The 64,044-nt window shown below is 31.6% G+C and overlaps 2 protein-coding genes across 3 annotated transcripts; both read left to right on the forward strand.

Annotated features, from left to right (window-relative positions):
* Positions 1-26,356: 26,356 nt before the first annotated feature.
* Positions 26,357-28,309, forward strand: LOC134722387 (zinc finger protein 83-like). Its single transcript, XM_063586006.1, has one exon. It carries the CDS (start codon positions 26,384-26,386, stop codon positions 28,307-28,309), a length of 1,926 nt encoding a protein of 641 aa, XP_063442076.1. The 5' UTR covers positions 26,357-26,383.
* A 2,760-nt stretch (positions 28,310-31,069) lies between these two features.
* Positions 31,070-49,504, forward strand: LOC134720903 (uncharacterized). Of its 2 annotated transcripts, XM_063583464.1 has the most exons (13): positions 31,070-31,224; positions 33,364-33,537; positions 34,132-34,230; positions 34,735-35,185; positions 36,796-36,873; positions 38,349-38,483; positions 40,576-40,694; positions 41,423-41,579; positions 44,489-44,635; positions 45,540-45,660; positions 46,240-46,352; positions 48,337-48,478; positions 49,143-49,504. In XM_063583464.1, exons 1-12 carry the CDS (start codon positions 31,172-31,174, stop codon positions 48,475-48,477), a joined length of 1,788 nt encoding a protein of 595 aa, XP_063439534.1. In that variant the 5' UTR covers positions 31,070-31,171; the 3' UTR covers position 48,478; positions 49,143-49,504. The 2 variants fall into 2 exon arrangements, with proteins under 2 accessions (XP_063439534.1, XP_063439535.1); XM_063583465.1 differs by lacking the exon at positions 38,349-38,483 and having other exon boundaries at positions 31,072-31,224; positions 49,143-49,503.
* The last annotated feature ends 14,540 nt before the right edge of the window (positions 49,505-64,044 follow it).

Raw genomic sequence — 64,044 nt, forward strand, 5'->3', positions numbered from 1 at the left:
ATGTATTGTGATCCTATTTCTTATTCTCCGATCTTTTTGATTCTTGTCAGGATCGATTCTTTTTGGCGTTAAAGCCGTTATTTTACCTAATTTCATTTGACTCGCTGGCTGTATATTAAGCTGGAATAAAAAAAAATGTCCGACGTTTTTCGTTAACTCAACGACTAAGAGTAGATATAGCAGAAAATGAAAAAAAGAGTAAGACAATAATAATAACTAACAAAAGTACAAATATTTGCCTCATGTGAGTTCAAATATTGCTGATTCAATAAAATCTTCTCTACACAGTCGTTTTTCAAACGGTAGTCATTTTGTCCAAGTTGATATTTCATTTTTCAAAGCAAATAATGCGTTGTTTTTTTTTATAATTGATCAAAACAAAAGTTTGATACACGAGGAGTAAAAAATGCCAAGTTATCAACTACATATTTGGGTCTTAAAGGAATACAATGCTTCTATACATTACTAAACGGTAGCCAATTTGTCCAAACATCTAAAAACGTCTAAGATCCTAAAGACGCTAATTTCCGACGTTACATGTGCCTTAGTTTCAATGTTCATGATAATTAAAAAAAAATCGTTTATGAAATTTGGAAAAAGAGGTTGATGATTGCTGCCGGAAAAAAAAGTGTATGTTGCTATAGACTCCGCCCGAGAACATAGGTTCGACACAGGTTAAATTTTGCATTTTTTATTAATCGAAAAACTATAAAGCTTTTAACGAGTTATTTAAAAAAATTGAAATTGGGAAAAAATCCCATTACATGAACTTCGTCCAACTTTTGCAAAGACAAATTTGAGACACCAAGACAGTCCTCTAAATTTAAAAAGCGAAAGGAAATTTATGTTACGGAAGTACTCCGATTATTTTAATTCGTCACTTCAGTAAGGTGCAATCACCAGTATTAAAAGACTTGATACAAGTTAACGGAATGTTTTACTTCGCGATTTGTCCTGCTATTCATGGTATAACTGTCGTGATGAAAGCAATTCCTGTACTAGCGTAAGCCGGAACTTTTCGTCCTAATATAAACTTGTGCATGAAATGGAGGTAATTGAAAGACAAATCCCAAACAGCGACGAAAACCGTTTCATCGAATTAATAAAAACCCAGGATTATATTTGCCGTTTTCGCGGACGATCCAGGAGTTGATTACTATATTTTAAAATGTATATATCTGAGGTCAAGATGACTAACTAGGGAAATAATTCTCAAGCTAAGGTTCAAGTAATTGAAGGGTTGTATTTCGACAACATATGTGCCAGGGAAATACAATTCTATTCAAATTTAACCAAGGGTAAAAATGTTCGATTTATTTTCAGTGTCAGATATATTTGTATTAGGGTTGAATTAAGATATAGAAAATTTACAATGACAGATGATATCACACTGGATGCTATACACCTTGAAAGTTAAACATCCTATGATAAATTTTGTTTATGGAAAACCGTATACATGTACTTCCGTCCCATCTTTCCTTCCTGCATTAATTGCGACAGTACTGCATTTTTAGTTCAATAAACTTAAAGCGTAAACATTATCAAATCGATTTCCACAACTCGAGGTCATTTTCGATAAAATGACATCACAAAACGAGCAGAACCAGAATTAACCAACAATGTCAAACCCTCTTCGACACCGCATTTTAAGTGTAACGTGTTGTAGGAACATGGTGCCCAACGTTTAAAAGTAAATTAGAGCAATCAATACTTCAATTTACCTTAATTACGAAAAGCCATGTAGTTTGCGCATATTAAAAGGGAGATGGAATGCTTAGCTTGCAGTAGAGGTTAACTATAACCTTGTGCTTTACTATAATCTTGCCTGGTTGTATAGCCCATCACTACATTTCATGTTTGAAATTACATGGAATCTATAAAATATATAAGTTTCTCACTGAAGGTATCCAGAGAGGGTAATCAAAAATTTTGCGACGATGCAAATATCATACTTTACAATATAAATAAAAATCTTTAACCAATGAATTAAAATAGCAAAAACTTTGTAATTAACAAATATATACTTATTAAGCTTCATGTAAATTCTTTAACAAAAAATACATTAAATAAGAAATTTGGAGTTTAACCAAGGGAGCTAATAATTAAATAATAACACTGTCCGCCACACAGCACTTCGAGGACTCTCCCTCCGGTATCTTTCCTCCCTCTTTTATAGCTGACAGTGCGGGGGATTTTCTAATTATTGGGGGCATTATGAAGACCTATAGTTGTTAATTTTTGTGTCATTTAGTTTTTTGCCAATCATAACACATATTCTTTTATATATAGCGATGTCATTATTACGACAACGCTATGTCGTTAAAACGACATAGTGATGTCGTTATTACGACATGATATGTCGAAATTACGACAAAGCTATATCGTTTTAACGACATGCGATGTCGTAATAACGACATGCGATGTCGTAATAACGACATAGCGATGTCGTTATAACGACATGTTATGTCGAAATTACGACATGCTATGTCGTAATTACGACATAAAAATTTTTTTTTGAATGGCCCTTATCGGCTTCCGTAGTATTTAACATGACTTGTTTAAAAAATGTACCCTTTCGTTTTTCATTCTTTTGCGATGACAACATTAGTTTGATTTTTACTTATGTGTTTTAAATTCCCTTTTGTTGTCGCTCCCCTAGCTTTTAAATTCTGTACAATATATAGCTTCAAGCAACATTTCTAGATACTAAATTGAAGATTGCCGAGATTACTAAGAGATATAGGATGTGGTGTGAGTGCCAATGAGACAACTCTCCATCCAAATAACAATTTAAAAAAGTAAACCATTATAGGTTAATGTACGGCCTTCAACACGGAGCCTTGGCTCACACCGAACAACAAGCTATAACAGGGCCCCAAAATTACTAGTGTAAAATCTTTCAACCGAGAAAACCAACGGTCTAATTTATATAAAAAACAACGAGAAACGAGAAACACGTATAAATAACATAAACAAACGACAACTACTGTACATCAGATTTCTGGTTAAGGACAGGTGCAAACATTTGCAGCGGGATTAAACGTTTTAATGGTACCAAACCTTCTCTCTTTTTCTGAAACAATAGCATAACATCACAACATAGAAAAACACACGATAAAATATCAATTGGCAGGCTTAACTCAATCAAAAAACGTAAATAAATACACTATGAACGAATAAATTTGATCTGCGATATCTGAATGCAAATGCACAGTTAATAAAATAATAGGGACAAACATTCACAGGAACAGTCAAAATTTAGTCACATGTTAAATGTTAACTGATAATGTGACCAAAGAAAAATACCAAAACGCAAGGAACAGTTGAAAGAAAACACAACAAAGAAAATTAAAAACACAAAGCAGCACTTACCGAACCAAACAAAGGTGATTAAAGCGTACATAAAAAAGATCATTATAAATGGTCATAGTTCAACACAAAAGTGCTACATTCTAACCCTGTTGATATTCTCACGGACAAAAGTTACACTAGCATTGACCTAATGATTTTTAATGTATTATTTAAAATATAAGTATCATATACGAAATAAGGTATGTCAAACTAATCACTGTCTCAGACAGTTTGATCATGCCACTTCTCATTAGCTGTTTTTCAAAATACAATGTGATGATGAACACTTTAATTTCAGCTGGAAACTAATAACTTCGATGATCTAAACAAGCAACTTTTACCTATATAGGTTGTTTTGTAAAAATGCTTTGTCAATTGTTTTCCTGATTTAATAAAATAATTCGAAATTCCAATGTCAAGGTCAACCATTGCTTGAGGTTAAGTCTCATAGATTTATTAATTTTAATAAATCTAGCAGTAATTCTTAAAAGTTCACATTTTTTACACGCTACATTATTCAGACAGAGTGATGAATCCATCAACAATCTGCCCCACATTTGAAAACAATAATTTATAATGTTCCGAAGGGCATTATCTTGATTGTAATTATGAATCACATCCTTCTTATCATAATAAATCACAAAGTATATGCAGAGCCAGCGAAAGAAGAAGGACCTATTTCACTCACAATGTCAAAACATAAAAGTAGTTAAATAATACTGGAAAAAAACATCTTAAAGAGTCTATATGGTAGTATTCAATATTTTAGTTTGAAATTTTCTTAGATTTAAAAATGCTATTCAGCGCATATATGTTGATGTTTAATTAATTTTTAAAAATATCAACTTTATAGGTTTTTGTCAAATGGTCCTATGAAAAATTTATTTTATCCGAAAGACTATTAAAAAAAGGTGGGTTTAATTCAAGCCGAAGTTTTGTTTCAGCTAACAGTGTCATTAAATATATCTCTTTACAATGTAGTTTGAGGCTATCCCTATTTGCTTTTAATCTGGTTAACTGTACATTAAAACACATACTGTTGTTATACTTTGAATTCAACTAAAGACAGAAACACGATACAGTGTCATTAAATATATCTCTTAACAATGCAGTTTGAGGCTATCCCTATTTGCTTTTAATCTGGTTAACTGTACATTAAAACACATACTGTTGTAATACTTTGAATTCAACTAAAGAAAGAAACACGATTTAAAACGGATCTTGTGTGAAATATATTCAGGAGATATTCGCACAACATTTTTCAAGGTAGATCACATTGCAATAGAATTGTGTCCTTGTAAAGATCAAATTCAACTCATGTTTTAAAAAAAATATACGAGTCAAATATTATAAAGACATTTTAACGATCGGTGGTCTGTGCTTCGAAATTTTATCTGAATTGAAAGTGTAAAGAATTTTCCATTTTGCCAGTAGTTAGTTCAAACATACACATCGCAATAGTTAAGAGATTCAAACAATGAAAACCGTAATACCAGTCAGTATTTAACATGACTTGTTTAAAAGATGTACCCTTTCGTTTTTCATTCTTTTGCCATGACAACATTAGTTTGATTTTTACTTATGTGTTTTAAATTCCCTTTTGGTGTCGCTCCCCTAGCTTTTAAATTCTGTACAATATATAGCTTCATGCAACATTTCTAGATACTAAATTGAAGATTGCAGAGATTACAAATAGATATAGGATGTGGTGTGAGTTCCAATGAGACAACTCTCCATCCAAATAACAATTTAAAAAAGTAAACCATTATAGGTTAATGTACGGCCTTCAACACGGAGCCTTGGCTCACACCGAACAACAAGCTATAAAAGGGCCCAAAAATTACTAGTGTAAAATCATTCAAACGAGAAAACCAACGGTCTAATTTATATAAAAAAAAACGAGAAACGAGAAACACGTATAAATAACATAAACAAACGACAACTACTGTACTTCAGATTTCTGGTTCAGGACAGGTGCAAACATTTGCAGCGGGATTAAACGTTTTAATGGTACCAAACCTTCTCTCTTTTTCTGAAACAATAGCATAACATCACAACATAGAAAAAAACACGATAAAATATCAATTGGCAGGCTTAACTCAATCAAAAAACGTAAATACATACACTATGAACGAATAAATTTGATATGCGATATCTGAATGCAAATGCACAGTTAATAAAATATTACGGACAGACATTCACAGGTACAGTCAAAATTAAGTCACATGTTAAATGTTAACTGATAATGTGACCAAAAAAAAATACCAAAACACAAGGAACAGTTGAAAGAAAACACAACAAAGAAAATTAAAAACACAAAGCAGCACTTACCGAACCAAACAAAGGTGATTAAAGCGTACATAAAAAAGATCATTATAAATGGTCATAGTTCAACACAAAAGTGCTACATTCTAACCCTGTTGATATTCTCACGGACAAAAGTTACACTAGCATTGACCTAATGATTTTTAATGTATTATTTAAAATATAAGTATCATATACGAAATAAGGTATGTCAAACTAATCACTGTCTCAGACAGTTTGATCATGCCACTTCTCATTAGCTGTTTTTCAAAATACAATGTGATGATAAACACTTTAATTTCAGCTGGAAACTAATAACTTCGATGATCTAAACAAGCAACTTTTACCTATATAGGTTGGTTTGTAAAAATGCTTTGTCAATTGTTTTCCTGATTTAATAAAATAATTCGAAATTCCAATGTCAAGGTCAACCATTGCTTGAGGTTAAGTCTCATAGATTTATTAATTTTAATAAATCTAGCAGTAATTCTTAAAAGTTCACATTTTTTACACGCTACATTATTTAGACAGAGTGATGAATCCATCAACAATCTGCCCCACATTTGAAAACAATAATTTATAATGTTCCGAAGGGCATTATCTTGATTGTAATTATGAATCACATCCTTCTTATCATAATAAATCACAAAGTATATGCAGAGCCAGCGAAAGAAGAAGGACCTATTTCTCTCACAATGTCAAAACATAAAAGTAGTTAAATAATACTGGAAAAAAACATCTTAAAGAGTCTATATGGTAGTATTCAATATTTTAGTTTGAAATTTTCTTAGATTTAAAAATGCTATTCAGCGCATATATGTTGATGTTTAATTAATTTTTAAAAATATCAACTTTATAGGTTTTTGTCAAATGGTCCTATGAAAAATTTATTTTATCCGAAAGACTATTAAACAGGGGGTTTAATTCAAGCCGAAGTTTTGTTTCAGCTAACAGTGTCATTAAATATATCTCTTAACAATGCAGTTTGAGGCTATCCCTATTTGCTTTTAATCTGGTTAACTGTACATTAAAACACATACTGTTGTTATACTTTGAATTCAACTAAAGAGAGAAACACGATACAGTGTCATTAAATATATCTCTTAACAATGCAGTTTGAGGCTATCCCTATTTGCTTTTAATCTGGTTAACTGTACATTAAAACACATACTGTTGTTATACTTTGAATTCAACTAAAGAAAGAAACACGATTTAAAACGGATCTTGTGTGAAATATATTCAGGAGATATTCGCACAACATTTTTCAAGGTAGATCACATTGCAATAGAATTGTGTCCTTGTAAAGATCAAATTCAACTCATGTTTTAAAAAAAATATACGAGTCAAATATTATAAAGACATTTTAACGATCGGTGGTCTGTGCTTCGAAATTTTATCTGAATTGAAAGTGTAAAGAATTTTCCATTTTGCCAGTAGTTAGTTCAAACATACACATCGCAATAGTTAAGAGATTCAAACAATGAAAACCGTAATACCAGTCAGTATTTAACATGACTTGTTTAAAAGATGTACCCTTTCGTTTTTCATTCTTTTGCCATGACAACATTAGTTTGATTTTTACTTATGTGTTTTAAATTCCCTTTTGGTGTCGCTCCCCTAGCTTTTAAATTCTGTACAATATATAGCTTCATGCAACATTTCTAGATACTAAATTGAAGATTGCAGAGATTACAAATAGATATAGGATGTGGTGTGAGTTCCAATGAGACAACTCTCCATCCAAATAACAATTTAAAAAAGTAAACCATTATAGGTTAATGTACGGCCTTCAACACGGAGCCTTGGCTCACACCGAACAACAAGCTATAAAAGGGCCCAAAAATTACTAGTGTAAAATCATTCAAACGAGAAAACCAACGGTCTAATTTATATAAAAAAAACGAGAAACGAAAAACACGTATAAATAACATAAACAAACGACAACTACTGTACTTCAGATTTCTGGTTCAGGACAGGTGCAAACATTTGCAGCGGGATTAAACGTTTTAATGGTACCAAACCTTCTCTCTTTTCCTGAAACAATAGCATAACATCACAACATAGAAAAAAACACGATAAAATATCAATTGGCAGGCTTAACTCAATCAAAAAACGTAAATACATACACTATGAACGAATAAATTTGATATGCGATATCTGAATGCAAATGCACAGTTAATAAAATATTACGGACAGACATTCACAGGTACAGTCAAAATTAAGTCACATGTTAAATGTTAACTGATAATGTGACCAAAAAAAAATACCAAAACACAAGGAACAATTGAAAGAAAGCACAACAAAGAAAATTAAAAACATAAAGTAGCACTTACCGAACCAAGCAAAGGTGATTAAAGCGTACATAAAAACAGAACAGTATAAATGGTCATAGTTCAAATCAACACAAAAGTGCTACCTTCTAACCCTGGTGATATTCTCACAGACAAAAGTTACACTACCATTGACCCAATGATTTTTAATGTATTATTTAAAATATAAGTATCATATACGAAATAAGGTATGTCAAACTAATCACTGTCTCAGACAGATCATGCCACTTCTCGTTAGCTGTTTTTCAAAATACAATATTATGATAAACACTTTAATTTCAGCTGGAAACTAATAACTTCGATGATCTAAACACGCAACCTTTACCTATATAGGTTGATTTGTAAAAATGCTTTGTCAATTGTTTTCCTGATTTAATATTAATTCGAAATTCCAATGTCAAGGTCAACCATTGCTTGAGGATACGTCTCATAGATTTATTAATTTTAATAAATCTAGCAATAATTCTTAAAAGTTCACATTTTTTACACGCTACATTATTTAGACAGAGTGATGAATCCATCAACAATCTGCCCCACATTTGAAAACAATAATTTATAATGTTCCGAAGGGCATTATCTTGATTGTAATTATGAATCACATCCTTCTTATCATAATAAATCACAAAGTATATGCAGAGCCAGCGAAAGAAGAAGGACCTATTTCACTCACAATGTCAAAACATAAAAGTAGTTAAATCATACTGGAAAAAAATATCTTAAAGAGTCTATATGGTAGTATTCAATATTTTAGTTTGAAATTTTCTTAGATTTAAAAATGCTATTCAGCGCATATATGTTGATGTTTAATTGATTTTAAAAATATCAACTTTATAGGTTTTTGTCAAATGGTCCTACGAAAAATTTATTTTATCCGAAAGACTATTAAACAGGGGGTTTAATTCAAGCCGAAGTTTTGTTTCAGCTAACAGTGTCATTAAATATATCTCTTATGCAGTTTGAGGCTATCCCTATTTGCTTTTAATCTGGTTAACTGTACATTAAAACACATACTGCTGGTATACTATGAATTCAACTAAAGACAGAAACACGATTTAAAAACGGATCTTGTGTGAAATATATTCAGGAGATATTAGCACAATATTTTTCAAGGTAGATCACATTGCAATAGAATTGTGTCCTTATAAAGATCAAGTTCAACTCATGTTTTAAGAAAAAATACGAGTCAAATATTATAAAGACATTTTAACGATCGATGGTCTCTGTGTATCGACATTTTATCTGAATTAAAACTGTAAAGAATTTACCATTTTGCCAGTAGTTAGTTCAAACATACACGTCGCAATAGTTAAGAGATTCAAACAATGAAAACCCTAATACCAGCCAGTATTTAACATGACTTGTTTAAAAAATGTACCCTTTCGTTTTTCATTCTTTTGCCATGACAACATTAGTTTGATTTTTACTTATGTGTTTTAAATTCCCTTTTGGTGTCGCTCCCCTAGCTTTTAAATTCTGTACAATATATAGCTTCATGCAACATTTCTAGATACTAAATTGAAGATTGCAGAGGTAACATAACAACATAGAAAAACACGCGATAAAATATCAATTGGCAGGCTTAACTTAATCAAAAAATGTAAATTAATACACTATGAACGAATAAATTTGATGTCTGAATGCAAATGCACAGTTAATAAAATATTACGGACAAACATTCAAGGCCAGAAAGCAAACAGACAAGTCCAAACAAAGCCATGACAAGACACCACTGTGAAATGTATAACCTTCGAAAATAATCACTTTTAAAAAAACGGTTTTAATAATACAGGTAAATCTGGAAATTTAAACAAATGTAGTAAGGAGAAGTGAAAATTAGAAGATATTCCAAATAATTAAAACTGGTCTATAGACAAGATCCATATTAATATAAAAGAACAAAAAAGCATTGTAACAGTATCAACAGGTCGAATTAACAAGAAAATACGATTTGGGAGTACTCTCAGTTACTGACAGCTAGTTAAAATCCAAAAACAATTAATAATAAAAAAAATCATACATCAGAGACTAAATTCAACTAATACACATCCCAGGGATTTAGTATGTTAACGTCATGAACAGTCAGAGAAGATATGACTTATGCGATGCCAAAATTAAATGCATCGACAGGTAGTAGGATAGTGAGGAGCGACTTCTATAGAGATAAAAAAAAAAAATAACGTGTCTGTGTCTCTATACATCCCGCTTCAAAAGAATATACCATTTAGTTATTATTTTAATTTGCTAATGACAAAATCGATATTAGTGACAATGTAAACTGTATTCAGAGATCTAATTAAAATTATATTGGTACGATAAGAATGTACGTTTAAATATGCGGAATGTATGGCTATGTCAATAACGAACAAGTTTGTCAATTTTTTACATTAAAGATATCTATACACGGATGATCTCACACCGGTGATACTATTTTCAGTTAAATACTCTACACCTTCAAGTTTTCCCTTCTATAACTACTTCAGTTACAAACTTATGTTGAGGATTTAGACTAATGAACATGAGTTTTTGTAGTAACCTAGAAATTTTAACATAAATTCTAATAATAAAATAGATGAACTTAATATTATTAATATGATAGGTTCTTCTTTTTTTCAAATATCCAAAATTGTGTTTTGAACAATTCAACATTTTATAAACAGTAAATTTACAGAAAATGTTCATTTCAATTATGGTTCATTTCAATTATAGTTCTATTCAATTATAGTTCTTGTTAACATACAAGCGTTGCTCTCTAGGGCATAACAGTGGTAACGATCCGGCGGTTGTAAAGACGAAAAATGAGACCATAATGTTACAGAATTTGGTATCCCAGACTTATTATTGGCGTAAATTCCATGCCAAATCCAAGAATGTCTCAAGACAGTTTGATCAAACAACTTCTCACTGCTTCATTTGAAATTGCCTCGACCAAGTCAGGAATATGACAGTTGTTGTCCAATCGTTTGATGTGTTTTGTCATTTGATTTTGCCATTTGATAATGGACTTTACGATTGAATTTTCTTCGGAGTTTAGTATGTTTGTGATGCTACTTTTTACTGGGTTTTTTTCTAATTAACTGCAGCAAAGCCGATAATGACTTCGTTCATTTGACTAAATAGGTTCATTTTTAATAACGATATGTCAATTGCTTTCATGATTTAGAAATTCCAATGTCAAGTTCAGCTAATTCTTCAGGAAAAGTCTAATAGATTTATAAATAATTAATAATTCTCCTCATGATTCTTTAGGTTACATACATATATTAGCACACCACAAGTCATTATAAAAGTAATAATCAGACAAACTAATGGATCAAACTACCTCACAACTTTCTATGTTTCCAAAGGGCATTATGTATACATCAAATTTATCTTATCATCAATAAATCATGCAAAGCAAACGATAGACGAAAGGCCTATTTCCCCCTGTATTTTTTTTCACTCAGATGGTCTAGCTCAAAAAGTCACCATGTTGTTACATATTTGTTTTTCTTTAATTATTGTTTGCCAAAATTAGGTCGCTAGTTTTTTTCCTTTGAATTATGTTTTAGATTTGTCATTTCGGGCCCTTTTATAACTGACTATGCGATATGGACTTTGCTCATTGTTGATGGCTTTACGATGAACTATAGTTGCAAGTTTCTGTTTCATTTGGTCTCGTTTGAAGAGTTGTCTCATTGGCAATCATACCACATCTTATTTCATATATATATATATATACACAGGAAATTGAATATAAAAGAGTATATGTGTTATTATTAAACAAAAAGATACTTTGAAAAATGTCTCAAATAACAAATTGCTGATAAGTGCTAAACGTTGATGTTGACGACAGTTTGAAAACTGCAAATTATATAGGCTTTGTCAAATGTTCCTACAAAGAGGTTGCTAACCAAAATGAAACAATTTGCACTGGAAAAATCAATTATACCTAACGTTGTTTATAATACTATTTGGTTTCGGTTAAAGATGTGTTGTCTATTTTGTGAGAAATACTCAATATTTCTCAAATATGTCAACAATGTGCTTGTGTGATATCCTCGTAGATTTTTCATTTGATTGAAATGTAGAAAAAGTCATCATACTGCTAGAAACTTTAGAGAAAGGGATGTGATTCGATGAATTTAAATGATAATAAATGGCGTTTTGGTTCCTGCACAGTCTGAAATAAATTTGGAAGAAATTGGCTTTTGAATAATAAAATTGTGTCCCTGTAGCAGGGAAATCGACCATCTTCTTGAAATAATTACAAATGTAAAAATACTACAAATCAATATCAAGGATATTTTATTTCGAAAGCTTGAGGAATGTGATGGGTAAGAACATTTATCAATTTGTTAGAATAAAACAAACGCATCGCAACGTTAGCATATTTATCAATTCAAATCATTATAAACATAAAATAAGTCGATGTTTAGTAAAAGAGAGACGAAAGATACCAAAGGGACAGTCAAACTCATAAATCTAAAATAAACTGACAACGCCATGGCTAAAAATGAAAAAGACAATCAGACAAACAATAGTACACATGACACAACATAGAAAACTAAAGAATAAACAACATGATTCCCACCAAAAACTAGGGGTGATCTAATGTGCTCCGGTAGGGTAAGCAGATCCTGCTCCACATGTGGCACCCGTAGGATATGTTAAGAGATGTACCCTCAAAAATAATTTATTTCATAACTTTTATTGTTTTCATTCAAAATTACGAGATACTAAAGGATGGTTTATAAGATTATGCAGGCCATTTTGTTACTGTATGTGTAACCTTTTCTTTATCTGTACGTTGTGCTGTTCATATAAATAGTTACTTTGTTAGTCTTGTATTATTTTGATTTTATAATTTGAAATTAGTATGGCGTTCATTATCACTGAACTAGTATATTTTTGTTTAGAGGCCAGCTGTACGTTTTGCTGTTCATATAAATAGTTACTTTGTTAGTCTTGTATTATTTTGATTTTATAATTTGAAATTAGTATGGCGTTCATTATCACTGAACTAGTATATTTTTGTTTAGGGGCCAGCTGAAGCTCCGGCTGCGGGAATATTTCGTTACATTGAAAACCTGTTGGTGACCTTCTGCTGTTGTTTTTTCTATGGTTGTTGTCTCTTTGATACATTCCCCATTTCCATTCTCAATTTTACTTTCATTTTCTATTGTTTACAGGATTGCATTGCACTTCATAAGACAATATGTGCTATTGTAAAAACTGACAATTTAAAAGTACTGAAGAGACAAGACGGCTGTACTTTGAGTGGTGTGAACAAAATTATCTGACATCTGTATAGTTCCTTACAAGTAACATATATTTCAGTAGTGTCATATAAAATTGTGCATGACATCACTCTTGTCATTTTGATAAAATAAAATATAAGGTCTAGCCTTTGATTCCTATACTGCTTCACTGGCAATTCCTTATGAGTGCATATATAGCAATTCGCAGCAGGTGAATAAAGGAATGTCAACTCATCTATTAACAGAATGTACGTTTGGATATGCGGAACGTATAGCTGTGCTAAACAACAACCAAAGATGACAAATTGGAGGTTATAAAAGTTCTGATTATAAAATCCAACTACAAACAATATCTTCATCAGTATATAACAAAAAAAACCATTATAATTCACACGCATAGAGTGCAAAGGAATATCGTAAAATCATATAAAATCAACATTGACCACGAATCTGGCATAACAAATATAAAATTGGTTTCTTTGATGACTGTTTTATATAGCACAATTGAGTTTTCTACAATTTTTGAGTACATTTCAGAAAGAAAAGGGGAAACAAGACAAAGATTTTTGAACTATTCCTGTCTTAAAGCTTTGTTTGTTTGATGTACAATTGAACCGATTGAAAAATTACTGTATGGACTTTTCTTCCTACAACAAGATACTAGAAGAATAATACACCGATGCTGATTTTGGTTGTGTTTTTTCTTTTTTTCTTTTCTACTTTTTTTATTTAGACAAAGCATTGTTTGTTCTTCCGTAACTTTTTATTACCCCTTAGATATTTTCTGAATTCATTGTGGTACATCAACTGGGAAAAAAGTAAAATCACAAAAATACTGAACTTAAAGGAAAATCAATTTGGAAAGTTCATAATCACATGGCAAAATCAAATAACAAAACGCATCAAAAAGGAATGGACAAGAACTGTAATATTCCTGACTCGGTACAGGCATTTTCAAATGTAGAAATTGGTGGATTTAACCTGGTTTGATAGCGCTAACCCTCTCATTTTGATGACAGTCTCATCAAATTTCGTTATATTTACAATGATGCGTGAACTAAACAGACACAATGAATACAATAGTCAAAATATGGGTACAGCAGTCATCATCGTGTAACAATTTTAAAAAGAACAATTTAACAGAACACAACTGACAGTTGAATGCTTCTACTTACTGTGATTAAATATGATATTGCTAATAAAGCTGACAATTTAAAAGTACTGCAGCTACAAGACGGTTGCACTTTGAGTGATGTGAACAAACTTATCTGACATTTATATAGTCTAGTATATATGTCCTCCTCCGTGTATAACAAAAATAACAATTATAATTCACACGTATAGAGAGTGCAAAGGAATATCGTAAAATACACTATGAGCACGCATCTGGAATAAAGAATATAAACTTGGTTTCTTTGATGAGTGGTTTATATTTTAAAGTACATATCAGAAAGAAAGAAAACGGGCAACAAGAGAAAGAATTTTGAACCAATTCCCATCATAAAGCTGTTTGAAGTACAGTTAAACCGATTGGAAAATTGGACTGTTATTCCTACAACAGGATACTAGAAGAATAATACAGTCGATTCCACTTAATTGCATACCGCTTAATAGCATAATTCGGTCAATTGCATAGTTTTCTCCTGCACAAAACCATTTCCCATTCATCAAATGTTAAATTGTCCGGTTATATGCATAGCTCTACAAGTGGCCTTTCGGTTTATTGCATAGAAATTTATTGCCATCTAGGTATGCTGAGTTAAAACTGACGAGATTTTTGACCGGAAACGGCAATTAAGTATAATTTGCTTGAATGCATCCTTATTTTCGTTATTATTACATATTTACATTTGTGTTATTCAAATAAAGTTTTAAAACAGTTTCTTACACCTCTGTTGACGTTATGTTTTGTTGGAGTTTTGTTTTTGTCTTTTGTCCTTTTTTTTATTTCGACAGAGCATTGTGTGTTCTTCCATATTTTTGTAGACGACACGCGCGTCTGGCGTAAAAAATTACAAGCCTGGTACCTTTGAAAACTTGCTTTATTTCCTAAGATGTTTTCTGAACTCATTGTTTTACATCACTGGGTAACTGGCAGTTGAATTATTCTACTTACTATGATCAAATGGGAATTATTTATAGTCTTTAACATTTCATTCAACATATGCTTTATTGTCAGGTAATATAAACTTTAAAATGTAACTCTGAGCGAAACTTGAATGTTACTATCTTTTGCCTTGTAGAAAGAAAAAGGCGTCAAAATATGCCTTGAATAGCAATTAATTCAGTGTTTTAATCACTTCGCATTATCCTGAGGACTGGGTATATTTATCATAAAATTATTTTCTTTTCCTCGCTTGTTACGACTGTCGGAGTGCGAGATCTGTGCATGCAGTAGCGGTGCAGCTATGCTTGTGACGGTGACGGCATAAACTTAGACGATATAAGACATGAACTCCATTTCGTGTAGACTAAAAAAAATGATATTATTATTCAAGGGACATAAGTTCTGATTTTGACAAACATTATATATGATGTATATATGTGTATCAAACATTAATAGAAGTTTTAGATAGTTATACGACCTTATACGTCATTAGCACCCAGATTGGTTCAAATAAACTCCAAATATCGCTTACGTATTATTGTTTGGTTAGACAAAAGTTAACCTCATTGGGTCTGTTTGCATAAACCTTTAATTTGAATCTTTGTTATGAAATGGACATGTTCTGTCAGTAACCAAATGACCATCGACAGTCTTCCGACGTCATATCGATGATGAGTTAGTATCATTAGATGACATATTGTCCTAAAATATATACGTAAATAAACTAATGCTGATACTTTATTATATCTTATTACGATTTGCTGCATTTTTAATGTTTTTAAAGAGCTTTCATAAGTGTAGTAAATATTTTAATATGTAATATTATAATAAAGAGTGTGGGTCAATTAACTGTCACTAGACGTTCTGTCAATAGTAATAAAATATGGGCAATGTGACGAAGATACACTAAACAACCCTTATGATGTCATGAGATATTTTTGTATTCTTTATTCGGATATGATTGTAAGTATCTTTACTCCATAATCCACAGTTCATTATGTAGTTAGTTAACTGTCTCGTACAAATCCGTTTTTATACCTCAGGCATAGTTTTCCTAAGCTGTATTTTGCAAAACTTTTAGGAATTTTGGTACTCAATGCTCTTCAACTTCGTACTTTATTTGGCCTTTTTAACTTTTTTGGATTCGAGCATCACTGATGAGTTTTTTGTAGATTGTTTTTTTTTTATATACTAAATTTAGTCCTGGTATCTATGATGAGTTTATTTACATTAAATAATCTTCACATGTTTTAGTGCTAGATTCTCATGGGTATACAATGTCTTTAGATTACGATAAACAATCAATTCCCCCAAAGGCGACTCTGATGATGATGATAGCCTTTTTCGAGATACAGACTTTAAAAGGTTGATTTTTTTTTCAATGAAACCTTGCTCAAATTCCAGGTCACATATTCGGACAGTATTTTTAGTTCAAAGCAATAAATGTTCCTGTGGCATTTTTTGTCGCAATTTGTTCTTATATACCTTGCCTTTCAATTTTGCACTTAAATCACATTAAAAGGACATCTCAGTTCCGTTAGGGCCAAGGAAAATATACTATTTTGCCTTTTGGTATAAGTGAGCATGAAGTCTCTAATCATAAAAAATGATAACGGTTGCATATATCAACCACTCAGAATAGTCTTAATTTTGAAAATATAATCATGGTTTATTGTAATTTTTAATCACGTAGTAGTAGTATCCGTTTTGATGTTTTATTTTTAGCATCCCAGCTGTTATTATTGTTCATTAATAAGCTGGTTAACCATGCTATTTGTGGTAGACTGATACTTGGCTTTAAACGTCTGAATGAATGGTGACTAAATAATTTATACCCTCAGATTAAGTAGTCTTAAATATAGGCACAACCCCGATATCATTAGTAGCATTATGGCTTTCAAAGCTTTGCTTAAATAACACTTACTGTCATGTGCGTGCGCATCGCAGCAGTTATTTGTTTGTTTTAGGTAGACTCACTATTTACATCACACTGCTAAAAAGGAAGCAATAAGTATAGTCTTTATGGGCCAGCTGAAGGACGCCTCCGGGTGCGGGAATTTCTCGCGACATTGAAGACATGTTGGTGACCTTCTGCTGTTGTTTTTTTCTATGGTCGGGTTGTTGTCTCTTTGACACATTACCCATTTCCATTCTCAATCTTATTGCTATTTCATCTAAGATGTATGCGAATTATCCGAAAGAGAAATTAATGAAATTGCATGAAAAAATAGGGATAAGGAAAAAATATAAATAACGAGATGGAGTATAAATGTCAATGAGACAACTATCCATCCAAGTCGTAATGTATAAAAAGTAAACAATTATAGGTCACAGTACAACCTCTAAGCGCCCACCGAACCGCAACTTATAAAAGGCCCCAAAATGACTAGTGTAAAACAACTCAAACAGGAAAAACAACTGTCTAACCTAAATGAAAAACTAGAAACAGGAAACACTTATGAGCCATACCAACAAACCACAACTACTGAACAACAGACTTTGTTTCACTTAACCGTATTCCCTTTTACCCTTGGGAACGTTTTGTGTTTATAAGATGGACAGTTGTAATTAATCGAAGTGGTTTAAACAGCTACGTAATCGAAAGATGTTTCGTTTAGATCATCAAGAGTAAGCAAAAAACAACAACATGCAAAACAAAGTTGTAGTGTGAGTCTTGACCTTGATTTGGAAATCATTCTTATTGAAAATCATGCATATGAGTTACCTTGATGTATAAGGGAAAATGACCAGTCATTTACTGGAAATTTGTGGCAGTAAAAGTAACACTTATTATGGAGATACAGGGGCGGATCCAGACATTTTAGAAAGTGGGGTTCCAAACCTAGGACAAAGGGGAGGTTCCAACTGTCCCCATTCAGATGCATTGGTCGGCAAAAAAAAGGGGGTTCCAACCCCCGGACCCCCTGGATTCGCCAATGAGATATCACGGTTATCAGTTGGCTCTCAAATCGTTTTTAGACCACACCAAATCAGGTAAAATCAATCGAGTAATACTTGATTAAAACTACAGAACAATTACAGCAATAAACTAATAACATATATACTGGATTATCTTGAATACAGCCAATAAAACGTTAAAAAAGTAAGATCACAAAAATACCAAACTCTGAGAAAATTCAAAACGAAAAGTCTGTAATCATATGGCAAAAAAAAGAACACATCAAACGAATGAATAACAACTGTAAAAAAAAAAAAAAAAAAAAAAAAATTGAAGATGATTTCAATATAATACATTGCATCCTGCGATAATGTACTTATTTGTATGCATGTCAATTGCATAATTTTATGCACAACGGGATAAATTTTGCTTAAAAATGTGCCATTTCAACTATTTTCTTAAAAGTAAAAAAAAATAATAATATTATGGGTACGGTTGCACCCATTTTTAATATCCAAACCTAAAATATCTGACCGGTATCTAGATTTCAGAAGAGAAGTACATTCTAAGTATTTCTTGTTGAATTTGACTATACAGAATTGATATCCAGATCTTGATAATGTGTTATCATGACTTTGAGAACCATCGTACTAATATTCCTAAAAAATATATATGACTAAGACTTTCTTACAAAAAAAGTTTCAGGAAAAAATATCTAATTCTTTTTCTCTGGTTCTGGACAGGTTCTTCCGTGCAGAATGACTTAATTGCCCTAAACAACTGTTTCATAGAAAACTGGTTAACCAAAAGTACACTGACAATTCTATATAATTGCTTGGATAAAATGTGAATTATTTATAAGAATAATCATTTAATCCTATACATGCTTAAATGTCAGAACAAGAAAACTGCAAATTCAGCTCTGAATAAAAATCTTAAATCTTACTATCGATTGCATGTAGAATATCTGGAACAACTTTATGACTCAAATGAAAATATTTGATTTAGGAATTATATTTTTTGGTCCATATTTATTCTTTGATCCATATTTATCCTTCAAAGTAGCCAATTTCTAATCTTGTGGAAAAAATATGTGTGGAGAAAATGTCTTTATATATATGAGACCCCAACTATTTGTCTTTAAATAAAAGGGCCAGCATTAAGGTGACGGGAACTCAACAAAAAAATCTTCAGGTTCATGATTTAATCCACAATTATTTTTTTCCAGTATTTTCCATTCAATTGATATAGTTTGTTTCGAGTGGAGTTCCACCATGTATACATATAGGTTGTATGCACTCATGCACTAAATGATTTACAGTAAGCTTGTGAGCTTTTTTTTTATTGCTGTACTGACGTTACGCGCGATGTTCGTACCTCATTGGAAAATCGGTGTAGTTGGCAAGATGCAAGTCCAAAACGTATAATTTTGTGATATCATATTCATTGCTATTGTTAGTATTTTTAAAAAAAAAGTTTTTTTCAAATAAAAACGAAAAAAATAATTTGTGAAACTGTGTTTTATTCTGCATGCGACAAGCTTCATTTTAAAAAAACGGCTATTTTTATGCATATTTCGTTCACTTGTATTGTAACCACTACACTATGATTTTCGTCTAAACTATCTAATATTTTGAAAGAGAATTTTTTCCATTATTTAACAGAAAGGTTTCTGCAGTCTTTTTCGCATTTTTTAGGACGTTTTGATGACTTCATAGAAAAAAAGCGTTCCATGCTACAAGGGCAATTCTGTCCCACGAGGAAAACTTTGGATTCCAGATTTGAGAATCAAAAAATGTTAATTTGCTTAATTTTATGAATTTTAAGACAAATATTCTGAAAAATGATATATGGTAATTTATGAGCGATTTTTCAAAGGCTTACAAGGTTGTCGTACCGCCATTTTTTTACGTAAAACAAACTTAACTCAAATTTACGTCAATTGTTTGATTATCAGTGTTGTATAAGGGTAGAATTTTATGATTCTTTAAAATGTTATATTCAACAATTTTTCAAAAATCTAAAATACATTGATTTTATAGTAGTTAAAAAGCACCGTCGATTTTGCGGATCACTACAAGAATATCGCACTTGCTTAAAAACAACGTTTCAGTCGAAGTTTTAGTTTGAACGCTACGAAATACTCGCGATGTTGTACGCCTACATGTACGAACATCGCACGTAACGTCACGGTATATCACTTTTTCCATTATGATCTTGTAGTAAAAGTTATGTCAGTTGTCTAAAGTTAGAAAAAGTTGATAAAATTTTAAACCGAAATGATCAAATAACTACAACAAACATCAAATTCTTAAAATAAAGAATTTAAGAGTTTATGCCTTAACCATGATTATTTGCATTGGAGTTATTTTTCAGTTTAGATTTTTCTGGCAAACGGGAGATAATCCAACTTGAAACTTTCTCCGTCGTCCGCATTTTATGTCAGTCTATCACTTGGTGCAATATTACTTAGTTTTCTTTCAACGTTTTTTTTCAGATTTGTTTTTCTTTATTAATTGTGCTGAACCAATATAAGACTTCATTTGCGCTTTCGACGTTTTTTTTTTATCAGATATGTTGTTTAAAGCAAACGATTTGGACCTACGATGTCTTATATTATAGGGCTAGGTGTTACTCTACTCACTCTTCAAGAGTACCCGAGATCACCTCCTCCCATGATGTTTTTTTTTCCATTTTTTGTAATGGCGTTATCAATTTAAGTTTCTCTTCGTCCAATGAGTTTTGAAATTTCCCTTTGAATCCTCCGCCACTTTTTTTACCAATATGTAATTCTTTCGATATATGCCATACTTTTTTTACTTATGGTACATAAGAAAAGTATTGCGTTTAATTCTGCAGTGAGGACTTAGCCGTACGGTTTACCATATATTTTTAGGGTATTCCATCTATGGAAATACCGAAAGTAAACTTGAAGTCAATATGAACACTAGGACAGAAAATAAACGAAGGATTATTCAGAATAACTGGATTGTAAATCATATTCATTTACAAGTCAGACAAAATTCAGAAATATGCATACATTTATATCAAATTAAAAGTAAAAAACAAACTTTCAGTAAAATATAAGATATAGATGAAGACGAACTCTGTTGTATATTGGAGAATATGTTTTCCCAAAGTAGAAATTAATTTTCGTCTATATTTTTTTTTATTTTACAAGTCACCTTTTCGGTTAACATAATTGCAATCGTTTCAACAATTTTCCCGATTTCAAGCACTTTTTCCTTTTCTAGAATGTAATTTTGTCATCTTTACCGTTCAATGGGCGATAAATCAAATATTTAAAATTACCTTTGCTCAAGTTGAACGCTTCAAAATCGTGACTACAGATTGTGTACATGTATTTCTCTATCAGTATGATTAAAATGAAGATGTAGGGATACAATTCATATGGCAGCAACCCAACAACACAATAGAACAAATAACTTTAAGAGGTACTAGATACGAGGTCTTGAACAGGTCTATACAGCATATCAATCCCCATTTGTCAAAAACAAAATCCTGAAAAAAGTTTTATCAAACTATCACTGACTGCATGCATGTAATCAAAATAGTATTCGTCAAATACCAAAACAAAGACACCATAATATATTATATATGGTAAAAATGTCGTAAATAAACAAACAGAAAAGACTATCAAATATCTGCAATTTTTAAAATACTTCAAACTCGAAATATCAATAAAAATTGAGATATGACATAGAGAATAATACATGGCAAAATCCGTATCATATGTCGTATCATCCCGAGACATCAATATCAGCCCAAGGGCCTTTAGGCCCGAGGGATGATATTGGTCGAGGGTGATACGGCATGTGATACGGATTTTGCCATGTATTATACGCTTTATCATATGTTTCAACAGAAGAGTATTATATGAACTGTTTTCTGATTCATAACACTGGGTTACCTTCAGATCTACTTTTGTCTTGTGTTTCAATGGCCTTAAAAAAGAACTGCTCAATTACTAATTCGAAGCACCTTGGTTACCTTACAATTTACGTGCTGTTGTTTTAAAAATATTTTGTTTATTTTTGTATTTTTTATAGTTGCATTTAGTGTGCCAAAAAATAAGAATTTATTTTGACGTTCTTGACGTCACATACAATATGAAAACGACGTTCGTGACGTCACATACCAAACAATGACGTCATAAAAAAAAATTGAGGAAAATTTTTCATAAGCAAAAAAAAACCAAAACTGACTTTATGTAAAAAAAAAAAAAAAAAAAAAAAAAAAGTAGGGGTGTGATAAAGGGTAGGGGTGCGATAAAGGGTATGCGATAAAGGGTAGGGGTGTGATAAAGGGTATGCGATAAAGGGTGCGCATCAAAGTTGCGCGATATGGATTAAACAGCAGGCTATTTATCACATATGCAAAACTACTGTATTTACTACTAAACATATGATAAATAGGTTTAAATGTGTTTTGAATTTATTTCAATGTTAATCATCACTTTCTTCATCTGTTATTAAAAACTTTACGATTTATTTCTCATTACCGTTTTGTTTTTATAAAGCGACGTAAAACCAATACTAACCGTGTATGAAATAAGCCCCGCCTCCCTACTTACCTAAAATGAAATATACACGGTCTCCACGAAGGCACTTTTAACCAATCACATTCCTAGAAATGTATAGGAGATAAGTTAAATATAAATATTTGCCAGTGAATATTGAATAATCACAAACTAAATTTGAACATAGATGTATGAAGGGTAGTCAAATCCGGTTTATAAATAGTGTAATTCTTTAACATGGAACCCGATAGAAATGTATGTATACCTTTTCTATCCGACTTCGCATCCTAAGTTAGTCAGTCGTCGCCCGTTAAGTACTATATATACCATGTAAAGTTACTATATTACTTTCTCCACCGAATGTATATGGTCAAACCGAATCGAACTCGGTATGAATAAATAAGGTATGCTATACATGTATACCCCCAAACGAAGAAAATTCTACAGTAACTGTTGATTGATTTACAATAAGGTCATCAAAGTCTGCTCTAATTAGTCGATTTTATCTATCAAACTACGCAGCAAAATCATTTGAACAAAATGATAACTGTTTGGGAGACCCTTTTACAGGGATTTTATTTTTGTGTTTGATTATTTGGTACATAGTGTTTTAATTTTCTTTCAACGTGAAACAACGCAAATAATAATAGTTTTGTATGAAAATAATGTAGATATTCACACTGTGGTATCATTTAGCGGCGGATACAGCCATTTTAAACAAGGGACTCCCTTTTAGGATAAAGGGGATCCAACACATGTCCCCATTAAAAAATGAGGGGTTTCAATCCCAGACCCCTCCCACTTGATCCGCAACTGTCATTTGATTAATAATTTTAAAATGCACCTGTAAGAGTAATGTTGTCCATTTTAGACCGACCTCATTTTAACGATCAAGTCACGTCTTTAAGTGTGGGGATATGAATATTGCTACTAGCAGCGAATATGCTTATCTAGGCCTTGTTTTAAATGAGTCTCTAGACTTTAGTATTACTGCAAAAGCAGTTGCTAGGTCAGCAAACAGAGCTCTAGGTCTGGTTATAGCTAAGTGTAAAGCTATTGGTGGCATGTCATATGACGTCTATAAAAAACTATTTGATGCACTTGTAAGTCCTATTGTTGAATATGGTGCCGCGATTTGGGGCTGCAAGAATTTCTCATTTATTAATGCGATTCAAATGAGAGCGTGTAGGTTCTTCCTTGGTGTTGGTAAATATACACCTAATCCAGCTATTTTGGGAGACATGGGGTGGATTCCAATTTACCATACTCAATGGAAAGTAATTTCCAGACACTGGCACAGATTAGTAAATATGGAGCCAGATCGTATTAATAGGAAAATATTTATATGGGCAGATGAGGTCGGTCTGAAACATAAAATTGTGAAAAATTGGAATTTCATTGTTAAAAAACAATTCACGGAACTTGAATTGGTTGACTTTTGTGATATAAACACTAATTTTAATAAAAATATGTTTATTGATACAGTGATGTCAAGAATGATTGATAATTATATTGAAGAGTGGAAGTGTATTGTTAGTTCATCCTCTTCCAGACGGGGAAATGGGCGTAATAAACTAAGAACCTATAATATTTTTAAGAAGGAGTATGTTGTTGAAAACTACTGCAATCTGGTTATGCCTTTTTGTGAAAGAAGCGCCTTTGCAAAATTTAGATGTGGGGTGGCTCCTATTAGACTGGAAACGGGGAGGTATGAAAATTTGCCGCTGGAAGAGAGATGTTGTTTTAATTGTTTTAATATTGTCGAAGATGAATATCATGTTATTTTACATTGTCCTGTTTATAATGATCTTAGACAAGTTCTTTTTACTGAGTCTCTTAAAATTGATGAACATTTTAATAGTTTTACAGATTATCAGAAAATGGTATTTTTATTTTCGAATCAAGATAATATAAGATTATGTGCCAAAACCTGTAATTTTATTCTTAAACGACGCCGAGAAGTTTTATATTGTAAATAATAATGAAATACTTTTGTTGTATAATTTTACCATTCAGGTTTAATATTTATTATGTACATAAACATATTCTTTTAAGTGATTATCGTCTCTCATAAATCTGTACAGATTGGCTTATGTATACAAAATGTATCTTTTATAAATGTATTGTGTAATTTTATACATAAGGTGAGACGTAAATAAAATATTGAATTGAATTGAATTGTAATATAGTCTTTAACAAACTAATTTGAGAGGTGTCAGCTAATCAAAAACTATCACCCGGCATTGATAGACGAAATAGTATGGCGACTTTTGTTAAAACTTAATTTCATTCATATCTCGACTAGTATCCCTCCCAATAATATCCACTACGGTCTTTTGTTTATATTGGTATTTATATAATAATCAAAACTATTACAAACCAGGTCTGCTTTTATAAATAAAAAATCTTAAACATCTAAGTATGCATATAATAACAGTTTTAGTCAAAAGATCTTTTTTATGAAACGCAGGCGACTTTCATTTAGAGTTCAATGATAATTTAACTCTTAATATTTTATTATTTTTCTATAGTTATTTAATATGCTTATTACAAAAATATCAACATTGAAAGAATTGTGACAGGAGACCTGAATATGAATACCCGTAAAAATGTTTAAGAGCAATCCATATTATTAATCAATTGATCTCGATTTTATATATCAATTTCTTTAACTATAGCACAATCAGCAAGACTTTTGTACCATGAAATCTTGCATGCCAGTCTAATACGTCAGTTCGGTACGAGAAGCTTTTTCTAAAAATAGCAGCCGTATGAAAGTTGAAGATTCTAGAATCAATACATAGGAATTATCAGCAGGAATAAAATTGGTTTCCACAATGCTACGGCCGGTATTGTGATATCCCAGATTAGTTCAGCATCTACTATTGAAATTAAGGTAATTTTGTTTGTTTATCATTCCGTCTTGCTTGCATGTAAAACTTGATTCTCTTCGCTTTCAATGTTTTGGATTTTCATTTCCAATTACATTTTAATCCTATAATGAGCATAACGTGCATGATGTATTATCCAAGTCTGAATCTACAACTTAACGTTTTTAAGATAAGATCTGTTTTTTTTTATTTGTATCAGCATGATCAGTGCAGTTGAAGATATGCGTATGTGTTATTGTAATGTTGCTACTGGGTGTGTATCGTAAATGAAGAATATATTACACGTCGATCAATGATCTACAGATTAACAGTTCTACACACATAGTAATATTGATTGAAGTGTGTGCAGCATTGTTACAAGAATCTCCAGGAATCGATTATCTAATACACCATTGGTAATCATCGGGGATCTTAATGAGCACACATTATCTTAAGTGGTGATTTTAATACAGATGTCTGAACGTCTGACAATCAATAAATAGCAGTCTGGAATTGTAAAGTATCATTGTTGATATAATACGTAACAAATGTATGTGATCATAGAAGAATCGTTATTTACTAAAACATAAGAACTATTTGGAAAAGTGGCTTCTTTGAGTTGACATGATTCATAGATATGAAAAGATTATTATTTTGTTAGAAAATTTGTTGTGTTATTTAAAACCAAAATCTTTTGTCTTTCAGGGATAGTCTAAACTGACAAACAAGAATACAAGAAAACAAAATGGAGATTAAATCAGAAACGAATATTGTTTGTGATGAACTTGCACAAAACGATTTACAACGTGCTCTTAACTCTATTAAGGTTGAACGAAATCATAATCGTTCTGAAAACGTGCCGGAATATCAGAGAGAGTCGTCTATCGTCGGTAGAAATGTTGTCGCTGACAACGAACAGGAAACAATTAGTACTCATACAAATGAAAATCTGTCGTCCACTATATATACAAACTCGGAAAAAGACATTAAAATCGAGGAAAGTATGTTTACCAAGGAAACAAAGGAATTAAATTTTAAACCGAGCGCCGAAACTGCAAAAAATGCTACTTTGACAGACGAAAGTTACGACATAAAACCAATCGTTCAAAAACCTCCCTCCTGTGAACAGAAAACAAGTAGCACTCATACAATAGAAAATATGCCATCCATTACAAATGCAGAAAAAGACACTAAAAACGAGGAAAGTAATTTTACCATGATGGAAACAAAGGAATTAAATTGTTTTGAACCGAGTGTCAAAATTGCAAAAAATACTACTTTGATAGATGATAGATGCACCATAAAACCAAACGTTCGAAAACCTTACTCCGGTAAAGAGGTCAAAAAGCCTCGTATGCTAGAAAACAAAAATATGGCGTCTCATTCAAAAGCTGGTCCTGATAATGATGAAACCAAAGACAGGAAGACCAATGGTAAAGCAAAACATGCATCGCATGACACGGATACGACTGGACAAGCAGCAGACGACAGCAAATGTACAATGTGTTACAAAAGTATCCAGTGTAAACATACTACAACTGATAGCAAAGATAACACTAAGAAATTCCAGTGTGATGTATGTGGCAACTGGTTTAAACATACCTACACACTGAGAAAACACAAGTGTAATCACGAAGGAGAATATTCCTGTAGTGTATGCAACAAACGGTACGGTCTACCAAGCTATTTAAAAAGACATATGCGTAACCATACTGACGAGAAAACGTTTTATAAATGTCGTTATTGTGATAAGTCGCTGTGCAGTACATCCAGTCTGGCTGCGCACGAGAGACTGCATACGTTGGACAAACCATTCGAGTGCGACGTCTGTCATAAACGGTTTACTCAGTCTAGTAACCTTACAACTCATAAAAAAGTTCATTCAGAGTATAGACCATATGTTTGTGAACTTTGTTCTAAACCTTTTAGGCACAAACAGTCATTATTGGTACATTTGCGTTCCCATACACACGAGCGACCGTACACGTGTGTCACATGTGGACAAACTTTTACTCAAAACACACACATGCGTACTCATGAGCGACTTCACTCTGGTGTGAAGCCTTACAAATGTGACATGTGTGATAAGACATTCTCACGGAAGCATCACTTAGGGTATCATCTAGAAACTCATTCTGGAAAGACATATAAATGTTCTATCTGTGAGAAATCTTTTACGGCGGAGAGAGCTGTTATACAACATGAGCGCATACACACTGGTGACACGCCATATAAATGTGACGTCTGTGGGAAGGAGTTTAAATATCATGGCTACCTAAGCGTTCATAAGAGAATACATACAGGAGATATGCCATTCAGATGTAAAATCTGTCCAAAGGAATTTATTGTAGCTAGTTCCTTGCAACAACACTTAAAACACAACCATAGAAACAAGAAAAAACGTACTGTTTCAATACATGCGCCTCTATCTGATGATCAAAATGATTCATCTACTAAATCAAATACGGAAAGTTGCACCAACATTTCAGAAGTACAGAACACTATCGATAATGTACAAATCGATTCAGTCAAACCAACATGTGATTCTTCAAAAAAGAAACCAGTAACTTCCTCTATTGTCAGACCGAATGGTAAGAAAAGAAAGGTGAATAAAAACCTAGATGCTAGTAACAAGAACCTGTCAAAAAAGCGGCGCAGTAAAAGAACTTAGTTAACTTGGTTGTATACTAGCATCAACGCTATTGCTAGAAAACTAGAAAATTATATACTAGTATATCATATCTGTTAGAATGTTTTGAGCTATGATCATGATTTTGTTCATATTAAATTTGACAGTCATGACTGCTTTCTCTTTTAGTATGTTTTTGGTTTTTAAGTGGCGTCGACCTCTTTATTTGGTATATTAAAGTGGGAATAAATTCGACCGCCTAATAAGATAGTTATTTTGTCTTCTTGTTATAGTAGCCACCTCGATGATGACGAGAAAGCGTGCTCACCACACATATATTCTTATTTATCTGTCTGTCGTAGGCAATAGCAGGTATTACACTGTACGTATGTAGTGTTGCAATTGGTTACAGTCGGCCTTAATGCTAAAAACTCTTAGCCTGTCGTTGGTTTTCTCTTTTGTATTGTTCAAATGCGCTTGTCCCATGCAGTGCCTTTTATAACTTAGCATACTTTATCATGCATGTTTATTGGGTTTGCTCAATATTGAATGATGCACGGTGACTTTTTGAAAGAACTGTTTGGTTGTTTTCAATTTTGTCCTATGACTATCATATCGATGGATAGTTGTCTCATTGGCAATCATACCACATCTTCTTTTTTTATATCATTAGTATTAGTTAAACCTCGAAGAATTTCGTGTGTAGTGAAAATTATTCTGTATACCAACGACCATAGAATGGATTGCAAACTAAGTCTGTACGTGTTTTTCTTGCTTTAATTTATGGTTCTTACTAACTTGATAAACATTCATGTTAGCTATTTAAGAAACTCACAATTTTATTTCCTTATTCTCTTCTCATTAGTGTAAAGGACAGGCGAAATATACCAAAGGGACAATCAAACTCATAGATCGAAAATAAACTGACAACGCCATTTCTAAAAAGAAAAAGACAAACAGCCAAATAATAGTATACAAGACACAACATAGAAAACTAAAGACTAAGTGACACGAACCCCACTAAAAACTGGGGGTGATCTCAGATGCTCCGGAAGGGTTATCAACTCTGCTCCAGATGTGGCACCCGTCGTGTTGCTTATGTTATTAGTTCCATAGTTCATAAAATATTTTTAAATGCAGAAAGAAATGGAGTTCATATAGTTACATCTGTTACATTCAAAAACATAAACAAGTATATATATATACAGTTAAACGTACAAAGTCATGGAAGTTCTTAGATTGCATGTGTACGGACTATATATGTGAAATTTATTTAACTAGAAAAAGAACCATTTTTTTTAAATATATATTTAAAAGGAATGTGAACAGATAGCTTTTATGAAATTCGATCAGAAAAGAAATCGGATGCTGTTATGAAAGCCTGACGTTTGTCACCTGTCAAACTTTTTTTGTTAAAACGGTTGCTATGTTCTTCCAGTCAAATTTTTGAGATAATAGGGAGTCCTCAAATTATGTCCGTTTTATTTTTTTGCGTTTATGGTACCCTTGTATTGCTGATTTACTGCATTTTACGCTTATAATGGGTAACTTGAAATTTTTTGTCTCGTTAGACTTATTAGTAGATCTGATGTTGGTGAACATTTTTGTTCTTCACAACTCCATCTAACTATTATGGTTTCTGAAGGAAAAAAAGATAAGTAAAACTCGTCTTTAAAGGATAATAACTCATGTTTAGGATAAATCCTCAATTTCAGAAAGGCGGACCACACATGTATACTATACTTACAGTTTTCCCTTTGATTATAGTTTCTGAACTATATGCCGCAAACATAAGGTAAAACGTGGCTTTGAAGTGAGATAACTCATACAAAGGGTCAATTGACAACTTAACTGAACCATTTTGACTCATCTGACAGGTATATCTTTAATTTTATTTGCTAAATATAATTAATTATATTAATAATATCTTATCTGCTATCATGCTTTCTGCATAAAAAAATGCCCAAAAGATAGTAAAAGTTGTCAATTGACAATTTCGACAATATGACTTTTTGAAACACCGTCAGTGGGCACTGATGATTGCGGAATGGGTCCAAATTTTTTTTTAGTTAATTTTCTGTAAAGTTGAGATTGTTAGTTATATGATGTGTTTTTGCTATTATCTGTACGATTTTGAAATTATAACAGTTGATCCTCTCAATAATGATCTGTCCTGTATTTGAAAAATTTATATTTGAATATTAATGAGGCGTGCAGATTTCAAGTTGAGCATTTTTTAATTGGAAAATATAACATCCCGATCAAATTTTTGTTTACAATCATACTTTAATTAAATACATGCCCTATCTAACATAGATTATTTTTTTCAGGCAAATACTCGTACGCTCCCGAAAAAATACAAATCGATTTTGAATGAATCACACACTCGCGGGTCAAATACTACGTATTTACACTTTTGGTATTTAGCTGAATCTTGCCTCCGAATGACCTTAGATCTACTCCGAATCACCTTTTGACGTCAAGCAACAATCGCTTTTATATTGTGACGTCAAATATTTAAAATTATGATGTCAAAGTTTACGGGAACCTGTGGGATTTTACGTAATGGCGGACACATTTTTGCATACAGCAAATGGCTTTTGAAAAATATTAAGGATTGCATAAAGTATTTTAAAATCTACACTTTACTTCTTAATATCACTGATATAGCAAATAATCAACTGCAAGTAATAGTTCAAGTTTAAACTATTTTGTTTCTAAACATGCTTCTTGACGCTTCGTGTCGCTTCTTGTCCTTAAAAATTTAACTTGTCTCTAATTAGTGACACCGTCAACTGGTATCGTATGTCGGTAACCAGTTTTAATATCCGGTTTGCAACTAATCAACAGGTGTAAACAACACGAAGAATTTGTGATAAAACTCCAAGAAAATGCACCCAAAACATGTCTTTGTCGGCCCAGAATAGAAAAGTTGTTTGGGAGGAGCACAAAGACAGGTTGATAAAACTTTTCTGTAGATCTTTTATCTGCTTGATCCGAAGTTATAATTGATAGTGTAGCAGTGGGGGACGGGGACAAATTCGTCCCAGTTTTGGGCCTTCTTCTACATGAGGGGTCCCATATAGGCTATACCCTACTGCTTTTAGTCCAATCATTAAAAGTTCTGAATTTGCACACAGTTACGACAAAAACAACTTGTCATTCTAAATAAGCATACACATGTAAACTTGAAATGCCTAGATGAACTGGAAAAATCTTTCCAAATTACCATACAAATTCTAAATTCACTGCTGGTAAAACACTGGTATCATACTAAATAGGAACTTCAACTGCGCAAATACAAACTTGAAATCAAGACATCAGAAAACACATAAAGACATTTGCCTGCATATAACAGTATGGCTGAAGAGGGATAGGACTTTTATCTGGACTCCGGGATCGGGTGTTTTTAAGCTAGGGGTTGCCCCTTTCGGAATCCAGGATTATTTTTTTTTTCAAATTTCAGGACCTCAGGCATTGTCAGGATTTCATGTTTTTAAGCCCTGGATTTCGGGATCAGGACCCCTTCTACCCTCCCTCAGTACTTGTAAGAAAATGAAATGATGCTTAACATTACAGTACCCAAATTGTACCTCTTCAGCAAAAGTTGCAGTAAAAATCATACATGTTTTCTTATGAACAAAACAATTTTGTAGTTTTCCACAGAAAGCCATCTTTTAAAAATGAGCAAATAGTATATCTCACAAGCATTCATTCCTAAAAAATAAATAGTTTGGACTAATGCATATATGCCAACCATTACGATTTTTGCATAGTTTTTCCGATTTTGCGATAAAAACTACGCTATTACGGTCAAAGTCGAATAGTTACGGATTTATACCAATGATCGCCGTTCAATTTTGTAAAACACGGATTTTTATCATTACTTTTCCGTCCTGGTCCGGTATTTAGAAAACGCCAATGTAATGCTTCCGGTTTCTCGGGAGTTATCAACCTATTGTTGAGTAACTAACTGACTTCTGAAGAGGCAAACTTGCATTTATGAAGTAGCTTTCCCCCTTTCTCTACTTGTCCTTGACAAAACGAAAATGTACGAGTCGAGAACATCTGAACAATAAATGAATGGAATACATACTACAGACAACATGTTAAACGACAAATTTCGTACACATCACTTTGCAACCACTTGTCAGTAATTTTTATTGGTAAATGCACGTTTATGAATGATTACTGAAAACTTTTCAAAAATACGGAAAATTTGATAGTTTGTTACTGATTGTGTCAAAAGGGGGTTGGCATCTATGCTAATGTTACATTTAAAATTGTTAACAAAAACTGAAGAAATTTAGCAAAATATCTATTATTCAATTTCTAATGATGTGAATTTAAGAGCGGATGAAATTTATGTACTATCATTAACAGATTACATAATTATGGATCTTTTGGGGGTGGGTAAGAATCCATTTTTCTATGATTTAATATGAATTCAAAATTAAACAGGTGGAACTATCATGACTAATATTTACAAAATAAATACAGAATGCAAACTTTTGTATGGATCAAAAATAAACATAGGTTTATCGATAAAAAACTGTCAAATAGCTTAATAGGTGAAAGTTTATTTAGATACCATCATGTTACAGACTACAATTCCATTGAACACCAAACTATACTACTAATTTAGCAAACCAATAAATTTTATATCTGCTCAAAGAAAACCTAGATCAACACATTTAAAGGAAGAGAAGATCAAACAAATTTTAGTTTGTTTTATGTTGCATACCTTCCCTTATAAAAAGCAGTCTTGTCATACCTGATCATACATTTGATAGACTTCATATACATACAATAATAACCTGGTTTTAAAATATTACACTGTACATCAATTGTAATCTTTTGAATAGAAATTTAACAGAGTTGTTTGATTGCAAAAGGAATGCTGTGTGTCACAAATACCTCAGAAAATGATGTGTGAAGAAAAGTAAATGTAATTTAAAACAATAAATGCAAATACAAGGCAAATCATATATTCTTTTATGCAGTGTTATATGATTTTTTTTCTCATTTTTAAGAATAATTGTAAGAATGTATATTAGGATATTTATATTACCAAGTATATATACATTTATTTTCAGTTTGAGAAGAATCCAGTCACGAGTAAGTGACGGACATACACCTCCTAATAGATACTCACCACAAAGAGGAACACCTCCAGGAAGGTACAACAGATCTCCACAGGAAGGAGGAAGGAGGTCACATTCACCTTATGGAAAATACAGAAAACCTACCTCACCTGCCTATCTAAACAGGTATTGAGAAATATGTTTTAAAAAGAGTACTTTGACTGATAAAATCTAGCAAGACTGAACATGTTGTTGCTGATGAGTTTGTTGCTTACATGTATTGATATACATTGTACATGTACATGTAAATACTTTTATATAGGTAAAGGAAGATTTGGGATAATAAATATTGTACATTCTATGTCATACTTTCAGTTGAAGTTTTTAAGTTCCTACAAGGTACATGATTAGTCATGATACATGTAGTTGCTAAAATTTCAGGTCAGGATAATATCAATAGAAAAAAATTGAAGGTGATTGAAAGATGCTTCATTTTCATTTATCAAACTGATTTATTTCCCATTAGAACAGATTTGGTTAAATACAATGTTCCCTATCATTGTCTATTGGAATTTTGAAAACAAGGATAAAAAGAATAGTTTGAGAATACAGAAACAAACAAACAAGAAAAGGAAACTACTAATAACATCAGTTACATGTATCACTATGGGTATTGTAAAGTTGTATTAATTCATGTATTTTCAAGTGTTCATTTTATCTTTTAAGTAAGAAAAAAGATTTGTTAAGGTTTATAAATACACATGTTAATTATATTTTCAGGATCGAAACTCCTCATGAGCGTGATAAAGTAAGACACAAGAGCAATTTAAGGGGAAGTAAATATGGAGTTGTCCCCCCTGTTCACAGACGTAGTCATCAGTAAGTGTACTAAAAATGGCAATCATTATTCATGGACAGGTGTTATTGCTGGAATATTGATTTTCTAAAGAAATGAGATCCTATTTATTACAGGGGAAAAAATGTCAGGGTACTGAAAAAGGTCAACTTACTTTCGACATGCACATGAACATATGGCAAAGGCAATATAAAAAAGTGTTTTAAGATCTTTGCCCTTTTAATCCTATTCAGAAGATGGACTAACAAAATCCACATAAAAATTTTCGTGCAAAAATATTTTTACACTTTCAAAATTTAAGTGACGAAATTGATTTGAAATACTTCGTCATTTTGAAAAAAACTTTTGTAAATTACAAAAATGACGAGCGCTAGCAAAAACACTTGGTTTAAATAAAAAACAATCATTAGAAAAATCAGTTGTTAGAAAATACAATCATCTTTCTGAATAAAAGATAAAGATAGTGAATGAAAAAATATGGATTCTGTATTTTGTATGAAGTAACCATTTCTTGCTTTAAATCTCAGAACACCAGATTATGACAGTTGGGGAGAAGATACAGATGATGATTCTGGTGAAGAACAACAGTATGTCATGCCTCAGCAATACCCATATCCTGCCTATGGATACCCAGCCTATCAGCATCCTCAAGGACACCATGGACCCCCTCAAGGACATCATGCACCACCCCCTCAAGTAGTGTGGGGAGCTCCATTCCAAATATACTATCCCCCACCACCTCAACATGGGTACAAAAGTAAAAAGGCTCGTGACAAGAGAGCAAAGAGGGCCCAGGAAAAACAGTCCAATGTTCATCACTCTCAACCTCATGGTGGGAGACAGTCCAGGTATCAGAAAAGTCCCAGGGTCAATCACTCACTTCCTGTTTACAATGGCTACGGTCAGGAACATCATCAAACTAGACGGAGAGATGAAGTGTTTGATTCAGATAGAAATGATGTTTTGAAGAAGTATAAGGTAAATTAAAAACCAATTGTTCAGAGAACAATTGAAGGTCTTTCCACCAAAAACTATGTGATATGAAAGTTGTAAAATTCGGTTTAAATGTTATTTCCAGCGTCAAATGATAGCTTATTGAATGCTGATTCCAAAAATGTATATTTTACTTGACACTGATTCCATAAATATCTCATTTTATATACTTTTATATTAATGAAGTACAAAAAATAGCTACTTCCCGTTTACATAAGGGCACTTCCTGTTAGCTTTTCCAAGGTTAAATGGCTTGAAACCTAATGCAAAAAGTCACATGGCTTTATCATGTATACATACATGTATGAGGTAAAAGCAAAGGTCAAAATCTAGAATGTCAATTTAACCTATGACCTAAGTCCTTGATCTCAATTTCAAGGTCATCAACCGAGGACCTCAAATCAAAAGACCCTAGGTCTTAATTATATTTGGTTCATGAGTTATATCACCATATGCATGTTTTTAAAAAAAAAGAGGGGAGAAAACTCTAATTTGAAGTAAGCATACCCTTTAAACCAATATTTATGTGTTACTACATGTCGCAACTAACAATTAAGTAAAATATGTTGTCGATATCTTTTATTGTGTTTGAAAAGAGGTAAAAATAAGCCAAAATCCAAATTTAGAAATTACCTTGAACTTTGACCTTGACCCTATTTTCTTTTTTTTTTGGACCAAGGACCTCAAATCAATAGAACCTAGGTCTCTATCACTTATGGTTTACCAATTACAATAACATTTGTACACAAGAAAAACCGTGTTTTGGGAGATAACTCTTACAATAAAAAGTGTTAGGCTTAACAGGGTCAGTTTCAAAATCGTATTAACTGTTTGATATCATACGCTAAAAATCTTAAGTGACATCTTGCGAAGAAAAAAGCACTGTCAGAAAAAAAGTGGCGGAAAAAGAGAAAAAAAATAATAGTAATAATAATCAGAAGAAAAACAATAGGTCTTTCCACAGAAAAGTGGAAAGACTTAATAAGAGCTTAGATGGAAGAAATATTTCTGGATCCTTAATAATTTAAAATATAAGCAACTGAGTTTTAGGTGCATAAATAGACAGTTGTTATTGAACAAAATTATATAATGTATCTTTTGTTTTAAGTAGACTGTAAAATATGCCAAATGAAACATTTTAAAAGCATCATATACGTGTTATAAGGTAAAAATGGCAAACAGAATCCAACTGGTACCATTCAACGAAAAAGACTTCATAGAATGTTGTGGAGATTTTAAAAACCAATAATTTTATACAAAAACTATCTTTAAAAGACAGTAACAGTTCGATATCAGCGACTTCTTAAGTCAGAAGTAGTAGCATGTATCATTTTCAATGAGAAAATGAATTGTAAAATTTTAATATTTTTCAGCTAAGATTAATAGGAGTTGTCTCTCTTTATATAGAAAATAGTCTTGTCATGTACAAACAATAAAAAAATTAAAGTGCTATTGTATATTGTAATGATTGCAATTAATTTAACGAATAATAATTGAATTGGATCTGTATTAGTAGTTTACTGTAGTACAAGTATTGCAATTACAAAAATCTGTGTAATAACATTGAAATTATATATGCAAAATTGTTATTATAGTATATAGAAACACAGCCATCTCCCTACACACCAGAGAATATTGATGATATGGTGGCCAAACGATACAAAGATGAACCGGTATGTATTATCACATAGTCAATTCTTAATTTATTAAAAGCTGTAAATTCAGAAATTAAGGGTATATATTATTATAGGGAATCTGGAAACACCATTCAAAATTAAGAGATTAAATACACTTTAATGCGATTTCATATTCTTACACCAAATTTCCATACCTTGATACAGAAAAAAAACATTCGCATTTGTTTTAAATATTTGCTACCTGACAAAACAAAATCAAATGATTTGGAACTGGCTACAAAAATGTTATGATGGTAATTTTCTCTGGGACTACTCATAAACGGCCCCTTATTTTGTAATAGAAAATTTCTAATGTAGTTATCAGTAATATTTTTTAATACCCTGTAAGCCCTCACGTTTAAAAACCCAATCATTTCTGAATTTATGAGACTTTATTTTCAGGAAGAATTCTTTTGTATTCTCTAATCAGATTTGATTTTATAACAGTTTGCAATGATTGGAGTTCTTTATACTTTAAGATATGAAACTCATAATCAGTTCTTGATTTCTTGAAGAATAATAGTGTTCTCTTAAAGTATTGATTTCTATTTTCTTTCTTTTAAATCAAGGACTGATCTCCAAAAGCACCAAACAGAATTCTGCATGATATGCATGACTTTTATGTGTTCATTTGTCTTAACTTCTTGTTTCCTCTAATCTTATTTCAAGTAACTTGAATTTATGAAAATATAATCAGAATCTATTTTTAGAAAGCATTCTTCAAATATAACAGGCTCTGGAATATATATATTAATGATTCTTTGGTAATGGGTTAAATTCTTTAACATACATATGCATAATTTCTTACCTTAAAAGATAAATTCTATTTGTATATTTGAAACTTTTTGTATTTATATGCTTAAATTCTTGGTCATTAATAAAGATTTTGCCCAAACATTAGTCCAGTTGTCTTGATTTTGTTAAATACCTAGATCAAATGCTTTTGTAAATGTCAAAGTTAGAATCTAAAAAATAGAAAATTTGCTTGTTAAAACAGGAAATGTTAGAGCTAATTGCTATGTATTAGTTTTTAAATTGTAATGAAAGTATTTAAGTGATACAAAAATAATGCTACAAAATAATGCTTAGTTCGGATGTCGCATGAGGAAAATATGTGTTGTTCGGACATAGCAGAAGTCACAAAATAACTATGAATAAAGATGGACCATGAATTGATAATTCAAATGTTCATACCTTTCTTTTTGATTTTTAAAGAATTTGTAAAGGAGTTATGTATACAGTAGATTGTGCTTTGATATTATATGAACAGATTAAACAATTTTTTATTCTTTGATAAGAACGACATGAACTAAGAGTTATTTTTGATAAACAATTTTGTCTTGTAACATTATTAACTTGTTGAAATTAATTGCAGTCTATAATTTTGCTAATTGTTGTTTTTCTGTTATACGTATAACATTAACTGCTGTCCATACGATTGCTAACAGTTGTCTTGGTGTTGTTTTTGACAGGAATTGCTTTCCTTATTTTACTACAATGATCACCCTCTGTTTGCGGAGGGGTTTGTTAATTGGTTTATTAACGACTGTTTGGAAGAGATAATTCCTGATCTGCTAATAGAGACACTAAACGATCTAAATAAACTGGTTTGTAGCTAACATATCCCTCTTACTAACCACTCTGTGTGTGCATGGTACTACTACTTCACTCACAAACACACACATATCTGCTTACTATTTTCTAATAGAACTTTATTGATATAATATACACATATTTGATATATCTTTTATTACCAAAGTCTATAAACTGTAGGTGCACATTTGAATAACATCCACATCAATAATACATATATATAAACACAATATATTCTACTGTTGGTCAGGTTTGACTATAAATTATGAATGCTTGCTTTCAAATTACTTTTTATTCGTGTATTGTATCAGGTAGTTATTGTCGTTGTCATCAGCTTCTTCCGAATACAATTGGTTTCTGGACAATAACTTTAGTTTAAGTAAATAGAAATCTATGAAATAATCACAAGGTTTATTACCACAAAAGAATGGTTTGGATTGATTTTAGGAGTGATGGTCCTAACAGTTTCAGAATTAGGGGCCAAAAGGGGCCAAAATAAGCATTTTTCTAGTTTCCAAACAATAATTTGTGGAACGGTGTATGAATCTCTCTGATATTATACTACAATTTTTCCTGCCACATAGGAATGGTAAGAATTGACTTTGGGGATTATGGCTCAATCTGTTTAGGAATTAGGGACACAAAAAAAAAGGAGAAAACAAGGGTTTCCTGGTTAATTGACAATTAATTCAGACCATTTAAAAGCATTGTAATTTGTTTGGGATGTAAGCCTTAAAAAACCTCTGTAAGAACAATATACATTAGCTTGAGGAAGACATAAATTATCTACAGATCATTCAGGTATTTGCTTTCAAAAAAACAAGTTGAAGAGTATAAAGGGATGTACATTTATTTACAAATAAGTATTTTGATCAAATAGAATTTTTCATTATTCCATAAGAGGACATATATTTATTTCACAAAGTTTTGTTTTTCACAAGTAGAATTTTAGATATAGCTAGCTGCCACATATAAGTTTGAACTTTGTGTTTTTGTACTGCTAGAAAATTAGTACCATAGATAGTATTCCACAGACTGGGTTTTTCGGTTGACACCATAGATTATATTATTGAAAGTTTGAACAAATATAATGTAGGCAGAAGATAAATTAATAAAACAGTCTTTCAGAAAATGATCAACCAATGTGCAAAAAAGAATAATTCAAAAACTGTTATTGCTTTGAAATATTTTATATTATATTTATTAAAATATGTATTTTATACTGAATTATATTATTAATCGAATAGTTTTGAGGATTTGTGATTGGTTAAAACTTGATCACATGAACATTTGTATTTCCTCAGTTTGCACGCCAATACTGGTGTGTTTAGTTTTTCGTAGGTCAAAAACAGCATATTGCACAGGGCATACAGCATGTTACTAAAAAATACATTCTGGAAATCCCCAAATTTACATTGTTCATGCAATAGTTGTTGATTAATAATATAACAATTGTAGGCTTTGGTTGAGGTCCATTAAAGGTTAAATCGACCTAGGGAAGCATATCGACCTCAGACTTTGTCCTTAGCTTCTCTTAGGTCGATATAACCAGGTATCGATCTCATACAAAGACTATAATTGTATAATACATATCAAAGAAAACATTTCAAATATTGTTTTTTTGTCAGTTTTGACAATTTTATTGAAAGGAAGTTTAACTTACTTAACTATTGGAGAAAAAAACATTTGAAACAATTAGAATCAGCACACTGACTTCGATTTGTTAAAATGTTTCACCATGAGAAATACTTATGTATATTTGTAAACATTTTATGTAAAGTGACCTTTTTGGGCAGATTTCCTATTTTATTTGTAATTTTTAAAGGTGAAAAAAGTATTGTATTGTACAAGATATTGCTGTGGAATCTTTTATTGTTGGTTTTGTAGACAGCATGTAGGCAAATATTTGCATTTTGTTTCCTTTGGTTTTCAACATGATTTGTGTTCTTTCTTTAAGATGTCAATAACCATGTTGATCTATTTCATGAAATCACAGTAGGAAAATAATGGAGAATAACAAGAAAAAATCAATATTGTGGTGCAGTTTTAAATTGTGCATATTTTTAAGAAGATGCATAATAAATATAGATTCTATTAAAATTTCAGCCTAGAAATCATCCATATTATGACAAGGCACAGATCATATGTAATCAGATATTAGAAGAGGTCTTACCAGACGTGACACATGAAGCCGTCAGACAAGCCATGAGTGAATTGGTTGGAGAGTAAGTCTGCTTCTTACATGTTAGGTTCTACAAATAAGTGATGAATATAATATAAAAATACAAAGCTGGGTATGATTGCCAATGATACCACTCTCCACAAGAGACCAAATGAAACAGAAATAGTCAACTACATGTCACTGTATTGCCTTCAACAATGAGTAAAACCCATACAGCATAGTCAGCTATTTAATGCCCTGAAATGACTAATGTAAAACTAAAACATTAAATTGAGAATGGAAATGGGGAATGTATCAAAGAGACAACAACAAATCGACCATAGAAAAAAACCCACCATAATTACACTCCTACATTGCATGGATCTGTCATACTAACCATTTATAATATTTTATAGTAAATTTTTAGGTTGAGGTTTATTAAACTAGTTTGGGATTTAAATGAATTTAATCATTGTAATGTATATCTTTTACCCAGGTTATCATCTAATGTATGTGTGTGATTGTATCACAGACCACAATTTTCTTGATCAAGCATTACCTTAGATCTGCATGTACATCCCATACTCCTGTGTTCTTCGTATAACTACGACAGTTCATTTGTATTGAGTCTGCCCAAAGTAGAATTGAGATATTAATGTACATGTAAACAAAATGCAAGTCTAATTTTATTTGTTTTAACTCAAACTACCATTTAGTATTACATACTGCTATATTTTGAACATACTTATACATAAAATTTGTAGATTGAAATGTTTTTCTTTTCTTTATTAGTTACATGGGATTTTCCCAGCAGAGACCAACTGCAGATAGAATAAATGAGTTAGTAGCCGGTGCTGCCCCTGTCGGACAGGAGGATGTCTCAGAGTCATTTAATACAGTATTAGACGATTTAATCCAGGATCATATCGAAGAAATTCAACAAGAATTGGTATGAATATAAAACTGAATTGAATTTGAATTTGATTAAAACTTTAATCAGTTTTTTCAATAGAAACAGGTTTTATAACAAGATATACATAATTTGCCAGATGAAATTTGATTTAGAAAAATAGTCTTAAGCTGAAACAATAAACATCAATGAAACAGCTGTTGAACAACTGGTGACAAGGTATAATCAAAGGTCATCCAATTTTTTACTGCATGAAACTTGTGCACGGCTTCCTGGCGATCATTTCCCCCCTTGTATGAAAATTTTACAGAGGCCTTGATTTTTCTGTCCTTCTACCTCGAGAGACCCACGACAGCCCCCATAGAATCTTGCCCACAGCTTCCCTGTGAACCATCCTTCCTCATATGAAAATTTCACTGCGTCCTTGTTGGCCAAGTGAGCTTTTTTCATCACTTGGCATCTGTCATCAGGGGCAGATCCAGCCATTTAAAAAAAGGGAGGAGGGGTTCCCAACCCAGGATAAAAGGGGGGTCCAACTATATGTCCCCATTCAAACGCATTGGTCAGCCAAAAAAAGGGAGGGTTACAAGCCCAGGAACCCACCTCTCGATCCGCCACTGGTAAAAAATCTTTTACTCAAAACTACAGGGCAGAATTTAACCAAACTTGGCCACAGTCATTACTGGGTATCTAGTTTTAAAAATGTGTCCGCTGACCCTTTCTGCCAACCAAGATGTCTGACATGGCTAAACATAGAACATTTAGGTAAAATGTAATTTTTGTCTACTGGTATTATTTTGAAATCATTATGAATAAGGAAAATCTGACCAAGTGGAAATGTGAAGAATTTTTAGTTCAACCAAATGTCCATATACTGTGAAAGTACTTTTATTTGTGGGGTACCAATTTTTGTGGTTTTTGTAGATGACTTTATCCTCGAATTTAAGTGTCCAACTAAATAAAACAACCATTGTCCAAATCAAGACATGGAAAGATACCCATGTAGGTTTGACTACTGTTATAAATAAACTCATCATAGACACCAGGACTAAAAGACTCATCAGTGGTGCTCGAATCCAAAATAATCTAGAGAAGATATTGAATAACGCCAAATCTGACAATTCTCTAATAGTAGTCACAGGGCAAATGCACTATGAACTACAACTGCATGCAGGCATATATGCATTTAATCTTTAATAACCTAAACTGTACAACTTTTGATCGTTAATTCTCATAAAAAAATATCTTGATCGATGAAAGTCAGATTTCCGGTATTGATATGCTTGTATTGTATGATAATGTGTTCATTTTATATCATCATAGTTCTCGTACATATGTGAAATAATAATTTCATGCATATGCTGGGCTTTATTTTGATTAGAAATACATGTATTTTACAATTCAAGATACGTTTATAGCATTTGTTTATGTTACTGTTTTCTTTAGATGACATGTTTATGGCCTAATTAACATATTTGATGGTCTTTTATCTGTTGATCACTTTATCTTGGGTTAAATAATGTTGACACTACGATTTATACGGGTCAATGTTTACTTAGCAATTTCTTTCAATCCAGACTAAGTGTAACTGTTGTTTCTAAAGGCTTCAATTTTTCATTTTTTTTCTTTCTAGAAAACTTAAATACACAAATTTAAAAACCCACGAACATGTAAATATAGCTGAAACCTATAAAATTGATACCCACAAATTAAAGTACTTTCACAGTATGCCAAAACTGTCAGATGACTTCTAATAGAAGTTATTGCCCTTAAATGTTATTTTTTTTTCATTATTGCCAATCATATTGAAATCTATAATAGATAACAAAAGAGATGTTGAACAGCTACTCAATTTTAGATAAACACTTCCATAAAGTTCATTTTGAATAAAAATTATAATATATTCCTATTTATGAAACACAGTGAAAAGATTATGTATCAAATTTACACAGTTGATGTGAATTGAAAGTATTTTCTCTGTATCTTATGCTGTTGTGTATTGATATCAATTTTGATTCCCACCCTTTTCATACATGCTTATTATTCCAGTACTTACCTGAGGCAAGTAAGAGCACTTGAACAATACCAGTATGACTGACTATCATGATTTACAAACAATCGCACTTGTTTGGATTAATATGAATCACCTACACTCCTAATCAAATCTTACATGACCAGAGATAAAATCTCTTGTGTTATATAAATGAGTTGTGGCAATTTAATACACATTTCTTAACCTCAATCTTATATTTATACATGTAATAACGTTTGATCCACACTTTCTGTTAATTGTTATGTGTTATAGATGAATGATTTAGTTTTTTTTAAAGAAGGTATTTGTACATAGATATAAGAACATGTGGTATAAGTGCCAATGAGACAACTCTACATCCAAGTCACAATTTGTAAAATGTAAACCATTATAGGTCAAAGTACAGTCATGAAGATTTTCAATGCATTTTTCTAAAAATTGTTAATTCAATTTCTCCATCCAAGTCACAATGTAATGCAATTATAGGTCAAAGTACGGCCTTCTACACAGAGCCTTGGCTCACTCCAAACAGCAAGCTATAAAAGAACCCTAAATGACTAGTGTAAAACAATTCAATAGAAAAACAGAAAAATCAAGTCTCATCTATATAAAACACTAGAAAACATATGAACCACATCAACAAACATCAACCACTGAACATGATAAAAAAACAAACTTTGTTTGTCCATAAAGTGTGCATTCAATTTTTTTTTTATTGTATACATTTTTTTTTTTACTGTCAATGTTTAACCATGATATGGACCTACAAAGTCTTATATTATCGGACTATATTACAGCACTTACTATGACTTGTTTTGTGTTTGCTGTTTTGGTAGATATTGTTTTTGAAACAATATAAAATATTTGATCAAATTGTGAAAACAGTATTGATAATAATTGGCAACATGTTTTTTAGATAAATGATGTTATAACCGATGCTGTGATAGAACAGATTATAGAGGAGGATATCCTGGTACAAGAGGTGGACGAGGAGGCTCCAGAGATTGCTGAGGAAGTCCTTAGTCAGTATGACTCGAAAATAGAAAGGAGAGAATTGAAAGAGGTAATAATGTTTCTATTTTGATACTGAAAGATTTGGGTTTGTGATCAGGTCAAATTTTCCCAAAAAGTCAATTTATGACTATGTTGATATAACAGGAATACAAGTGTTTTGTACTAAGTAAAATGTCTTCATGAGGTAATCATATAAACATTTTGAATCTTTATTAGGACAAAGATATAAATATCCTGAAAATATAACAAATGAAATCACAAAAATTTAGACTTGCTGGAGAATTAAAATTTATCAATGAAATACTATTAATATGTTGATAGAATGATAGCTCCTGGGTTCATTCTAAGTTTGTAAATTTGTGTAAACCTAAATTTATCAAATCATTTGTCATATTAAGAAATTCCCTTTGACTAAAAATTTCATTTGAATGTGAAAAAATTACTGCTTATTTTGTTTCAATGGTGAATGAGGAATTTGTGTGCTAACAAATCATTATGTCTTTCTTTATTGCATAATTTGTATGTAAAAAGTTTTGTCTATTTGAACAACTGGGTTTTTTTCTTTATATGTACTATTGATTGTTGTAGAGAGATATTTTTAAAGTATTAGACTTTTTAATGGTATAAAATTAAGGAAGATGTAGTATTGCCAATGAGACAACTATCAACCAAAGTTCAAAGAAATGGATGTAAGCAACTATAGGCAACCATACAACTTTCAACAATGAGAAAAACCCATTCTGTGTTGTCACTTTTTAAAGGCCATGACATATAAAATATGAAACAATTAAATTTACAAAAATAACAGCTGAATTAATTAATAACAAAACAGTTTATGTAAAACACACATGACAGACATGACCCTAAGAAGCCTATATGATTTCCATATTTTAAGCAATAAATTCCTATAAGCCATTGACGGCATCTCAACTTCTATGATTGTGTTGTTACAGGTGGCTAAGCAGGCAGGAGATAAACTTCAGGAATCTATTTTATTGGACTATATATTGTCTATGGTTGCTAGTCAGGGACGAGTATGGTCACAAAGTGATCATGCGAATAAATATTTAGATGGTAAGATATAAAGTTACTTATCATCCTTCCCTGATGCTTTATCACCTTGCTCAGTTGCACAGTGTTAAAACATAAGCAGAAACAATATCAGCAATTTCACAATTGTAAGGAGATATTAACAGTTAATGCACAATGTGTGATGAGAATTTTTTAAGCTGGATACTTTTGTCAACTGTCAGCAGAGCCTGAAAAAGATAAAAAAAAAACACATAATTTACAAATTATTAGGTTTTCTACATAACGATATCGTAAAATATCATTTCCCTGATATAATATGAGTAACATCTACCCATAGAACATTTTGTAAAAAATTGCTTTCACCATGTTTACCCTAAGTAATTTAGAAAAAAGATGTCAGACAAAAAAAAAAAAGAAATTACTATAAGAATAAACTTAACTTTACTAAGGAATTCCGTGGTTGAAATATTTTAAAGAAATGAATGCAAGCATTTTATAAATTAACTTCTCATTTATTTTCAATAATTATTGACCATTTTGTATTAAAAAGTAGGTAAACTCTCATAAATTATAAAACCATAGAAGTATATCGACTAATATTTGCATGTTTTTACTTTGTAGATATATTGTTAGACTTGTTAATAGAACAATTTTACACTGTACAAGATCACAGAGAGAAAACATCATCTAACAACCCACTCAGGAAGTTACATGAAAAAGTCACCACTGATGTAGTAAGTCAAATACATTTTTAATTTTAGTTTCTTGTATATAATTCGGAGTTTAGTATGACGTCCATTATCAGCTGAAGGACGCCTACGGGCAGGGGTCCAAATTAGCGCTAGTCCGGGACTAGTAAAATCTGTGTCCGACTAGTAGATTTTGGCAGCTGGTGGTCCGGCGGACCAGTAGAAATTTGTCGATAAAAATCACTGATTGTATTGCAATCTCCGTTTGTTTACAAAAAAAATTATCTGTGAAATCAATTACATGGTACTGGGGGTATTACAATTGATCAAGAAAATTAATATCTCGGGTGAGCGTCCTTCACAACAATATAAAATGTGGAAATGTTTGGAAGGAGTTAAACCGCTGGACCAAAAAATTAAGATAACTGAAAATCAAAAGGAAGATTGAAATATCGTATAAGTATACGAAAGTGACAAAAGGAAACGCAAATACCAAAAATCATGGGAAAAAGAGCGTCAGAGGCGGATTTGGGAGGGGGGGGGGGGGGGGGGCAGGGGAAATCACTGAAGTGTGACTGAAACGGGCCCCCTATTATGTCAGTCAGTGGGCCCCCACTTATGAAAATTCCTGGATCCGCCACTGATCGTGAATGGTTGCATTATACAAAAGAGGGGGATAGGACCTTTATTGGGACTCCTGTCCCTTCCTGCTCGTTCTGCTGTTGCAGAAAGGGAGTTTTCTGAGATGAAACTTGTAAAGAATGATTGGCGATCAAAATTGAGTCCAACTGTTTCATCAGATCTTTTATTCATTATGTCTCTCACTGAAGATATAGCATCATTTGATCCGGTCCCGGCTATTGAAATGTGGAATATTTCTGGACACCACTCCAGACAACCTAGTCAGGCACCCTATGGTCGTCGTGAGGATTGCGATGTCTTGGAAGACAATGTTAATATTTTTTCTGTCCTTGATCCTGATTTTGATAAGGAAAATCATTGAGATTACCAAAGCCTTTATCAAAACCAGAATAAAGACTATTCCCTTGTTACTGTCTAACTTATGTAAACGAAAGCATCAAAATAAAATTAAACATCTGTCATTTATATTAGTGTTAGTCAAATTAATATCATTTTTGCAGGACCAGTAGATTTGGAGCCGGACCAGTAGAGTTTTCAGTCCACTGGTCCGGCTGGCCAGTACACAAAAAAGCTTAAATTCGACCCCTGCCTACGGGTGCAAGAATTCTCGCTATATTGAAGACCCATTGGTTGCCTTCGTCTGTTGTCTGCTCTATGGTCGGGTGGTTGTCGCTTTGACACATTCACCATTTCCTTTCTCAATTTTATAAATACATGTAGACTAGAAATCAACCTATTTTCAAGAGCAATTTATGTTTGTGAATTATGCATGATATAAATAAATTAATATGAATTGTTGTAAATGCGTCATTCTTGGTTTTTCATTTATATTTAATAGATGATTATGATTTGTGGGATACAATTTTTTTTAGAATTTTTTACTATTGGTTAAACATGAAGTCAAATGTTCATAAAAAACAAACTTTCTACAACCTCATCCCTATGGATTTTTCTAATCCTCTATGGATTTGTAGGGGTCAGTAGACTAGTGAACCATATAACTTATAATAGAACAATAAGAAAAGACAGGTACTGAGAAAAGGCACATAATATCAATACAAAAATAAACCTGTTATAATTCTAGTGAAAATTATTAACAATTTAAAAAAAAATATTTATGTTAAAAATGTGTAAGGACACTTGGATATAAAATTTGTTTGTTTTTCTTCTTCTGGTAGTTCAAGATATAATTTGGTTCGAATGACCTACCATTTCTAACTAAGGATGATGGTTACTTAAATATAGGGCAATTAGGTTGTTATTTTTTTTTAGTCATATTTTGAAATTACCATTCTAAAGACTGGCACTTAACAACATAAATCATAAATTAAATAATTATTGTTAATGTATTCTTTGTATTAAAGTATGAACCATTTGTATTTTCCAGGCAGTAGATCTGTTACTTCAGCAGTTAACATCTTCACTGGATGAAGACTTAGCCGATGTTGATGAGTATGAAAGAGGCGTAGACGATGTAAAAAATACAATTAAAACTCCAATTATACCCAGAACTATACAGAAATATTGAGGTTAGTCATGTGAAAAATTATAAAACTATTATATCCAGGACTATACATAAATATTTAGACAAGTCATGCAAAAACTACTATAAAAACTCATATTAAAAACAGATTTACATAGAAATATAGTATGTATCTTAGATAAAATAAAACCATCAAAAGAAAACAGTGCACTTAAGGAAGGTGTCTTACTCTGACCAGCTGGCTTGGGAGATTTTGTACCTAGTTTTCAACTCTTGGTTTGTCAAATAAAATTGAGTCTTCATCATCTAATCTTAAAAGTCATCATCTATAGTTTTAACCTTCTTATCAAGTGTTTTCTACGACTTTTGTCTCCTAGAGTTGTGACCATGGCATCTGCCAATGTTGACTTTATAGTTGTATCAAACCTACAAAAAAGAATAAAATAAAAAGAAGTTAAAACTAGAATTTATCATTTTAAATCTTCAATACATGTAAAATTGACATTTTGGTTAAATAAGCTACGAGGTTGGAGGTTGCTATCAAAGATTACTAATCCATGTCAGTCACCCATACAAATTGACATTACACTGAGGTTGCTATTGTGCAGTGCTTATCACCTGGTTACAGTAGTATCTTGATAGAATTGCTTAATACTATTTCATATTTTATCTACAGTTTCTTGATTAATAATTGTTTTTTCTCTTTTTAGATGATGATAATACATAGTTATAAAGTCAAGTCAAGGTGCTACGTTTTAGTACACATAAGTCACTGATCATTTAATGCTGCACATTCTAATCAACCATATAGAAGATGTACTCAGACTAAGGAGGAGATGGGTTCATGACACCAAGATATTATACATAGTGAATCTCAGATTTCTAATCTCGTGTTTAATTTTGGTGGACCATGATTGGATGGAAGACGGATTAAAAATAGATTATAAAATTATGAGGAAAAAAGATTTTACATCAATTATTGTTATTTTATGTCGAAAATAACATGCTCACTTGTATCGGATTTTTTTAGAACTAAATTGAAATCTTTGTTCAAAGGCACTATTTGTACCATTGGATATGTGTAAAATTATCCTTTTTAAAATGAAAAAAAAATCTTTTGAAGGTTTTTTTTTCAACACAAAGGATTAGTCACTATGATTCAACTGCAGCTTAATTTTTGTAATGATATACATTTTTGTGTACTTGCAAAAATGTAAAATAAAAGTTAAAATCTCTTGGTTTGTAAAAATTGGCTATACCATAGATGCCAACCATTACGATTTTTCCGTAGTTTTTCCGATTTTGCGATACAAACTACGCTATTACGGTCAAAGTCGAATAGTTACGGATTCCCAATCATCGCCGTTCAATTTTGTAAATCGCGGATTTTTATCATTACTTTTCCGTCCTAGTCCGGTATTTAGAAAACGACAATGTAATGTTTCCGGTTTCTCGGGAGTTATCAACCTATTGATGGGAACTAAATGACTTCCGAAGAGGAAAACTTGCATTTTATGAAGTAGCTTTCCCCCTTTATCTACTTCTCCTTGACAAAACGAAAATGTACGAGTCGAGAACATCTAAACAATTAATGAATGGAATTCATACTACAGACAACATGTTGAACGACAAATTTTAGTGCACATCATTTTGCAACCACTTGTCAGTAATTTTTATTGGTAAATGCAAGTTTTTGAATGATTACTGAAAACTTTTCAAAAATACGGAAAATTTGATAGTTTGTTGATTGTCTCAAAAGGGGTTGGCATCTATGCTATACTTGAATTCAGATTTTAGTAGAAAATTATTAAGAGTTATCTCCCATAGACTGTTTGCCTCAGAAATTAATTTTGTATTGTAAATTTTTCTTTAAAGGTTAACATGAGTTTGAAATTATAACTATAAATTATCAGGACTTTAATGTTAGATATTTAAGTGCCTAAAAGCTTAGATAAAAAAAGTAGAATAACTTGTTTCGTAAATTCAAAGTCTTTTGTTTATATTTACAGTACGGAAATATTTTCAGAAACATAAATTTTTAGAACCATGAAATTTACACTACTGCAGGATTTTAGAATCTGTTGAGAAAAATCACTGAAGTTTACCAATAATTTTAATTCTATATTATTAAAATATTGTATTAAAAAAGGGGTAGTAAGAAAAGGTAACTGAATCTAAAGGTTCTTTATATGAATTGCCCTTCAAAGCATTAGGAATATGACATGCCATTTTCATAAGAAAACTGGTCTTAAGTTGTTATTTTTTTACCATTATTTTTTGCAGATTATCATAAATAGCTATTACTAAGTAATGAATGTTTATGACCATTTTTTTCTTTTGTTGAGATTTAATATAATTAGATCTATATTATTATTTATTACAGTTTATAATTTAAACACTGACACAATTGTCTCAATAACATTGAAATATGGTACATAAATATGGAGAATGTATAAAATTTAACAGTGTTCTAAATTCACAGCATTTGTTTTTCATATATGTTTTACATATGATATTGTTGTTTGTTATTTAAAGTATATTGTGATACATTGAACCGTCCAGATTTATTTAAGATTTATTTTTGTAATAATATATACAGCTATTTATTTATTATAGAGTTTATTTATTTAAGTATGTATACTGTTTATGTATGTAATGCCATGTAGATAATATAAAAAGCTGCACCATAAATACTAAAATGCTAAAATAACTAGAATTACAAATTTTTAAAACTGCTGTTCCTTATCAAAATTGTATTTTTATATATTTGTGATTTTTTTCAACCATAAATTTCATTTGCTACGCATCTGTTTTGTCCTTGTTTTGTAAAATGTTGAATGTTAACATGACAAAGTCAAATTGAAAGTAGTTTAAAAATTGCTGTATTTAAGGAAAAATCTTTCTGCTATTATAAAGCTAGATGTTTAATTTTAAGTATATAAAATTAAAAATTTACTCACATTTTTGATAGCATCTATCTTATTGCTATAAATGAAATAGACTGTCCTGTCCAGAATGTTTGTTTTAAATTTGAAAATAATTTTTTTTAAATATTAAATTCTTATTTCATTGTAAAGGGTTTTTTTTCTTCTTATCCTTCAAAATGGTTGAATGCCAAAAATGAATTATTGTTAACTTGTTTAACATGTCCTATCTTCAGGAGACAATATTTTATTATACAAAGTGAAAATAACTACTGTATGAAACGATCATAAAGAGTACTTTGTTTATTGTTCAATGTAATTTTGTTTTCTGGTTTGTTTTTGTGATATAAAATGTTTAGACTGTCTATTTCAAGCATAAAAGAACATTGTATATATCATGAACATTTTCTGTTTCCATTTTGTTATATTATAATTTTTGTTTTTTAGTTTACTCTATATTATTCATGAAAATGGTTGTAAGTCTTTTCTTTGTTTGAAAGACAATTTTATTTGATATCCACCTATTCTGTGGTAACTTTTTTTTTCATTTTCAAGATTGTCAGAAATATCTCACAGCAACAATATAAGAAAAGATTTAGATAATGGCTCTAGTCAGTGCCATATTATTATTTTCTTATTTTAAAAGTTTTTTAGTGATGTTTTCTGGTATTTTTTATTTGTAAATTTATTTAAATGTCTTCCTTAAAACAACGAAACCCATTCCAATGCCCTAGTTGCCAGTTTTTTTTCACAACACACTTTAGCTAGAAATCAAAAATATTTGAATTAGTATAAATTGTAAATTTTATGCTGATAACTTAAAAATGTCAATAATAGAAGAGATTCAAATGAATGTTAAATTCAATAATCACCAATACTTGTAGATAAGGAAAATGATATAAACGTAGTGATATTTATTAAGTTAAAAGAATATGTATTTTCTAAATGAACACTTATTCTTAATGATGTGTATTGTGTATTTCATTATAAGAATTTATCAAAGTTTGATGTTGCATTTACAAAAACACACTATTAACAATATCCATGTAGATTTGACATACATACTGAAAATTGTACAGCATCTATAATACAGATGTAACAGTATCTCTTTAGCTGACGATCAAACTGTTGCTTTAGATATTTATGAAGGATGTTTATTTCTAATATTTTCCTGGTATTTTGTTGAATATCAATGGTTTCCCTTAGCAATGCATGAATGCAATTGTGCAGAGAAACTACAGTACAATTTTTTCTAAGTCAAATAAACATTCAAATCAATTGGTAAAATCTGTTGTTTTCAAAGGTAAAAGTTTAACTGATAAAAGTTTGAAATAAATTAAAGTTATCTCCCATAGACTGTTCACAAAAAAAAAAAAATATTCTCATATGATTTTTTTTTATTTCATTGATCTTATAACTTTTCTTTTTAAAACCAAATAAATATTATACATATTTTTTCTCTGTTATGGAAAATGAGAAAACAATTCTTCAAATTATCTCCATCCATTCAATACCCAAAGACATTTCCCCAACAGGTTCGTCTAATATCTCAAAACTAAGCAAAAAGGCCCATCTTTGTATGGCTATAACTCTATGATTTGCATCTTATTGTATGAAAGATATTACATTTTAAGGAAGGATGTTATCTTTTATGTACTGAGCAAAATTTCTTTATTCTAGAATTGAATTTGAATAATAATTGAACTTAAAAAAAATCAAGAAACGTAATATATTTTCATGTATACATATTGCCACATTTGTATCCCAATAAAGGTCATTTGTACTAAAACAATATATGCTTTTTTAAATCAAGTTTTTTTCTTCTCATGAAATTTTATCATCAAAACAAATATCTAGTGCTGGTTCCCTTATGTTACAACCTGCCAGTTACTATCAGGATAGAGAACAGCAATTTAATTGATTTTGCAAATACAATGACTAAAAACTGAATTTTAAGCCCCAAATTTAGGTTTATTCCTGTTTAAAATTTTTTTTAAATTAAAAATTGTCAACTGCTATTAGTACTTTGTCAGTGATTTAGTTTTAAAATAAAGTAAGATCCAATAAAAATCAAATTATATGTTATTTTGGTATTTCATGCAGTCCTGTTTAATGTATTATCTATACTGTTAAGAAATTCAATGTACTAATTTTTATGAAAAATTCATTGTTTTTGATGTCAGTGTCATTTATAGGATAAATATTTTAAAAAATATCCAAATAAATATCAAATTTCAAATAGATTTTGCAAACACAATGACAAAAACTGTGAATTTTAAGCCTCAAATTTGGGTTTATTCCAATTTAAATCACAAAATTGTCAACAATTATTACTTTATATTACTTTGTCTGTATTACTTTTATTTGGCAGTGATTTAGTTTAAAATGAAAGAAAATATAAAATGGATTAGTATAATATTTTGTTTTTCCTTTTATATTTGTTGAGTTCAGACAGTATGAAATTGCTTTTTTATGTTTTCACTTTCTTCTCTTCAAATTACTGAGTGAATGTGGAAAAGGATATTGTTAATTAATTCATGACACAAAATCAATACATGCATGTAACGACACCCAAAGCAAAAACAGGTGCTTTGCATATTATTTAATAAATATTTTCTACTGTATGATTTCTTTAAATGAAGATCAAATCCACCATTATTGTGAATATGCAAAAATCAATAAAAATCAAATTATATGTTATTTTGTATTTAACTTTGTCTGCCTGATAAATGTATATAATTGTTTGACATGCCTTTGATTGAGAAGCTAGAACAGCCATTAAATCACTATGTTATCTTTATGGTAAAAGTAAATCAAAAGGTGCATTTGTTATTGTGTGTTTAAATTTAATCATTAAATGTGTTTGATTTTTTCTGCTCTTTGTAATCAAATGGAAGCGAGGCATAGCAATCAGACATTTCTGTTGTTAATGTTAAGGTACAGTCTGAATAAAGTTGTTTTTATTATGGCCCACTTTGGGTCAGTTTGTCCATCCATGCATTGTCCACTCTGTCTCTTTGTCCCACTTCAGGTGTAAGTTTATGGTCAAGATAGGTTTTGATGAAGTTGAAGTCCAACCAACTTAAAAGTTAGTACACATGTTCCCTTAGCTGCGGAACTGTAGCTATTAGGTTCTTATGCTTTTTTTTACTATTTGCGGACCGGTCCGCAAATAGTCAAAAAATAGCATAAGGACCTAAGAGCTACAGTTCTGCAGCTAATGTTCCCTATGATATGCTCTTTCTGATTTTAATGCCAAATTAGAGTGTTGACCCCAATTTCAAGGTCAACTGAATATAGAAAATGGTATTGTGAGTGGGGCATCCGTGTACTATAGACACATTATTCTTTATCAATATATGTAAGGTGGTCTTGAATTTTACAAAACTTAGACAGAAGCTTTTCAAGACCGAGATTTATGTGAGAAAATTTTGAATTTTTTTTTTTCGTTTTCTGTATTTTTCTGATTAATGAATTATAATTGTTTTTGAAGTTATTATTTATTGTCTAAGGATAAAGTTTTTTCAGACATCAATAAATATGCTTAGTTTTTGGCAATAATTATTAAACTTTTACACTGACACTTATATTTGCAGGGGAGACACAAAGTTCTGTGGAACCCTTTACAATTTGTTTGTTAACATCTGTGAGGGGGGTAGGACCTTTATCAGGACTCTGGGATCGGCTGTTTTAAGCTCAGGATTTCAGGATTAACCCTTTTAGGATCCAGGAATTCTTTTTTTGGGATTTCAGGATGCCAGGATTATCTAATTTCGGGACCTCTGGATTTAGTGTATTTAAGCCCGGGATTTCAGGATTAGGACCCCTTCTATCCCCCTCATCAGTTTCTCAGCTTTCTGTTTGTCCCAAAGTCGGTTGCTTTATTGAACAATAAAACTTATTAGTGTTGAAAATTTCAGTCGGTGAGACTCAAAGATTTTTATTTCAAAAATGGTGATGATGGCCTTATCAATTGTAGATAGGTTAACCTTTTATACAAAGAACTGGTCAATGAGACAACTGTCATCCAGTGACCAAATGAGGTAGGAGTTTGGCATACTCTTCGGTGGCTAAACATGATGAATCATCAATATTTACTATTTTAATTGATTGGTAAAAGTGGTATATGTTTTATTTTCATCTAATCCCATTTACCTCATTTCATGCTTCATTTACTGTATCATATTTTCTTTATAAGCACAAATGAAATAAAATACACAACCTGGCACAAAAGTATTGATACAATTAAATAATTAAAAGAATCTGGAAACAAGATTAAAGTGTACATGATGAGGTATTTTCCTGGAATGTTTTAAATAATATTTGACCCAGACATAGTATAGGGGATATATGGTCACCTATATTTCTCAATCTACATTAAAACTAGTCTTTAAAAAAGACAATCAAGAATAGAATGCAAAATTGGGAATACCTACCTGTTCAAATTATTGTTTATCATCATTCGAACTTCACTGATGAGTCTTTAAAAGATGAAACGAATGTCTGACATAAATGAATAAAAGCCTTGGTATCTCTAAAGGGTGATTTTCACAAAAAAATGTTTCCCAGAATTTGCTATTTGCTTACAAGTTATCAAACTACTTAATTGTATTGAATTTTACTTTGACTATAGCTTCTCAAAATTTAATGTAATTAGTTTAAATTACATAAATGTACTTTCCAACTTCCTACATGAAAATTACCATTGATTTTCCACTTGATAATTAGATCATAATGCACTACAGTTGTCTGTCTGTCCCTTGTTTGTCCCTGACTCAGTTTCTAAATTGGACTAGATCTTACCTGTGATGTAAATTTCGGGTAGAGAGATGTAATTATTATATCCTGTCAAGTAAAGATGGCCTTATCAATTGCAAATATGTTAACTTTTTAAGACCTGGTATGTTGCTATGTTAATTGGTTAAGTAAATGACTATTTAAAAAATCAGACGACCTTTATCTTGTGTGGGCCCTTGTTTCATATCCTATTTCCTGTAAAGTCTTGTTTTAGTCCTGAATAAGCATAAAATTGTTTCCTCTGGACATTAAGCAAGTATAATCAATAACAAAAATGACATAAATGTTCACTTGGATGGCAGTGGCGGATCCAGAAATTTTCATAAGTGGGGGCCCACTGACGGACCTAAGAGGGGGCCCACTCCAGTCACGCTTCAGTGATTCCCTATATAAGCAACCAAATTTTGTTTCCCAAAAAAAAGGGGGGACTGTCCCCCCCCCCTAAATCCACCTCTGGATGGAGAGTTGTCTCATTGGCACTAATATCACATTTTATATCTATTTATTGGTCAGAGCATATTGAAAGTAATTTATATTAGAATGAAATTCAAAACAGTGTGGCTGTAACGACCTCTGTTCACGATGTAGCTTCGATAGACATTTAAACTGTGGGGTCACCAAAGGTTTCTAATCGCCTTTAATTATAATATAATAATAAAAATTAATCAGGAATAATCTTTGTTTTGATTTATATAATTGATATAAATCAAAACATAGTGTTATTTCTGATTAATTCTTCGAATTACTTTATTTAGGTGTTGAGAACCTTTGGTGACCCCATAGTTTAAGAGTCTTTTAAAAGTGCATAGTGAGCAGTGGTTGTTACATACAAACGTTCACCTAAATTGTCCTAGTCAATGTATGAATTTAATGTGTCAATCAATGGCCACAGCCACACTGTTTTGAATTTCATTCTATATGCAGATACCTTATGTTACGATGTTTCTACCTGTCATTTGTCCTTTGACATTGATCTTGTTTTCTTGGTTTAGTGATGGCTTGAGAAAACAAATATTTATTTTTTTGTCATGTGAAATACTCACTTGATAATATGATAACTATATTTGGTGTATTGGTTGCTTTAAAGGTCTGCATGGCTGTATGACAGAATAACGGGGCCATTGTCTCATTTCCGGGATTCAGAGGTCAAGGTTTAGTTTTCGTGGTAAAGTCAGTATATCAGATACTATAAGCACCCAGTTAGTCAACTATGAGTGGTGTACAGATTGATTGCAAGGTTTTCATGGATCTGTGATCAAGGTTAAGTTTTCGTGGCTTATACATGTACCGTATTGCTTTAAGCAATATGTTAAGGCAGCAACCATTTGATTTTCGGAGGGGGGGGGGGGGGGGGAGGGCTATGGTTTTTTTTGGAAAAAAAGTTTGTTTCCAGTTTTTGGTGAAAAAAATAATTTGTTTTGGACCCTGAGAAAAAAAAATTGTTTGTTTCACCCTCAGCTGCCACTATATGGAATGCTAAAAGTGAAAGAAAAAAAATGTTTTTGGTTTGTCGCTAAAAAAATAGATTGTTCTTCGCCGAAGGCGAAAAAAAAAGTTTGCACAGAAAAAAAAAAATCATAGCCCCCCCACCCCCAGAAAATCAAATGGTTGCTGCCTAACTATGTTATGCATAGGGAATGTTTCGCATGCGTGCATATCCGACTTGCAGGATTCACCTGGCATTGGCCTCATTTCATAGATCTTTTCGTTTAGGTTTATTTAAGCCACTATTTCTAGTGTTTATGAACTGATTTGAATATAAACATTCTGTCTGACAGGTTTCGGATATTAACCTTGACCTCACTTTCATGGTTAATTGGTCAATGTAAAGTGGTGATATCAGATACAATCAGTTAGAGTTCAAATATATTTGGTGTATTAAATGATTGTAAGCGGTTTACGTGACTGTCTGTCAGGACTCATATAACCTTGACCTCATTTTCATGGTACATTGGTCAATGTTAACTTTTGTGGTTTGGTCTGTTTCTATGGTACTATAAGCAATATGTTGATTATATTTGGTTAATGGAATGAATGTAAGGTGTGCAGGTATTTGGCATGGTTCATCTAACCTTGAACCTATTTTAATGGATCATCAATGTTAAGTTTATTTGATACTTGTATTGAAATTAACCTTTTAGATTTAAGACTTTCAAAGAAAATTCAGTCATACATGTAAGTAAAGCAGACACTGTAATCCAACGTGTTCACTCTTGTCATTTTATTAATGTAGGTTTTTTTTCAAATCTTGTGATTTGAGAATCTTGAGTTCACGTGTATTTGAACGTAAATTTAGGTACTTCTAAGAGCATCCCAATTAAGAATTATATAGAAGCCCCTCCCCTTTATCCCACGTAGAGTTAATAATTCTTTAACAAAAACCATTTCAAAGAGATGACAGTTATTTTATATTATACAAGTTATCAAACACCTCTTAATTGCATTAAATTTTTACTTTGACATCAACTTCACAGACCTTGATGTAATTAGTTTAATTTTTCTAGATGTACTTTCTAACATCCTGCTTGGAAATCACCATTGATTTTCCACTTCATCGAGACCATTTTAATCACAAGGTGACTTCATGTAGAATTTATGATTCCAGTCATCAACCTTTATCTCAAAAACATTTTTGCACATTAAAAGCCATGAAATTGCTATTACAGCTACCATAAACGTTAATCAATATGCCCCATGATAGATTATAACCGGATGCATTCCCAGGTTTGGCATCTGAAGCTGATAGTATGCAGGATTTGCTGCCGTGATTTCTGAAATATAGTTTCCAATTGAATTATTGTAAGTACCTGCAGAAATTGTTTTTTAACACATTTTTTAAATTTTGTTTCATATTTCTGGTTTGTTTCCATAAAAAGGCACGATAATACCAACGTCAGGCAAACGAATAGTTTCAGAAATCAGAGTTTTTTATAATTGTTTTGTTTTTGTCTTCGTTTTTTCGCAGTTAATAAGTAGTTTCGGTCTGAAATAAATATTTTTTGTCAAACTTTTACAGAATTTTATGAAACTTTAAAATAAGTTTTAATGTTTTAGAGATAATATTTGCATTTTCATTTTCAGTATTTTTCTTATAGGTGGTCTATATATATATAATGCTCATAACATTAGTATAAACATATTTATTTATAGTGGATTGAGAAACAAGTTTTGCAACTTATATTAATCCCTTTCCACTTTGCGGATGCGAGTGCTGCCTTGTAGCGGAATTAGCCTGCTCTTTTTCGAAATCTACACGGGTCAGCCATGTATCGTCCTCTCCCGACGGACTATCATCGTTTCCTCAAGACCATATACTCGCAAATGGTGTCAAGGTGCTAATAACATTGACAGACAGTCTGGGATTAAATTGGTACGACATGATAAGTTTGTAAACTTTCATGTTTATATGGACTGTTATACAAATTGGATAAAGGCCAATCTTCAAAATCAAGAAAATGACAAATGAATACAAAGTTTCATATTTTGCGCTTTTTAAAATTCTGTATGTGACGATTCGAATATAGAGACTTATGTTAGAAAGGCACTCTCTTATAGTTCAAACATATTATAATATCTTGGATTGATAAACATAACATTATATATATATATATCCCTTTCCACTTTGCGGATGCGAGTTCTGCATTGTAGCGGCATTAGCCTGTTCCTTTTAGAAATCTACAAGGGTGTCTTTTGCGTGCAAGAGATATATCTTTCTCTTAAACGGCCAGCCATTTATCGTCCCCTTCAGACCATACTCGGAATCAAGGGAGAGCCAAAAATTAAGGTCCTGAAATTTTCTCCCCAGGAACGGGTATCTAACCAGGAACCTTTGTGTTACTACACCACGGCTCCGACAGCATGCAGCACAGTTCTGTGGAACTCTATATCTTAACGAATTTTGTTGTTTTTTTCCATTTAGTTTCTACTGTTTGTTTGTTTTTGTTTATTTTGTCTGTAAAATTCTGTAAAACAAAAAAGAAAGACATGCTTTCCGAAATCCTTTCTCAGTAGTGCAATAGCCAATGTGGGTAGATTCTATTTTTTTAATTATAAAGAACAATATAGTAAGTATGTTAATGTTTGAACATAGTCTAAAATACTTTTCCTTTTTAATTTTGCAGTCAGTATAGGCATGTATTTTCATGTACAGGCTGTGGTATTGATTGTGATTCCAGGTACGTATCTCCTTACATTGTTTTATGGAAAACGTTGAAATATCAATGAAAACTGTATTACAAAATATGCATGTATTATATTGTATTATTTTAATTTTAGTTTCTTGTGTACAATTTGGAAATTAGTATGGCGTTCATTACCACTGAACTAGTATATATTTGTTTAGGGGCCAGCTGAAGGACGCCTCCGGGTGCGGGAATTTCTGGCTAAATTGAAGACCTGTTGGTGACCTTCTGCTGTTGTTGTTTTTTTATTTGGTCGGGTTGTTGTCTCTTTGACACATTGCCCATTTCCATTCTCAATTTTATGATATATTTGCCACTGGACATTAAGTAACCAACCAATTAAACTAATGTTATCTACAAAATAGGTTGAACGTGTTAAATTGATAAATTAAGGTTGATTAATGTTGACAAAGTTTTTTAAACCATAGAATAAGCAAAAATTGCACAGTGCAAATATTAATCGTCAGAACTATTGGACCTGAGTGTCTGCACAATGACCGGCAGAATATAAAGTAAATAGTTTCAAAATTATCATGATTGATGTCTAACCATAAATTTAGGCTAATTTCTCAATAAACGTTGAAATACCAATGTAAACTGTATTTGTAGGATATTTGCCACTGAACATAAAGTAACCAACCCAATTATTAATCTAATGCTATCTTCAAAAAAGGTTGAAGGTATTAAATTATGAAATTGAGATTTATTAATGTTGACAAAGTTTAAACCACAAAATATGCAAACACTGTGTGCGAATATTGATCATGAGCTACTTGAGTGCCTGCACAACAACCGGTTGAATATAGAGTGAAAAGTTTCAAAATTACCACGAAAGCAATACTTAAATGATGACGAAAAGGATGTCATCCAGTAGTTGGGAAAGCATTTTTTTTGCACTTTAGTGAAATGCAGAGAATATCATTATAAGAGCACTCATGTAATGTTGATATCAAGTAGAGTAAATGGACATCGAATTTCAAAGGAATTATCTTGTTGATTGTCGTCCGTTGATATCGTCATATATGTTGTCGTTATTAATTTTTTTATAGTGTTATAGGTGCAAAGAAAACAGAACTTTTGGGTTTCTTGTTTAAATTGTTTCATATTGTGTCGTGTCTCTCAATGCATGACTATAATGGTATATATATTTCCTACTGATGAATTATTTAACGAGTAAATTGGTATAAATACATTGGTGACCTGCTGCTGTTGTTTTTTTATTTGGTCGGGTTGTTGTCTCTTTGACACATTTCCCATTTCCATTCTCAATTTTATAGTGTCTGAATTACCTTTCCTATTCTGAATTTCAAGTAAATTTTAATTGATTGATTTAAAGAATGGTTGTTGTTGTATGATTAACGCACGTTCAGTGGCAAATATTTCATGCCTTAAATCAATCGATAAGATTATGTTATTATGATAAAGTGTGTTTTTTCGTTAATGATGTTGTGATTTTTGCTAGTGGTATGTGACTTAGTGCTTGTTATATCTGTTCAGTGTTAATCAACTGACTGATATAAAACCTCAGGGGTCTGAGAACTAACAAGCTAAAAATCCGGCTGAGCTTGTCAGTTAAAAGAGTACATATATATACATTGTCGCACAGTTCATATTCATATCACATTTACATGTTCTTGTGCTGAATATGCATTTGACCTGTTGGTGACCTTCTGCTGTTGTTGTTTTTTTATTTGGTCGGGTTGTTGTCTCTTTGACACATTGCCCATTTCCATTCTCAATTTTATGATATATTTGCCACTGGACATTAAGTAACCAACCAATTAAACTAATGTTATCTACAAAATAGGTTGAACGTGTTAAATTGATAAATTAAGGTTGATTAATGTTGACAAAGTTTTTTAAACCATAGAATAAGCAAAAATTGCACAGTGCAAATATTAATCGTCAGAACTATTGGACCTGAGTGTCTGCACAATGACCGGCAGAATATAAAGTAAATAGTTTCAAAATTATCATGATTGATGTCTAACCATAAATTTAGGCTAATTTCTCAATAAACGTTGAAATACCAAAGTAAACTGTATTTGTAGGATATTTGCCACTGAACATAAAGTAACCAACCCAATTATTAATCTAATGCTATCTTCAAAAAAGGTTGAAGGTATTAAATTATGAAATTGAGATTTATTAATGTTGACAAAGTTTAAACCACAAAATATGCAAACACTGTGTGCGAATATTGATCATGAGCTACTTGAGTGCCTGCACAACAACCGGTTGAATATAGAGTGAAAAGTTTCAAAATTACCACGAAAACAATACTTAAATGATGACGAAAAGGATGTCATCCAGTAGTTGGGAAAGCATTTTTTTTGCACTTTAGTGAAATGCAGAGAATATCATTATAAGAGCACTCATGTAATGTTGATATCAAGTAGAGTAAATGGACATCGAATTTCAAAGGAATTATCTTGTTGATTGTCGTCCGTTGATATCGTCATATATGTTGTCGTTATTAATTTTTTTATAGTGTTATAGGTGCAAAGAAAACAGAACTTTTGGGTTTCTTGTTTAAATTGTTTCATATTGTGTCGTGTCTCTCAATGCATGACTATACGTTTTTTTTGTCATTGACAAAGGCAGCACAGTGACTTAAAGGAGCTCATTTTGACTATTGTGGGTAGTTTTCTCATTCGCTTTCAACAGCTATCACCACATCACATTTCAATGCCATTCAATTCATTCGTTCAAGCTAACAGTATTTCAATCAATGATAATCACATTTCATAGAGAAGTCCTATTCGCAACGTTAACTACATTAGTTATAATGTATCCACAGCAGCTACATTTTGTATTATTGCTGACCCTATATAGTATACCCTTTTTATGTCAATCTAAATTTAATTTTCATCATCCTATCTAAAGAACCCACAAATTTAATTCATTATGACTTTGTTCTAGTCCTGATTATGCATGACATGTTTGCCAATGGACGTGTCAGTAAACCACAATCAATAGTTAATAAGAAGATGTTATTCGTCTTTAAAATTGAAGTTAAAGACACATGTTTAAGATTATAGTTTTTTGGAACTTTCCTAGAGTTTTTTTTTGTATCTAAGAACATCTGGAACCCAAATGTTAACTATGTGCATCTGGAAGACAATCAGGGTTGTGTATAATGGTATATATATTTCCTACTGATGAATTATTTAACGAGTAAATTGGTATAAATACATTGGTGACCTGCTGCTGTTGTTTTTTTATTTGGTCGGGTTGTTGTCTCTTTGACACATTTCCCATTTCCATTCTCAATTTTATAGTGTCTGAATTACCTTTCCTATTCTGAATTTCAAGTAAATTTTAATTGATTGATTTAAAGAATGGTTGTTGTTGTATGATTAACGCACGTTCAGTGGCAAATATTTCATGCCTTAAATCAATCGATAAGATTATGTTATTATGATAAAGTGTGTTTTTTCGTTAATGATGTTGTGATTTTTGCTAGTGGTATGTGACTTTGTGCTTGTTATATCTGTTCAGTGTTAATCAACTGACTGATATAAAACCTCAGAGGTCTGAGAACTAACAAGCTAAAAATCCGGCTGAGCTTGTCAGTTAAAAGAGTACATATATATACATTGTCGCACAGTTCATATTCATATCACATTTACATGTTCTTGTGCTGAATATGCATTTGATTTGCAATTATTAACTGGACGTGAAACATGCATCTATCAAACCCCTAAACT

Source organism: Mytilus trossulus, chromosome 6 (genome assembly GCF_036588685.1).
Source record: "Mytilus trossulus isolate FHL-02 chromosome 6, PNRI_Mtr1.1.1.hap1, whole genome shotgun sequence".
NCBI lineage: Eukaryota > Metazoa > Mollusca > Bivalvia > Mytilida > Mytilidae > Mytilus > Mytilus trossulus.

Coding starts and splice junctions, on each gene's coding strand:
- LOC134722387 (XM_063586006.1), top strand. CDS start 26,384: ATGGAGATTAAATCAGAAACGAATATTGTTTGTGATGAACTTGCACAA.
- LOC134720903 (XM_063583464.1), top strand. CDS start 31,172: ATGTCTTTGTCGGCCCAGAATAGAAAAGTTGTTTGGGAGGAGCACAAA. Junction 33,538..34,131: donor TCACCTGCCTATCTAAACAG/GTATTGAGAAAT, acceptor TTATATTTTCAG/GATCGAAACTCCTCATGAGC. Junction 35,186..36,795: donor ATGTTTTGAAGAAGTATAAG/GTAAATTAAAAA, acceptor TTGTTATTATAG/TATATAGAAACACAGCCATC.